Source organism: Mesoplodon densirostris, chromosome 11 (assembly GCF_025265405.1).
Source record: "Mesoplodon densirostris isolate mMesDen1 chromosome 11, mMesDen1 primary haplotype, whole genome shotgun sequence".
Lineage (NCBI taxonomy): Eukaryota > Metazoa > Chordata > Mammalia > Artiodactyla > Ziphiidae > Mesoplodon > Mesoplodon densirostris.
In genome coordinates, this window is record NC_082671.1 from 15,943,602 (window position 1) to 16,015,690 (window position 72,089).

The window sequence follows — 72,089 nt, forward strand, 5'->3', positions numbered from 1 at the left end:
ATTAAAAGTTAAATTTTCTTAAAGAGAATAAATTTTTACCAGAATATATTTTTGAGAGAAAAAGAAACTTTTGTAGCACCTTTCGTACCTATGTTCAAGTATCTCCTAAATACCCTGAAAAATTCATATTTAATAATGTTTATTAAATAAAGGTTTCTTGAATATTATTTCTAGGAGATAATTAATATTGGAGTTACAGAATTAGCTATTTTGTGGTGACTTTTTTCCTCCTTTATAACTCTACTTATCTTCATTTGTTGTCTTTTACAGATAAGAAACATTCAGGTCAGCCACATCAATAGGTTTTATTACAAAAAAACAGATGTTATCATCACCTATTATGTCAGTATAATTCGAAATATTGAAATGTGTTATATCCCTGTTAAGCTTAAGACTGTGGAAAATAGCTTGTTTTCCAAGTTCTTCAAATTCTTATACAGTGACTACTTCAAAAAATGAATCATTGTTCACATTTTAATGGGACCAGAGAAGAAGCAAAATTTTGGCATTTTTTAAACTTTTAAACAAATAATCTAGAATGTTTTAGTAAGGTCTGATAGCGGTACGCGGGCCTCTCACTTTTGGGGCCTCTCCCACTGCGGAGCACAGGCCCCGGTCGCACAGGCTCAGCAGCCATAGCTCACGGGCCCAGCCGCTCTGCGGCATGTGGGATCTTCCGGGACCGGGGCACGAACCCGCATCCCTTGCATCGGCAGGCGGACTTCCAACCACTGCGCCACCAGGGAAGCCCAGGTCTGATAGCTTTTAATCCTACAGATCATGACACTATTTTAGAGGCATAAGCCCCAAAGAGATGAATTTTAACAAGCAGTCTTTGCAAGTTTCCTCCCTGTCTACACACCTAGTTCATGCTATAGTTATTTATGGTGAGAGCTCCCTTCCTGGAACAGTCTGTCTACATTCTTTTTGGCAGTTATGGGGAAAGTCAAAGTTTCCTCCTAAGTCTTTCGGGCCTTAAAAAAAAGTCAACCTAGGGCTTCCCTGGTGGCGCAGTGGTTGAGAGTCCGCCTGCCGATGTGGGGGACACGGGTTTGTGCCCCGGTCCGGGAGGATCCCACATGCCGCGGAGCAGCTGGGCCCGTGAGCCATGGCCACTGGGCCTGCGCATCCGGGGCCTGTGCCCCGCAGCAGGAAAGGCCACAACAGTGAGAGGCCTGCGTACCACCCCCCCAAAAAAAAAAGTCAACCTAAATTAATTCTCATGCCAAAGGGACACCATTTGGGGTGTTGCTCCCTTACAACTCTGTCCTTCAAAGTACTAGCAACTACACAACAACAATGAGGTCATCTAAATAGTGGGCTTAAAGGGGAAGGCAAAATCTTCTGTTCATGAGTTTGTGACTTTTTAATATATATTTGAAAGATTTAGTTATTGTACTTCTGATTCTCAGCTACATTATGAATTAAGTTGTTAAATAGAAAAATTCTGAGTGATTTGAGTGCCATATGGAAAGTACAGCTCAAATAGGCAAAGAATCATGCATATACACAATAACTGTTGTATAGGTATTTAGATGTAAGTGCATATTTCGGAACATCTTATTAATATTCTCCCTAGTTAAAGTTAAATCTTGCCCAGTGAGCATACATTTTTTTTTCCCCTGTATTTACTGGTGTGCACTCGTGTAAGGCTAGATCCAGGTTGGAAGAGACCAGCACATTCCAATTTAAATAGTTTTCTAATTCCCTGTTGCTGTCTTACATTGGAAAACAAGTACTTTAGTGGAATGAAGCCACTGAATCTACAAGAGTGCTAGAGAACCACTCAGCAAATAAGAAAAAGACTTTCACATAAGTGCAGAATATGTCTGATAGACTTGGCTTCCTAGGTATAACAAATAACAAATTAAGGTTTGAGATTATCAGAAATACAATATTTATGAAACAATAAAATCCTGGCATAGACACAAAAATAGAGGCTCACACACATACATTCATGCACCAACAAAATCATCTTATACAAAATTGCCACAAACAAAACCATATAAAACCTATTTCTATCCCATAGAAAATATTTCCAAAATGTCTCCTAACTTCCCAACAGGAAAATTAGCCTTTCTTATGGAGTGTGATATTAAAACTGTGCCCAAGGAGAGCAATTCACATTCAGAGAACACCATATCTGTATTCTGTTCCCTCATGAATGAAGGCATTGAATTAAATTGTCAGAGTTGGAAACTGCAACTAGAAAACCTGGAGCTCATTTTTTCCAGCTTCAAATGCTAGTTAGGAAAATTAACTTCAAATTCTTATTAGTAAAATTCTGCAATTAATTGTTTTCTAGTGATTGATGTTTACCGTATAATTTAACCCACTGAAGGATGCAAGTAGCTAGTTAAGACATGTTCTCTACAGTAATATTTTTTCAATTATTTAGTTTTATTTTAAAACTAGTTTCTGATTTGTTCTACTAACATATTAAAGAGAGCCTGAAAAAAAAAAGAGGTTCTGAAGAACCTAAGGTCAGTACGGGAATAAAGTTGCAGACCTACTAGAGAATGGACTTGAGGACACAGGGAAGGGGAAGGGGAAGCTGGGACGAAGTGAGAGAGTGGCATGGACATGTATACACTACCAAACATAAAATCGATAGCTAGTGGGAAGCAGCCGCGTAGCACAGGAAGATCAGCTCGGTACTTTGTGACCACCTAGAGAGGTGGGATAAGGAGGGTTGGAGGGAGGGAGTCGCAAGAGAGAAGAGATATGGGGATATATGTATATGCATAGCTGATTCACTTTGTTAAAAAGCAGAAACTAACACACCATTGTAAAGCAATTATACTAATAAAGATGTTAAATAAATAAATAAATAAAAATTAACAAAATAAAGACAACCTGACAAAATAGTTGACAATGACAGTGTGTCCACTGCCAGCACAGTCTAGAAGTTTTCAACATCCAAAGTAAAGAAATGCCTTTCCAAACGGTACCTACAGGCTCAAGTAAGACAATAGATTACTAGAAATAATATTACACTTATAGAACATGGTAAAGAAGACTTCCAAGAGTGAAATTCCTCTAAAACAGACAACAGGAGGATTTGGAAATCGAAAGACTGAAGTTCTAATCGCTGCTTCACTTCTTGCAACACAAATTAAGTGATTTTTTTTTTTCTTATAACAAGAGTCCTAACTCAGAGCCTCAGTATCTTGATCTATAAAATGAGAATAATAACACTAAAACAAGTTTAGTATTTATTATTTAGTGCAAGGTAGTGTAAGTGAACACAGATGTGAATATAATCCAGAGATATATTAGTTTAATTTTCACACCAGAGTATCATTCACTTTTCTGAATTTTATGCAAACCTCATGTGTTCCCTTCCTAGATAAATAAGGGTGAGTTATGTACCTGAGTTTGGAAACCAGGAGAGAAAGAAAATCCTCACTTTCCTACAAAGATGCTCTCAGAATGTATCAGAAATGCCCCAGGTCAAGACAATGTTTCTGAGTCTATTAATTGCCTCAGTGCTTGGTCACAATAACTGATATCAAGATAGGAGTATGATATTTTGCAGTTACCCTCAAGGTGTTTCTGTCCTGCATAATGTCAGAGCATTCTGAATACACAGTTCCTGAAGAACTGTGACCGTAAATAAAAGCATGATGTGATAGAACCACTAGAAAACTCAGAAAGCGTGATTGTACCGACTTAACAAGATGACAGCAACAGGACATTGGAAGCTATCGTTGGAGGAAAAATATTCCGAGCAAGTAGATTGTTTTTGGTTGGTTCTCCAACATTCATTTCCCTTTATGTCTTCTTAATGAGGCTCTGAATTTCCAGAGGGCATCCCCTGACTAGGCTAAATCATTCCATGTATGCCAAAACCCCTTAGCTGCAGTGTAGGTGTGGGGATGGTCACTTTAACCATAAATACTTGTTCTACTTCAAACCAGTCAAAGGAAAACTAGAGATCTGTTGTTGATAAAGGAAAGAAGTCCTCTCTTTTTCTGTGAAGGAGGAAGACTTTAGCCCCTGAATTGACAGAAGTCATCTTGTTACCATGATAAAGAAGCCAGTTGAAAATGGAGGGCAAAGCTGAGATCCACAGAAAAGCCTCATTCATGAGCTTCTGCTCCTGGATATTTGTTCATGTGAACAAATCCCAGTTTGAGTTGCATTTGTCTATATCTTGCTACTGAAACCATCATAACCGATACACAAAAGTAATAAATCTGCCACTAAAATTTGATGCTTCGTGATATCATGTAATGAAATCAGACTAATCATGATTAACTTAAGAATGGTGTTATAAGCAAAACCTATGTGGTAGAGAAAGATACTAAGAATTGGAAAGAAACAATATGTAAGTGTGTAGTAACAGGAGAAGAATAATGAGAACTTGGGCTTCCCTGGTGGCGCAGTGGTTGAGAGTCCGCCTGCCGATGCAGGGGACATGGGTTCGTGCCCCGGTCTGGGAAGATCCCACATGCCGCGGAGCGGCTGGGCCCGTGAGCCATGGCCGCTGGGCCTGTGCGTCCGGAGCCTGTGCTCCGCAACGGGAGAGGCCACAACAGTGAGAGGCCCACATACCGCAAAAAATAATAATAATAATAATAATGAGAACTTGCAGACAATGTAAAAATTCAAAAGTGGCTGTGAGCACATTGTAGCATTATTCTCAGTAGCCAAGAAGTGGTAACAATCTGAATGTCCATTGTCAGATGAATGGATAAAGAAAATATGGTATAAATACACAATAGAATATTATTCAGCCTTAATTTAAAAAGAAGAAGAAAATCCTGCCAGATGCTCCAACACTGATGAACCCAGAGGGTATTATGCCAAGTGAAATAAGCTGGTCACAATAAGACAAATAGTGTAGGATTCCACCTGTGCAAGGTATCTAAAGCAGTCAAACTTACAGAAACCATACGTGGAATGGTGGCTGCCAAAGACTGGGGTAAGGGTGGGCAATTGTTGGTGAATGGGTACAGAGTTTCAGTTTTATAAGATGAAAAACTCGTAAAGGTTTGTTGTACAACAGTGTGAACTTGGGTAACATTGAACTGTACACTTAAAAATGGCTAAGATGGTAAACTTCGTGTTACTCGTTTTTACCACAGTTTTTTAAAAATGGCTCTGGAGTGAGCAGAGAATGGAGATAGATTGCTCAGTAGGTATGGAGTTTTTTGGGAGGTGATAAAAAATGGTTTAGAACTAGGTAGAGGTGGTGGTTGCATAACATGTTGAAGGTACTGCATACAAATTTACTAAAATGGTGAATGTGAATTTTTAATGGTAATGTTTATGTGAATTTCACATCAACAAAAAATAAAGAAAAAATGTGACTTTGAAATCTATGCAAAGCAGTAGCAAAGTTCACACATACCTAGGGTTTACTATGACCCAGTCAAAATTTAACTGCTTTATATGTACTAAAATCATTTAATTATCACAAGCCTATAGAGTAGGTGTTATTACCATCTGTATTTTACAGAAGACAAATGAAAATATTTTCCAAGAACACAAACTTGTAGGTCACTCTAGTGAGGACTGAAGTGAAGCTATCCTCAATACCACTTCTTGGGAAAGAAATAGTAATGAAGCTGGTCTCCAGAGGTGTTTCACTTACTAAAAGAATTCTTCTTCCAGGTTCAGTCCATGTGATTACTAATTACAAATCACATGTTTATTAAAGCAGCTGGAATGAGTCTCTGTTCCTTGCAACCAAATGACCCTACCTAGAACTCAAATGGAGAGGGGATTATAGAACAAGATGGGCCCTTGTGCTCAGAAGAAGAGCCTGAAATCAGGATCAGATTATCAGCAAAGTAAAGGTGATACTGAGTAAAAACAACAGAGGATGAAGAGAAGCAGGACCTGGAAAGACCCAGTTGGTCAGAATCAATTTATTTCTGCATGATGAGGAGAAAGTTGTAGTGGATTGAAATCAAGTTTAGTCAGATGGTTGAATCGGAATCTCAAAAATTTTAGATAGGACTCTCACCACCTAGATAGTCCCTGGAAAGTAAATTAAATTTACTTTCAGCTGCACCTGCAAAAAGTGATCATGTTGTTCATAGAGGGATACTATAGCTTAGGCTATGCTATTTTCTGCAGTATTATTAGTTATGGACTCATGATCCATCACCCTTTTAAAAATGTGAAGTCTTGGAGTTAGAATAGTTTGAGTCCAATTTGCCACTTACTAGTCAAACCATTTGAATATGTCCCTGAGTATCAGTTCTTCACAGGTAAGATGGAGACAAAAATATGCTCCTTGACAAACATGGAGAAGGATAAAACAGAAAATATGTAAATTAACTAGCCAGTGCCTCATTGATGATTCCAAGTGGTTCACTATTATGTTACTATAATACCTATGATTATCATTACATGTGTAAAATATCCAACCACATAGAAAAATTCTTAAAATAACAATCACTCAGTAAAAACAAGGTCTGATTTTTTCCACATATTAATTAGTTATATTGACTATATTTCCCACATTGTACATTTCATACACATGGCAGAATTACTTTGTAACTGAAAGTTTGTACCTCTTAATCTCCTTTCCCGATTTCTCACCTCCCTTCATCCCCACTCCCACTGTGGCAACCATCTGCTTAGTTTCCGTATCTATGACTCTGTTCCTATTTAATAATGTTTGTTTCATTTCTTTTGTTTTTTTAGATTCTACATATAAGTGAAATCATTCAGTATTTGTCTTTCTCTGTCTGACTTATTACACTTAGCATAATACGCTCTAGGTCCATCTATGTTTTGGCAAATGGCAATATTTCATTTTTTATGATATATATATATATATATACCATATGTGTGTGTGTGTGTATATATATATACATATATATATATATATATATATATGTATATATATATACCATCTTCTTTATCCATTCATCTATTGATGGGCACTTAGGTTGCTTCCATATCTCCATATCTTAACTATTGTAAATAATGCTGTTGTGAACATTGGAGTGCATATATTTTTTCTAACGAGTGTTTTCCTTTTCTTTGGAGAAAATCCAGGAGTGGAATTGCTGAATTGTATAGTAGTTCTATTTTTATTTTTTTGAGGAATTTCCATACTGTTTTTCCATAGTGGCTGTACCAATCTACACTTTCAGCAATAGTGAATGAAAGTTCCCTTTTCTCCACATTCTTGCCAACACTTGTTATTGTTTTGTCTTTTTGATAATAGCCTTTCTGACAAGAATAAGGTGATATCTCAATTATGGTTTTGATTTTCATCTCCCTAATTATTAGTAGTGCTGAGCATTTTTTCATGTGCCTGCTATCACTTGTATATCTTCTTTGGAAAACTGTCTATTTGAGTCATTTGCCCATTTTTAGTAGTCAGGTTGTTTTTTCAATGCTGAGTTGTATGAGTTCTTTGTATATTTTGGGTATTAACCCTTTATCAGATATACCATTTGCAAATATTTACCTTTACTTTTGAAAAATATTTTCACTATATAGATTTCTAGGTTGAGGGTGGTTCCTATCGGCATGTTGAAGATTTAATTCAACTTTCCTCTGGCTTCCATCACACCCATGAAAAACTGAGCTGTCAGTTTCATGGTTGCTGCTTTGAAGGACAAGTGACTATTTCTCTGTCTGCTTTTATTTTTTTTATCTTCGATTTTCAATGGTCTTAACAGTATGTACTTAGATGTAATTTTTACTGGATTCATATTTATTGAGTTTTTCAGTACTTCTTGGGTGTGTTTTAACTAATTTTTCCAATATTTTCTAGTATGAAGTATTCCACTATTTTCTAATATTAATGGTTCTTATATTAATTTTTCCCCACATTCCATGTCCTCTATTCCTGGACTTCATCAATATTAATGTTAGACCTTCTTTCTGAGTCTGACATTTACTCTGACACTCTTTTTTCCTCAATGTTTATAATTTTTCTCTATGCAAATGTTCCAATATCTTCCATTGTCATAATATTTAGTTTTGTAATCCTATCATCTGCTGTACCTAATCTAATGTTAGACTCTGTTAATGAGTCATTTTGCCTAAAGATAAATATATATATATATATATACAATAAAAGAATCTACATCTGTCTGTATTACGTAGATGTCCATTTATATTTCTGTTTTCCTCTTGGTTTTTGTCCTTAATGATACTGTCTTTTGCCATGCTTTTTAACTTCTGATTGAATTTCAGATATTATGACTCTAAAATATTGTAGAGTTTCATATCATATTTTCAAATGTTATTTTGTATATCTGTGAAAAGCCTATCTTTCGTTTCACTGTACAGATAGAGCAGTGACTGATCATCTTAATCCAACCAGATTATGATAAATTAAAGGGGGTGAAGTTTTAGTAAGGTTTAGTCTACCTCTGATTTATACTGCTTTCTAGGTTTTTGTTTTGTTTTTATTTTTAACTAAGAATATGATATACTGTGTGGAGTGCTTTCCCTACTAGGTAAAAAACTCTAATCTCTATTCTCATGAGAATGCTGAAAACTCTCTTATGTTCTTCATTTTTTTCTGCTATTCTTACCCTTGGACTCCATGGAGCCCCAGCATTTGGCAAGTGTACTGAAGGAAAATTAGCAATGTACTTGAGTCTCTAAATTTACATCCAAAGTCTTTGATTTTCTCTGCCCTTTCTCAGTAACTTCTCGGATTTTGTAATGGACTTCCAGCTTCTTCAAATGCCTGGGCTTAGCAAATGCCCACAGGTTGTTAAGTGTTTCAGAAGCCATCTTTCATCTCCAAGTTTTTTCTCCCAGAATTTTCTCGAGTTCTTTTGACCCCAGCAACCCTCCATTTCCTTCAGGCTTTTTTTTTTCTGTATTTTAGCCATATTTGATGTATTTTATTTTATTTATTTTATGTATTTTATTTACATTTATCTATACTAGATGGGAATGCTCATCTGCTGTTAAGTACCATATCTTAATCAGAGCTGAAAATTCACAAGGCAAAAATCATAAATACATTTGTAACTTAAAAATATATAAAGTTAATTATTTTCTTTAATCTTCTTCTGAAAATTCATGCTCTTTTCTAGCATTCTAGTCCTGTTTTGAACATTTATCTATTTAATTGACATAATATTCTTATTGTTTTACACTGTCATTGTTTGTCTAGATTCAACTACATTTACAATATATCTGATGCATTACTGTTACATCTTGGGCTTTCCTTCTGGGAGTATTTTTATGTTTCTTATATGTACATCCTTTGGGTAATAAACATAAATCATAACTAATTAAGCCTGCTGTGTAACCGCCTGAGTTTCTAGGTGCTACTCTATTTAACTTTGAAATCTAAATGAAAAGTAGACAATTGTAAAAGAATATTAATGCACTAAGCTCCCAAAGATAGTTTTAGAACCAGGAAAGGGTCACATTCAAAATTATATACATTATTATTTGTTTATATCTTTTGTCTGAGAGCTTTGGTGTTACTCTGTAACTATGAGACTCCATGAAATTAAGTCTGGTTTCTTCTCATCTTTTCGTGAAACTAAAGCTAATGATGCTGGTTTAAAGTGCTGCCTAATCTATGTTAATAGAATGCAGATTATTATGGAAGCTATAGTAATCACAGGGAAATTGATAATGACTTGAATCAGTGCCTAGCTTGTTAATTGTAAAGCTTTTACTATAAAAGGAAATTATTTAACAACTGCACTTAACTAGTTTTAATAGACATAGAGATTAATGGTTCTTATGATATCTAGCACAGGATATAAAATTATTGTGTTTATGGTAAAACTGTGATCTTCACATGTTGATAATCTATATCCAGGTAAAGATTTGGAAATCCTAATGTTTCATTTTTTCCATGATTATATATTTAAATGATTTTATTGACAATAATATAGTGATAGAAGTTTTGTGACTAATAGAGCCAAATATTCAAATAGAGTGACACTTGAACAACACAGGTTTGAACTTCTCAGGTCCACTTATACACAGATTTTTTTCAATAAATACATACTACAGTACTGCATGATGCATGTTTGGTTGAATCCATGGATGTAGAACCTTGGAAACAGAGGGCCAACTGTAAAATTATATGTGGATTTTTTATTTCACAGGGGTTGTCACCTCTAACCCTCACCATTGTTCAAGAGTCAACTGTATTATCACCTCCTACAGATAAGACTTACTGAAAGAAACTGTATCTCAATTCCACCAGCTTAAACATTTTAGAATCCACTTTAATACAGAATAAATTTGATACTTTACTATTACATATAAAGCTTAAAATTTGAAGGCCCTCAGAACAAGCAATTCACTCACAAAACTCTCTTTAGTGTAATTTCCTGGTATTAGACCCTTTCAAGAAAATATATTTTAATAAAGAAAAGTAGATGAAGAGGTAAGAAACACTTATTGATTGGCTTTTGCTTGTTGTACAGTATACTAGTTGCTTTAAAAATGCTAGATGATTTAACAGCTCCAATTTTATAAAATAGACATTGCTATTTTTATGTTCAAGATGCAACAACTGCAACAAACAAAGTTTAGCACCTTGTCACAAATCTTGAGGCTACTGAGTCTGAATCTTTAATTTGAAAAGAAGGTATGTCCAAATTTTCCCACCCAGTAGATATTAAATGTAAAAGTTACAGACCAATAGAAGGTGGAAAGTTTTAAAGGAGAAGAAGAGAATGAGTGCCTAAAAACAGCTTCATTATCTTCATGAACTTCTGGTGAGGCAGTGCTATAGATTCCCCTAAATCCGATGACCACTTGCTTAATTTTTCACATCTTCTCCTTCCATTTTATATATAGTCCATTTTATTGCTTAGAAGATTCCATTAGGAGTGACCTAAGAGAAGGAGGTGTAGAGAGAAAGAGAGGAAGAGAGAGAGAAAGAAACAGAAAGAGACAGAGAGAGAAAGGATGTGCTTTGAGTATATTTGGTGGTGTTCACACGATTACAATATTTACCATCATCCAAATTAACACCAAGAATTAACTGCAGTCCTTCTCAATGGCTTTGTATTCTGTCACTAGATGAGGTCCAATAGGTTGACACAGGAAGATAATAGAGAAAGCATTTCAGGTCACGGTAAAGATTATTGACTTTAATGGCAAGGAAGCTTCTGAAGAAATGGCCAATTTGTATTTCCCTTTGTGAAACATTTTCTGATCTGTACAAGAGAAAAAAATAAGGGAAAGAGACCTAACAAAGAAAAACTAAAAAGGAAAGAAAAAAAAAGAATAAGAAATTAAAATAAAAAGAAAGGAAAGCAAAGGAAAAGAAAGAAAAAAAAATAAAATTAAAGAGAAGAAAACTCCTCTATAGTCCCAAAGCACTTTTATACCACTAGTGTGATCCAGATAAACAGCAAACTTTTCCCCTTATGCTGCTTTATAAGGAGATTTCTAGCTGAAACCATTCAGTTATTTGTGATAACAGAAGGAGAGTTGCCAAGTCAGGGGAAATTAAATCAGGCTATAAAATAATACAAAAGAAAGAGGAGAAAATATTACCAAGTTGGGACTAGTGTTTTGAGAGAGGAAAAGACTTTTGTTTTAGATGGAATTACAAAAATTGTAGGAGGACACCTGTAATAGTTAGGGCTTTGGGTAGACTAGCAAAGGTAAGTGGAATTTTAGGTGGTTTGCTCTGTGACATGTGATATAATTTCTTTTGCCACTTATTTGAGAAATTTTAGTGAAGATATAAATTGCTTTTCAGTGCTTTGCAGACTTCAAATTGGTGACTCTTTTGAATATACGTTGATGCTGAAATTGGCTTCAGGACAGCTCAATAACTAGAGCAGTGGAATGGATGTTATGTTAGAATTAGTTGTAGGTGTTCCCACTGATAGTGACCTCCTCGAGAATAAGTGTCATATGCCTTGGTGCTTATTTTCCCAGTCCTTTCTCTTCTATGCTATAGGTGACACCATTTCCTCTTGCAGGTGCAGGTATATCCATGTGTAGCCCCGACTATGATCTCAGTCAATAGAAATTTAAGAGCCTGCTTCGGGTTCCTTATTCCTGTATGAGAGAAATGCACACAAGCATGTCATCTGTTCTTTATCTAGAATTTGCAGGTGCTTATGTAATTCACTGTCTTCCTCCTTGTACAGCTAATGACCCTTATATCAAGGTATTCTTCTGAGGGAGTAGTGAATCTGTTTGGTCCTAGTTTGTGTGAAACCATAAACTAGAAAGCACATACAATATCTACCACAAGAGTACTTTTAGCAAGTAGCATATAAGATTTTAATTAAAACTCAGTGAATGTATAGATTAAATGAATTCTGGGGCATCTGTTCTATTCTTTAATTCCAAGTTCTCAATTCTTAAAGAAATATACACTTCATTAATAATAAAACCACTGTTATTTCAAGACTGCAGTTAAATTATTGCTTGGTAGAGCTTATTTTGTGGCAACTACACTAGTTGTTCATCTCTTTTATGGCTGTGTTCAGTGAATAGTTTTATAAAAGTATTCCACTTGATCTAAGAGTCTTGGAACTTTAATTTTACTATGTAAGTGTGAGGTCCCTCTTTCAGTTCAAAAAGGTAAAGGAACACTATTTGGTGCCTATGGAAGGAAAAGAGTTTCACTCTATATACCTAGAGAATTATTCTTCCTAAGCCTAGACAGCCACCCCATGCCCATAGCTTGTCATCCTCACTTGTCAAAGTGGTGAGTACTTTCTCCTATGTACTGATACTTCCTAATCTTCATATAGGACACGTATATAATGGGATGATTCTAGTAGCAGCAGCTGACACATTCTGCATGCTTCCTGGTAGCCCACAGTAGTAAAGAAAGAATCTAGAATGATTCATTCTGCCTCATGTATGGATTTATTCAAAGTGAAGCTGAAAACACTGTCTTCTCTGACTACACATAATACAAACATCTGTTTCACTACGGTAGCAGTTATACTACAGGATAAGGAAGAAAGTTCTTACCAGTGTTTGAAAATGTGCTTTTAAACAGTTGACTTTGGTGCACCAACAGAAAGCCAAGAATAAGATAACCAAAATACCAAAATCTTTTATTCTCGTATATAATGTTATGCCATTCAAAACATACTCTCATCAGCTCACTCCTAAAAACTCAGAACTCCCCCAAGATATAGGAAAAACACATAAAAGTGAGTAGCTTTTCCAAGATGAAAACTTTCTAGAGATCAGCTGTACAACATTGTGTGTAGAGTTAACAACATGCACTATACACTTAAAAGTTTGTTAAAAGATAGATCATATGTTATACATGTTTAACCACAATAAAAACAGTGAGTGACTTGTCCACAATATCATATATTAGTGGTAAAATTAGAATCTAGTACTCTGCTTCTTGGAAATACTTACCCTCTTCTCTCTCTCTCTCACTTTCTCTCCCTCTCTCTTTTCTCCCCCCCTACTCTCCTTAAAATATATTTTTTAAAAATTTAAATGTATAGCTGCAAAAGTAAGAAAGTGTCATGTGGGAAATTACCTTCACACAAAGGTAGCTTCCAAGCACCCTACCAGACAAGTTTCACAGAGATCAGGGAAAGGAAAAAATCACGGAAAATTGAATTCCTTTAGTCAATTTAAAGCACACAGCACAAAGCAAAGTGAAAGAGATGGGTGAGTTAATGGGCTTAGGATATCATGCAATTAAATTGAAAGGACACTTCCTGATTCCGGGGAATTTTAATATTCATATGTCTCTCTACTATATCAGCCTTCCCCACTGATGGTTTGGACGCAAGGATAAAAAGTGAGGTTTGAGTGTTTCTTGGGTGGAGGATTCGTGGGGCCATGATGGGAGTCATCAAACTTTGGCTGAATTAAGACTAAAGGAATATTAAATGTCTCATATATATTTCGTATGTCATGGAATACCTAATGTCCCAGGTACCTCGTGAATATTAGGTAGGTATCTCTGCACTCTTCCATCCCTTTCTATATTCACACATATATGACCTACTTTGTCTTTCTAAAATGCATCACAGTTTACTAATTTACCTCTGCTTACCACGTAAATTATTCCATTCACTTTCCTTTCTTCCATAACAGAGTTGAATATTTTCAAACATAGAAAATGCACTTTACAATAAGAAAAATCCCCTGGGGACTAAATGCAAGAGATGCTGAGAAACCAAAGAAAGAATGGATAAGCAAATGTGCTATCATACAGTGCTGGAGATGGTGTAAGTTTGAAAAGTTTCCAAGAAAGTAATTTGGCAATATGTATCAAAAGTCTTAAAACAATACATAGCATTTGACATTTTCCTATTCTAGAATGTTATCTTATTTATATAATGATTCTATGGAAAAATACAGGCATGATAATACATATCACAGCATAATTTATTATAACAAAATTGAAAAAACATAAAGTGTATCTATAGAGCATTGATTAAATAAGTGTTACACATAAAATATGGTAATGAAATTTAAGATGATTATGTGAAAAAAAATATTGTCACATAGATGGTTAAAATCAGATAAAATATAACTATAATTTACTTTGTGGAATTTTTAATGTATAAAACTGAAATGATAAACAATATTATGCTAAAGACACAGCATCTATAAAATCAGCAATACGTATTAATTAGATAATTAGTGAAAACTTTAAAATTTCTTATTTTTCCCATGAAATGAAAACAGTTTTTAAAATGACTCCTGAAATAGTATTTCATGACAAAAAGATACAAATATTATTTCACAAGACTGAGGTGTATGTGTCTCTGTATGTCTTGAAGGAATTGTATTAAAGGGGGCATAATTTCCCTATGTATTATTTCTACCTTCTCCTCCAAGTTCACGAGAAATTTAAAACTTCCAAGTTGTACATTTAATCCTTAAAATATCCAATGAAATAATAAAACAGTACACTGGTGAGGGGTAAGAACTCTTACCAAAAGTCAACTTGGACTAGGCTTTGAAGTAAATGTGATTGATTAAAAGAAAAAAATTAGAAACAATGATTAAAGCGCAGCTAATAATTCTGACCCAAGTCAATATTGGGTTTGGAAAACAATGGGAGTTATTTTTTTTAATTTTTAAAAATAGAAAGAAGGAAGGAAAGGAGGGAAGGAGGGAGGGAGGGAGGAACTTTCTTTAGGGTCTTAACTATATCTTAAGTATTGTATATAACCACTCCAAAACATATCATTTAAAATTCAAAAACAATTTGCATACATTTACTTTTTGTAATCAAAGGGAATATAACTATGCATAATGGTACAAGGAAATCAGAATTGATTTCTCCTTTTCACATAAAAATGTAACTGAAATAATTTAAACTTTTTAAAAAAATTATAGAAATTCAAACCAACCTACTAATTTTGGTATGGTTTTGACTATTCTAAATTTGAAAATGTATATAAAATCATAGGGTGTATAACTTTTGTGGAACTGACCAAAATGAAAAAAAAAGGAATATACATATATTTTCTTGTCCTACCCCTCTCTAAATTTAGTAATAAAGTAACAATTATGTCAGAAAAAGTGAATAATAGAGTTATTTAAAATGTTATTTTGTGATTTTAATTTGATTTTATTTTTTAATAAAACACTAAATTGTCACACACAAAGATGAAGAAAATCAGATTTTTAGTACATAGGCTCTTGATACATAATGACAAATAGATTATGTGAAGTTGAATCAATGTGTATGCTACCAGCAGGGTATGGAAATGCCAACCTCACTGTATTGGTTTTGGCATTGAACATTATCTTCATCTTAACATTTGTCAATATGATAGGCCAAACAATATTTTCAGTTTTGTATTTTAATTTATCTGGTTAAGAGGAACTTGAATGATTTTTTATCTATTCATTGGCTATTTGTATTTTCTTCTTTGTGACCCTTACTCATTTTATATGGCATTTCTGCTGTTTTTATTTTCTTTTGATTTATGAGACAATATTAAGTATTGAAGACATGACATTTATCACCTAAAAATTAAAGAAATATGCTCTGGAAATTCACTGGTTTTATTTATTTCTTACCACAAATAAAATATTTAAAATTTTATGACATTCCTACTCATCATTAACTGAATTTTTTTTGCAGCTCTTGACTTTTATATTTTGGTTTTAATACATATAATGTGTGAGAAAGAACACTTTCTGATCAGATCCTGTACAAAGGCAAATCTATTATAGTGTCTTTTGTTATATTTTTCATTATTTCTAAGGATATAATAAACCTTAAATTGGAAGAATATTTTACAGTTACATTGTGAGATGTTTCAATAACTAAAGTATATTTACATGGCAACTTCAATGCTTCTGTAAATAATGGTCAATTTATCTATCCCTTTACTAAGGGATACTCAATTATCCAAAATGATCCAGTGCATTTTGAAAATCCCCCCCAAAACATTAATAAGTGCAGAGAATAAAGTGGGGCATTTTAATATCAAGCCCTTCTACAAGACGGACATTTTCTATCACAGGGACTTGGCTATCAGTGCCAACTTAAATTTTCTGCATCTACTTTATACAAAATACAGTTCCCTACTTGAAGAATTCTGAAATTTCATTCCCTTCAATAAATGATTTTTGCATATTTATTATATTCTTAGACCATGCATGTAAATGTCCTACACCATTATGGCTTCATAGTATTATTAATGGACAAAAATGCATCTATCAAAGATTAATTTTTTCCACACATATATTTATAAAAATCTGAATATATCCATTTAGAAACAGCATAATGAACTAGAAATATTTCATCTGTTAAGAGACAGTTATAAAATAGCCCAAGTGGTATGAAGGAAAGAATTAACCACTAATACTACAGGGAATGAAAAAAGAAAAAGGAACCTATTTGACTAGAGTATGTTGGAAATATTTATGGAAGAATAGGAAATTGAGTGGCATTATTAGGCACTGAGATTACTCTTCTAATAAGAGACATAATTGATCCTGAGAATATTCTCCTCATTAATTTTAAGAAAATAATATCAGCAAGTTCATATCAGGTTACCAAACTGAAATAAGGCTTAAGCCACAATTTGAAATTACTATCATAAAAATGCCACTCTCTGAAAAAAAAATGTTCACACAAATAAATAACCACAGATTAGATTAGTAATATACAGACGTCTTCCCAGAGATGTATACTTAAGAGATCATTTCTGGGCAGCATGAGATAAAGGGGGATGCCTAATCTTCATTATGATTCCTCAGTGTTTCTCTAAAAATGAATATATTATAGAGTCTTTCAAGAAGCAATATAAGTTATGGTAAGTTTTCATAGCAAATGAAAAATGCTGAAGAAAAAAAGAGATGACATTTCCACGGAAATAACCATTCAAATCCATTTAGAAATTTTATCCTTATATGGAATACAAATTTGGATGCAGAAGATACTTGGGAAAGCCAGACTAGACAAGTGATCTTTAAGTGATTTTTCCTACCTGTTTGTACTCGTTGTGAGGACTGGAACCATGATTAAAACTGTAGGCTTCATGAAAGTAAATATGTTTATGCCATATAAGTATTACAATAATATTATAGACCCTCCAGGTTCCAGGTTAACACTCTCAGCTGGTTTTCTTCCTGCCTTTTAAAATTCTCATCTCTCAGCCTCCTTAGAGAAGGGTGGTCATATGTCCTGGCTGGTCTGGATCAGAACCCATTTATGCCCATCACCTCTTATTACTGTAATTATTACTAGGGTCTCTTTCACTCTTGAGTGACCTCTTTTGAAAAATCAATTATATGTTAATAGTCTTAGTTATTTCCTCCTCTGCCTGTTATTCCTCTCAAGGTTTCTATACTAGGCCTGCTTTTCTTCTCCCTAAATTCAAGTCTCCAGACATTAATGTCCATTTATAAGACTTTGAATTTCTCCCATGTACATCTGACTCTTCAAACTGTAACACACACACTTATATAATGAACTCAAAAATGTTATACTCATCTCCTACTGGACATGCTACATGGATGTTCCAGAGGCACCATAAACCCAATATCTAAAAATGAATGTATTCTCTTTCCTCTCTAACCCACTCCTATTATATTCATTTGTGCCGGTGAAAAGCATCATAACCCACCTCAAATCCCAGGCATCATCTCCATCCTTTCTATCTCTTTTGTCCTATAAGCAACCATCAATTCTATCAACTCTACCTTCTATGTAGCTCCCTATTCTGCTGCTTCATTTGTTAGACAGAATAACATAGCTGTTAAGAATATGGTAGCTGAGTCAGAGAGATGTGGATCTGAATCCTTGTCTTACCATTTACTAATTATATAAAATACTTAATTACCCTGAGTTCAGGTTTTCTGTTTTGTCTGTATAAGGATAATAATAGTTCCCATGTACCTCATAGGGCACTTTTAAAATATAGGTAAGAAATTCTTGTAAAGCGGTTTTCCTGGTGCATAATTGTTCAGCAAAAATTGGCTTTGACTTTTACTATTGTTAATTGTTATTAGTGCAAGTGACTACCACCTCATGGTTAGATCATGGTAACCACCTCCTAACTCTGATTTCCCTGATTCCATTCTTTCCTTCACATTGCCTTGCTTTATGTTGCAGGTAGAATCATATTTTTAAAGCACAAATGTGTGCATATTACTCCCTTGCCCCATGGTACCCATTAGTTTCAGCATAAATCCCAAACCCCTAATCACCATGCCTAACCCATTCCTGATCTGTCTCCTGCTTATCACGCCAGATTTTTTCTTGCATTCTTTGACAAAAAGGTTTACAAGCTTGAGTGTGCCAAGAATTACTAAAAACTATATTCAGACTGATTCTTATCATATACCCACAGATTTTCATTTAGTAAACCCAGGGTGGGGCTCAGAACTTTGCATTTTAAATTATCTTTACCTCCTGCACCTCCTCAGGCCGTCCCCACCCCACCCAATGCCAAGAGGTTCTGACGAGGGAACACAACTTCAGAAACTTTGGCTTGTATTGTATTATACTCCAAAGGCCTTTTTCAGCATTTTTTGCCTGTCTCTTTTTTTTTTTTTTTACTCACCTTAGAAGTCACTTTTTCAAGGAAGAAGTAAAATGTTGAGCTTCTTTTATTTTAATTCTTTGCAGAAAAGCAGACTTCTGATATTAATTTGGTCTCTTATACAAGTTCTCCTATTGAGAAGATAATTCATTGTGTAGTTGAAAGTTACTACATTTCCTCATTTTACATTAATACTTTGTCATCCTAGTGCACGTGTCTCTCATGACTTTGGTCAGCATGAATAAAATGTTCCTGAAATCTGAACTCTACCAGGCAAAGCAGTAAAACTGAGATCATTAATATTTAGAAATGAAGAGTAGATCCTGAAATAGAATACATCTTGTGAGGTATCGCCTAAAAACAAAACAAAAGGACACGCATCTCTCTTAGGTTTGGCTTATTTTCAACAACATCTGGGATGAAACATAACTGTTGTCTCTCTGCACCCAGTGGCTTTGTACCTTTTGTCCTAATGGTGGCATTTGTATTTACTGAAATACTTAGCCATTTCATTTAAGACATAAAATTTAAGAGAACTAATATTATTTATTGTTATTTTTCCCCTTTTACAACGAGAGTCATCCCTTGCATGCTCTTGATTTTATTTAAATTTTCCCTCAGGTCATAAGTAATTTGATAGCTAGGTGTGTGTGTGTATGTGTGTGTGTGTGTGTGTTTGTGTATATGTGTTAGAGAGAGAGAGAGAGAGAGAGAGAGAGAATTTGTATCTTTGTGATTTATTTTTAAAAACTCTTCCCAGTAAAATCAGTAAGATTTTGCCTTTTTTTCTCCCAGCATTTGACAGATATAGACATAGAGATAAGAATCATGATAGGCTGTTGAATAGTTTATCTGTTTGTAGTTTAACTTCAAATATATGACTCTAAATTTCAGAATAGATATATCACTTGGTGTAGTTCAGATAATTGATTCATAAGTCAGCTGCATCAGGCAGGTTTTGATGGTATCTTTATAAATAGGCCAGAGCTTTCAAATGCCTGATCGTATCTCTCATGCTGACATGAAAGGCACTTAGAGGTTGGAATATGCTAGCAGTACAACTTGTATTCTAGATACAGTTCATGAGGCCTATTAGCTTCCTATGGTACAAGTAACAAAATATCACTGAATGTAATAAATTGAATGATAATCCCAGAAATGCTTTTCTAATTGTGTTTTAAAGGAGCCATGTGAGTTATGACTTTTACATTAGATGTTTAGAAATAAAACACAAGTCATTTTAATACGTTTAAAACATAAACCAGCATGATAATAAAATAAGAGGATTAAAAATTCCAGAGACATATCCACCAGCGCATACTGCTAAGATGGTTTCTCATCCATATGTGAGTCACATGGAGCCTGCTTTTACAAAGTGCATTCACTCAATCTGTCTTCATAATTCCAGATGTATGCACATACATCTTTTATCCTCAAATTAGGTAATGGATTAGGAATTTGATAGTGAGATATTTGTCAGATAACAGTAAACATACAAGATTCTGAGCTAGAAACAATATATTAGACAAATTTATCTGTTTAATTCTAACCAGATCCCTTGTACACTTTGTGAATTTCTTTGGGGCCAAGCATTCTATACCATACATTATACATCGTCTCCTCCCTAACTGCTGTCCTAACCTGACTTTCTGGTCAGTTCTCATGTACATAGAGGATTTTTTTTTTTCTGGATAGGCTTGAAATACTTCATTCTAAGTACTGTTTCCCCACTCCATTCTGTACCACAAAAATAAGCACAAAATCCTATAATCCTAGAAGATAGCTATATCTGTTTGAAGAAAATCAGAATAGGTCACCCCAAAATATGCCACTTTGGCATATGGAGTATTTTGACTTCAAGGCACTTAAGCAGCAGGTGAAAGAAAGACTCTTACCCTCTTTTTTCTTCCAAAAAGTTCCTCAGCAAATATCAAAAAGTGCACAATAAGAAACACACTGGGGAGAAAACCTTCTAGCATCCCAAATTTGGAATGTGTTATCTGTCAAAGGAGAACATCTTGAAGCATGACACCCGGAGTTGTCTGAACCAATCCTAACAAGTCTTCACGTGCGGGAAGTGCCTGGAGACCTTCTGCTGGAGGATGGAGTTGCCGGTACAATTGGCATCCCACACGGGGGAGATGCCCTCCAAGTGTTGGGCCTGCTCGCAGCAGCTCATGAAGAAGAAGTTCATGCAGAGCTAAGGGACCAAGCTGCATGGAGCTCCCAAGCTCCATACCTGTCCCACCCGGGCCAAGTTCTCTTTGTCCCAAAGGGAACTGCAGCTGCACCAGGCTTTTAAACACTGCAGGGAGCTGTTTGCGTGCAAGGAGTTCTGTGTGTGCAGCCAGAATGGCCTGCAGATGCACACCAAGGCCAAACACAGGAATTAGAGGGCATGTGTCGGCAAGTTCTGCAGCCACACCTTTACCCAGAAGGCAGGTCTCAACCTGCACCTGAGCAGGCACGTGGGCCAGAAGCCCTTCCAGTGTCACCTCTGTGGCTACACCTTCTGCATCCAAGCTGGCCTGAAGAAGCACAACCGCACCACACCAGTGAGAGGCCTGCAGCTGTGAGTTCAGCACCCAGAAAGGCCCCTGCTGAGAAGCACAGGACTCTTACCAAACGCGAGGCCCTGTGCCTGATGCACAGTGAGGCCAAACACCACCAAAACTTCGGAGTTTGGAACATAGAAAGGTTCACTGCAGGGTTATGCAAGAGGAGGGTGGCTCATGCCTTAAAAACCCCGAACTCCCCGAAAGCTTTCAGCAAAGCGCTTTTATAGGAAAGGTGAGGGAGGGGCGTGGCTAGTTGGTGCACACTTCTTGGTGTCAGAGCCTTTGTCCTTAAGGTCAGGTCACCGTCAGGTCATGATGTTCCTGTAAACCTCCACCAAAACAAATGTTACTCTCCATTCTGTAAAGAAAGGGCAAGGTCCCAAGGCTCAGCTTTCGCCCTCTGAGGTCCAGGCCCCGGTTAAGTGGGAGGGGAGTGGCCTGTGCAGGCTGGCCGCCCGGCCCAAGAGCACTCATCCAGCACCCGGCCTGGCTCCTCCCACCAGTGCCCAGGCTGAAGAGGCAGATTTCAGCTGACGGCGCCTCAGAGCCAGGTGCCCAGACCCTGCCCAGCCGTCATCACCGAGAGAGCCAGGTGCCAAGCCCCAGCCGGCCCTCAGGCTTTTCATTTAAACTGGAGAGAATCATTTGTATAGGATCAGTAGGAATACAGGTTGTAGCAAATACCCGTCAGGTGAATTCCCAGCTCACAGCAATTGCCCTTCTTTGAGAATAGCCCCAACACAGAGGTGGACCTGAAATAATGATGCACAATGTCCTTGCAACTTAACCCTGACCTCTGGCCAGCTCCTAGGGGTAGACAACTGATCTAAGCTGGACCAAGTTTTGCAACTTGAACAGAGAGACTGAAGCTGGCTGAAGCTGTTACCTTAATGGCAGCATCCATATACTCCAGTTGCTGAGGCGTCCGTGGACTGCGACTCATGGAGATGGCTCTGCCATTAGGTCGCAGAGATAGGGATGGGGGAGAGGTTTGCTGCTACTTCAAGGCCAGCGGGAGGCCCTGGTGAGGGCTCTGGAGCTCCGCAGGACACAGCCCTTAGCCTGTCCCCGGCCCCCAAGCTCACCTGCCGGCCCGAAGGCAAGAGGGCCTGGAAGGCCCTGGGGAGAAAGCCAGAATCCACCTCCAGCCACATTCAATGCACCAAGACCACTGTTGCCTGAGCAAGACATCTGACCCCCATGCTGATTGTTGGGCAATGATGGTTACTCGCTAATGGCTGCATGCCCACTCTGCCCTGTTACATGACTGGCCGCCACCAGCAGGGTGCCACCAGGAGGGTCCCACTTCTGCCAGATCTGTGGGAAGACCTTTAAAGTGGTGGCCCAGTTGCGTGGGCACGTCAGACAGCACAAGGGAGTGAGGAAGTTCAATGGCACCGAGCGTGGCATTTTTAAAATAAAAAATTAATAAATGTGATTAATAAGATTTGTGATTAGACTTAGATTGACAAATAAAAATCTATAGATATTAGTAATAAACTGAGGAGAGTTTTAGGATCCATATAAAAATTTTACTGTGCAAATCAGCCCAATAGACTCTTTCAATATTTGTAAATATGAAGTAACCTTTAGTTGTCCTTTGATTACAAAATTAATCAATGTTTATTTACAGAAAATTTGGAATCACAGATAGAAAATCATCCAAAGGCTAATAATCATTTGACATATTCTATGGCAATCATTTTTCAAAGATACTTTTGTACATGAATGAAATTATACTTACCTATACTTTTGTATCTGGCTTTCATATTTACTATCAAAACATAGGCATCAACCCCCAAATTAAAAACCATTTGTAGATATGATTTTAAATGTGTGTCTGTTTTTCAGTGGTATTGAGGGAGTGTGGTTGGTAGAGAAAACAGTATAGAGACCCAGCTACATTCCTTTCTGAATCCCAGCTTAGCCAATAGCTAGCCTTTGACTAGATTAATCTTTTTGTCTGTGTTGAGGTATGTAAATGATATAACTTAGTTAGGCAAAATGAGATAACAATATCTTCTTTGCAGGGCACCTTTATATATTTATATAAAATATATTTAAACCATCTAGCACTGTGCTATGTACCTAGCATGCACTCAATAAGTGATTATACAGTTCACATACCACAATTATTTTAACCACACTTTTAGACAATGTTATTGTTTAAAATTTTCTCTGTTTTAACAAAGTGTACCTGAACTAGTCTGTTTTTCGGATTAACCATAGCCTAGATGTCAAGATTTGTCAGTTTAGGGTCACGGATGATAAATAACATCACATATATCATTCTAGGCATATAATCAGTCTTATCACAATTTTTTATACTATAGCCTTCTAGTTCTTAAACTCTTAATTTTAATTATTCTCTGTTTATTGGAATTGAAACATTGATAATCTTTCAGTAATACTATTGAGTATATTTTTCAGAGCACTTGCATATTAGAAATTCTTTGTCTTCATATTTCAACCAGAATGTTTGCCCTTATAACTAGAATTTTGCAAAAGTTCCCCTCAAAACTCTTTAGACTTTTCACTTTTCTTAACTAATTTATGTAGTTGCAAAGAAATTTAAGCCATATTAAATTTTTCCATTTACCTGCTTTTTCTTTCTGGGAGACCTATGTAAATTTTTTTTTTTTTCTGATACACGCTGAATCCTATTTGAGACTTACAATTTTACCTATCTCCTTGCATTACAAAGGCAGGGGCTGTTGTTTCTACTATAGATTTCTGAGTTTATTATAATTATTTTAGGTTAGATTCTTATCTTCATGCCTATAATATTTATTTATATTGTATTATGATATGTTTTAATATATTCATTCCTTTGTCCTTCTTTGGATTCTTAAAAATCTCCTCTTGTTTTACATCAGTGTCACTTAACTAATTTTCTGTAATGCCAATGCAACTCTTCGTTGCCTAAAATGCATATTTTAAAGTCTGTTCTAGACTTTCTATTTATTCTTCATTTTAAAAATTATTTTAGGATATATACTTTCCCATTTCAGATTAATATTTCTATGTTCTTGTCTTGAGTAATATTTTCAAAAATCCATTATTATTAATGTGTACGTATGGTGGGGGGGCATTTAACTGTTTGTTCTGTTTTATGTTTCTTGATCCTTATAAAAGGAAGGAGCTTTTGTGGTCTGGTTTGCCAACATATGGTGCTTCCATTTTTATCCTTATCTTCATCACCCTCTCAATCATTATTTTGGAAAGAGTGGAAATAGATAGTGTAGCTTTCTCAAATCTCATACTTGAAGTCTAGTTGTTGTGCCATCTCAGCATAATTTCTATGCATAATCAGAATTGACTGAGTTTGGCTGTGCTTTGTGGAGGTGGAGAGGGTTCCCAAACTTGCCATCTTCTCATTACAAGGAAGAACAAATATGTAATGAATAACATGACACAAATTGTTTTGTTTTTGTCTATTTTTAACAAATGCTATCCATGAATAATTCTAAATCACAGCTCTTTGAGACCCTGCCCCAACATTTCCAACAACCAAATCTCTACCTCATCTGTGTTTGCCTTTATCCATGAGTACAATACAGATTAAGAAAGTTTGCCACTATTGCTCTTCTTATTTCCCAAGCTGTGCATGTTTAAAGAAAGATAGATGTTGGTAGTGGGTCCTGAGTAATAAGAGATAAGGTATATGGTTCAGAAAATCACTCTCATGGAGGGAAGGGACAGCTGATCTCTTTTCTGGTTGTGCAGAGTTTATGTGAAGCAAGGATTTAAGAAAAGGGTAGGGCCTCCCTGGTGGGGCAAGTGGTTAAGAGTCCGCCTGCCGATGCAGGGGATACGGGTTCGTGCCCCGGTCTGGGAGGATCCCATATGCCACGGAGCGGCTGGGCCCGTGAGCCATGGCTGCTGGGCCTGCGCATCCGGAGCCTGTGCTCCGCAACGGGAGAGGCCACAACAGTGAGAGGCCCACATACCGCAAAAAGAAAAAAAAAAAAAAAAAGAAAAGGGTAATATAGGCAAACTGAATTTTTAGTCCAGAAGGTAGCACAAAGATAGCTATGATTTTATCTCTGATTTCTATTCTCGATTCAGTTAGTGAAACACTGAATTTGTGTTATATGACTTCTGTTATATGAAACTTCAATGTTATTATAAAATGTCATTATTCAACTTAAAAAATTGAATTTTAACAGAAAATTGTGAAATGGCAGATTCAGTCCTCTTAACTAGTCAATGTCTCAATTAAACCCCATGATTAAATAATATATGCCAATATGTGTCCAATATTAAAGTTCTGTTATAGATGATCCCTTACTGGTGGTTATGTAAAGGTGAAATAAAATCATTAAAGCTCTGTTGTTTTATATTTTTCTTATAGATGAATTCAGTTTGTTTAAATATATTTAATAAAAGAACATCATTAGAGAGATATAGAGACATAGATATATAGTATAGATATACAGTATATCTATATACACTATACCATATGTGTGTATTAGTTTTAAGTCTACCAACAAATATGTTTATCTTCAAAAAGATGCTATTAAGAAAACAATAAATATTAATTTAGAATGACCAAATTCCATAATTTTTAAACTATTTTTGAGCAGGTTTTGCTCAAAACCTCTCCTGTTGTGGAGAACAATATGAGTAAAATATAGACTTCTTTTATATAAGGCTTCAAAATCTTCTGATAAATGTCAACCAACCGGTTATTATTTTACAATTATTGTTTGAATGAATTAAACTTTCTGTCCCCAACTCAACACCAAAATTTTAACCCCAAATATGTTTGTGTGTAGAAATAACCCCAAATTTTGCAAACCTAAATAGTTTCTTACCTTGAAAGTAAATTTATATCTGGAAAAAATATCAGTTTAATTTAATATGTGTTTTGAAATGTTTTCACGCATCTAGTTGTTTAATACTCACTTTTAAAACAGAGTTGACTAAACAACTAAAACTGAGTTGTTAAATACTCAGTCTTATAAAATGGTCTAAAAACTACAGAGGTAATGCATGTTCATACTTCCACAAAATGGGGCAAATAATTCCATATCTTACTCTTCTTCAATGTTCTGTTTTTTCCTAATTCTTTATGTCTTAGTTGTTCCAGGATTACTAAAATGTTGGTCAAATTTCACATTGCAACTGATACTTTTCATCGCTAATTCCCTCCTTACAGGAACTAATAGTTCCATTATTAAAAATAAACTTATTATATCTCTATCCAAAATAAACAAAAATAATGTTTGGTGGTTTATACATTTGAATATTATGATGAACTTCTTCTTTGCTTTGAAATAATATGTTGTCACTAAGAAGTATATTCCCAGCTTATAGTGTCTTTTTTTTTTCCTTGGGAATTTAAAATACTTTAGATAATTTGGGCTTTGCCTGATTCCCCCAGAAGTGTAGAGTATGATTGATAACTGCCTTTAGGATCCCTAATAGCTAAATTACAATTATTATGCAAAGTCCTACAACAGACAGTTATATGGATTGTTAAATGACTTTGCCTTTTTTGCAAACTATAATCATTTTCCTTTATTAGCTGAAGGATTTCATAATTTAAGGAAAATGAAAAACCTATAAGTCACACTTTCAAAGAAGGAACATGGATATTGCAAACATTAAATTCCCCCATAAAAATGTTACGGCATCATTAAACTAGGTTCAGATTAATACAATTCAGTCAACTCTAGATAGATATCTCCCATAATAAGCTGAAACAATACCTAGTGATCTAAGATGTAAAATATTTTACTACAGCCAATTTATAAGCCTATAAAACATATAGGTATTATTCAACTTCTTTATTAATAGTGCATGCCTTGTATTAAATCAAAACCATTTTAAAGGCCCCTCCCCTTTGACATTCCCTTCCTCAGCTCTTGCCCCTCATCATGTGTTATCTCACTGAAGCTCATCCAAAGTGAATGACAGCATCTTTTTTTACTAGAAGCAGCATAGGCAATTCCCAGTCTAGTGCTACAGCTTAACTATCTTTCAGATTTAGACACACTTGCTACCTTCAACCTACAACATTCTATGGCCTTATGTTGATGTATTTGTTTCTCTACTGTAAGTAGATGTGGTTTCTCTCATTTTGGAAAACTGAAATTTATTATTTTTAGGTTTTTGCAAGTTGCTTTACACGTGAATCATGTTCCCAAGAAAACTGATACTGGGAGAACTTTATGTTGTAGCCAATTCTTTTGAATCAGGAAGATCCTTTTTTTCATCCTGTTTTTGCCCAATAAGAAAGCCAAACATTTCAAACTGGCTGAGTTACTGGGGGTTTTAATGAGTTATTGGTCTGGTTATCTATTGCCACATAACAACCTTCCCCTAACAAAACAAGGATATATACTGGGCTCACAATTCTGCAAGTGGGGATAACTCATCCCTGCTCTACCTGGCATCGGCTAGAGTAGTCCTAGGTTAGAGGCTGAAATCACCTGAAGATTAACTTGTCTGTTTGTTGGTTGTTTGGTCACTAACCCCATGTGGTATCTCTGGCCTAGTGCCTTCAGGGCAGCCAGGTTGATCCATGCTGATTCTGAACAATGCAGAGTCCCAGGAAGAGATGGGAGCTCGAGCTCTTTCCAACCTGGTCTCATAAGTCCTTCCCATTACTTCCACCTCATTCCATGTGTTAAAAGAGAGTCAACATGTATGATCCATAATCAAGGTGAGGGGAATCCAACTCAACATTTTAATGGGAGAAGTATCAAAAAATGTGTGGACATGTTTTATAACTGTCACATTATAAAAGGGGAAATTAACCCAGAACTTTTAAATATCACTATGAAAAATAATCAGTGGTTCATTTCTAAAGTTGCCTCACAGAAACTATTTTTAAGATATAAATTCCTTTTTTAATGTAAAACAATTTTTTCAGCTTTAATGAGGTATAATTGACAAATAAAATTTCAACTTATTTAAAGTGTACAACATAATGGTTTCTTATATGTATAGAGTGTGAAATGATTACCACAATTAAGTTAACTAACACAACTATCACCTCACATAGTTATCTTTTTCTTTTCTTTTTGTTGAGAATGCTTGTTCTTATTCCTTTTTTCCATAGACTCCTTACAACAAGATGTGTCACTCAGATCACCTTGTTAAAAAAACAGGGTATAATAAAGAAAAAAATTTTAATGTATACAAATATGAGTAGTATACTTACCAGAGAAATTTTGAACTGTGACTCATCACAGATACATATGCTATGAAATTAAGATTATGCTATGATTAAGATTAAGATTAAATCATAGATTAAGCTATGAAAGAATTTTCATACCATTTTGACAGTAGAGTTCTTCCATATAACATGGATAAATATGTTATTTTTAATGCAAAATCATCCCAAAAGAATCTTTCTTTAACTAAGAAAAGAATTTTAAAGAATGAAAACCAAATCTCTAAGATTATTCAGACAAATAATAAGAACAAAATAAAACCAAAAAAAGATTAAAGTATAAATGCTTAAGCTGATATATATGTACATATACTTATATGGTCAAGATTAATATTATAAAAGATTAATAAAATCACTATAAATAGTTGATCAAAAAAGTATATAACTGAATTTACTAGAATAACTACACAATAAAAGTTTATTTCTCATTTACAAAGCAATCTAATCTGAATATTCTTAGTTGATAAGAAGCACTCCTCACTTAAGCTTGATGTGTTAGTGCCAAGCAAAAGAAGACTGGGCCTCATTACAGTTCCGCCCAGAGGTAACCATGAAGCTCATCAGTAAAAGGAAATTATCCCATTTCCCAAAGCTTCAAGAAGTACACTTTGCTGTGTACCTCATAAGTCAAGAAAGGTATAATGTGGTAGAGAGTCCTAGGCTGTGATCAGTGGTTTCGCCAGTTGGTCAGAGGTATCTGTAAAGAGGTAAGACTGGAAGAACAGTGCCAAGAAGGACTGGAGAATAAGCATGTGAATGGATCTCTCAGAGAGGGCATCATATTTACAGATCTTTATGTATCACTTTAATGCCAACTGGAAAGCATCCACCAATGAGAAGTCACTTTACAACCAAATGGACAAGATGAACTGCCCTACAGATAACCTGCATTTTTTCTTGACTACCTTTGTGCTTATATGTAATGGACCCATGATAACAGTGGCCTTGGTGGCAGGGATGGGAGCAATGCTTGAGCCCACAATATGGACTTTGTCTCAATACAGCTTCTAAGTTTCCAACCAACCAGCATCAGAAATGGAGCCTCTACCCTGGGTATGGCACAATTTCTCTGGGGGCTGAGTGAGTGGGTAAACAGGTTATGAGGTTAAACAGGCATCAGGTTAAATGCTGGCATCCAGATTCTGCTGTCCCAGGAGTCTATCATCTGTCTTAATATTGAGGAGTGCAATTCAGTGGAAGCATCCCGACTGTCAACTCTGACCCATGGAGCACAGTCACTAGGAAGCTTGTCTAAGTTGTCTTTGCCTCCTCACCACGGCTTTCCTCACTTCCTTAGTAAAGGAAGTTCCTCTGAATCGTCCCAGAGGACACAGTCAGATGGTGGGTTCTTGGGTCCAATCTACCATAGCAATTCTAACCCCCCCATCTTCATGAACATTCTGGACTATTTTGTATACTACCACACAAGGTTCCCTTACTTCCACTCTTTTTACTCTAGTGCATCATCAAGGTTAGATTTCCACAGATCAAAAAAGCTAAATGTTGAATCATGACTCACAATGAGCAAGACCATGTCGATGACTTAATTCTCTCCTGCCCAGACTAATAGTCTGTGTCACCCTCCCTGACTCCAGTCTACCACCCTCTACTCAAGATCTTCTACGTGGTCCCCTAGTTAGTGCTGACACATGTTAACCAAGTGTGCATGCAGCATTGCGAGTATGCCCAGGTTAACTTCTCCAAAATCTAACCTTACTTATCAACGATTTAGCTGAAGTTAGGCCTAGGGCTGCAACTTGAAACTCAGCAGGTGACAAGCTCATCAGGGACAGCAGAAGGGATGCTGCAGTCCAGGAGGTGGACAGTTGACTTCTGAAGGAAATTGTACCCAATGTAATCTGAGAAGGCCCAAAATGTTTGTATCTAATACAGGATTTCTTTCAGGACAATAAGGCCTTCAAGGTTATATATTTACCAAACAGTTTTTACTTTTTTCTTTTCCTATGATGTATGGATTTATAAATGAACTTTTAAAAACCCCTAATCTTTTAATCTAAAATGTATCTTAGTTGTATAAGTTAATTTTTCTATGATAATTGCCCTTGTTAGCTTAGCATACAATAAGGAAAGGCAGACTTTTTCATTATCAGACCAACTGTAACTACATACTTACGGGTAAGGAATTTAACTTCTTAAGGCCTTAGTTGTAAGTAAAATTTATGTAATATCAAATAATTCACTGGTTTATTATAAAGACACTTTCAAAAATAAATCCATGCATTTCAATTCAATAGACCATGAATTTCAAAAATTGATAAGTTAAGCCCTATAATATATTAACTATATGAATATAACTATATATTTCATTAAAAAGATATATATAAAATAAAGGTAAATTGAGCCCTGTAGAATGGTAATTTAATAAAATTATATAGTAATCCACCCATAGGTTATACTCATATTATTCTGTGTAATAAAGAAAAGGTTAAGTGTGAAGCAAAATGTACAAGATACAAACAACTAAGAAGGCAAACTATATATTTGAAAATACAGTTGTGGTTCATGGCCAATTATTTCATATCTCTAAGAGAATTTTTTAATTGCATACAAAGGGTAAATTTAATTACCATACAAACGTTTGAAACTCTCTGATATAATAAATCCCTTAGGATCACATGTCAATTAAACAGATTTCCTTCTCTTTCCAAATACATTATTGATCAGTTTGGCCATGGATTTAGATCCACTGGGTCTTCTCTTTTCTTTGAGTTTGAAGTTTGTCAGGATGCCCTTGATAATTCTGATAAACATCATTTCCACCTCCAGAGATTGCTCTGCTGCAGACAGTTCACAGAATTGGCACCGGTTATCCAATGCCAGTTTTTGCCCTTCTTCCCAGCCAACCTCTCGCACATGACAGAGATCTTGCTTGTTACCCACCAAAAGCACAGCTGATTCCACAGCTCTGAAACACAGATACACAATTCTTTGACAAGACTGTTTTAAAAATTCTTTTTTTTTTATTAAGTAGGTTTATATCAAAAAGAATTATGGACCAAAAGAAAGAATACTGTGTGTGTATGTGTGTTATTTGTGGTCATATATGTGTGTATCTCATTTACTTACAAAAATTATTTTAGATAAAATGTAGTAAATGACACAGAAGCAACAAAGCTCTTAAAGCATAACATTTGAAGTGGTACAAACTTATTCCTGGAATTATGGCTCTGTTTACTAAAAAGACATGATTGTAACATTTTCCACTTTCAATTCCCTTATATGTAGAAAAAAAAAAAAAAAAAAAGGTAAAATAGTCCTCGTCACACAGAATGCTCACAGAGGTTAAATGAAGATGTGTATAAAAATCTAGCCCAGTGCCAGGCAATAAAGTATGCTTACTAAGTATTATCTTTCATTTCCTTATCAACTGAAAGAGAGGGACTAACTAATGCCTCTTTACTAATTCAATACTTGTTGCTGTTTGTTAATATTCATTACAGCATATTTTAAAGAAAATTTTACAGTCTCTTGACCTTGTACAATTTTTCTGTTTATTGAAGAAATATATCGCTTTGGTAAGGTAATGTCTTTGGCAAATATCAATATAGTCTCCTCAGTTACAGTGTAACATTCCTAAAGCAGAGTTTCATTTGAAGAATACAGTAAGGCTACTAGGTCTTAAATGACATGGAACTCTGCCAAGATATCGCCTATAGGGAAGAAATGGGAAAATGAAAACAGTCTTCAGGCTGGTTTCATTCACATGACAGTGTGAGCCGTAAGGGAAAAAGCACTGTATGTGTTGGATTTTGAGGGCACTAAGAGTATCTTTTTCTATAGAGTTCAGAAAATTATTGTGAAGAATTAATGGGCAAGAATAAATGAAACATTTTCAATGGTGAATCACAAATATCAGATGTAATTTTATAAAACAATGCCATAATTTTGCTTTTTATCTACAAATAAGAGACTCTAGTTTACCTAGAGATTGAGAACTGGAAAAACTCAAAAATTATTTGGTCGATACATTAAAAAGTTTGCCTGAAAAATGTCAAATATAGGGATTTTTAAAATATACTTTTTTTTGCCTATTCGTGAGTGATTCTTTTGATTTGTAAGAATAGAAAGTAGTTTTAATTACTTTCCCTTACCTAAGTTATGGTGCTTAAATATAAGGCATTTAGCACTTGAAACAATGGAGGTCCCTCAAAATCAATAATATTATAGGAAATCAGAGCTATGAGGTACCTTAGTAAAATCACATTCTTTTCCCCTACCGTGTTTCCATCAGTTTTATAGTCAGAAAAAGGAGGTCTAGAGATTGAAGGGTTTACCCAAGGTCAATCAGATATAAACAAGAATTTAGATCAAATGACTCTAGGGAAATATAACTTATCAATTACTATCTGATTATTTCTTGATAGTAGGCATTTAAAATAGATATAAAAAGCACAGGTACCAATTTTCAGGAATAATATTGTGCTTTTTTGCTTCCCAGATTAGAATGCTATTTTAGATTTTAAGAGCAAATCTGGTTACGATCACAAAGAATCCCTTATACCAGCAGGTTAAACAAAAATAAATATTTTAAATGGAAAGGCTAAAACAATTTTTAAAAAAAGGAAAACTAAAATGGGAAATTCATAGGTTTAAATTTATATCTACTAATGCAAAATTAGTTTAAGGCACAGTTATGTTTTCCTTCATAGTCACTTGTGTCAAGACATTAGCAATCGGGAGTCGTTGATCAGCTCTTTGTTTTAGGAGGTGAAATGGAGAAAAAGGTACTCTCATACTTAGAATCTGTAACAGTTTGATTATTCAGTCTATTTTGCTTTGATTGATTGAACAGCTCAATGACTAGGAATTGGATGCCAAGTGTAATAAATCTGGATTTATTTAGTAGCCTTCACATTTTTTGTGGGAGTGAAAAAGAAAGGTGGAAAGGGAACTATCTGTGTACAGAGGACCATTATTTTGCAAGTGAATGTCATGTTAACAATAGAAGCTGTCTTGTAAAATAGCCATTTACTTGGGGCAAGTAACTGTTTATGTCAGCCAGGATATAAAGTATTCTCATCTTATTCCTTTTACTACATGTGTAACTCCTGTGGAATGGAAGGTGGATTGTTCAGGGCTGTTAAATTTTGTAATTGGAAGCCTGTATTAAACTCTTCCTAATGATGCTTACAGCTCTATGATGATTTACTAAAAAGAAAGGAGAGAGGAAAGAAAAATACCTCACCTTTTACAATGACTAGTCTGTGGCTCCCGAATTCTGTAGATTAGTGCTTTTGCAAAAGCAAACGAAGACCTGTCACTGATGTCATACACAATAACAAACCCATCTGCCCAATGCAGCTCACTTGTGAGGGAAAATTTTGCTTTCTGTGGCTGAAAATAAATGAAGCACGTTGAAAGTGGTGGGATCTGATCCTTGTATTTTACCTGTTAGACAGTTAATTAATGGAGACCCATTTCACCTGGAAGAGAATTCAGTAAGCCAAATACTGATATTTTCTAAAATGTAGTCTCTGTTTCTTTTTTATCATCCTCTTTCTTTAAACAAAAGTGATTAAATTTTAAAAAATAAAGAACTATAATAAAGTTATATCCAAAATCAGTATCCACATATATGTTTGAAAAGAGATGATATTTTCTATCCTTATTAGTAAATGGAATATGTTTTGATTTTTGGCACTAGATTTAAATCAGTAAAAAAAAAAACAGTATTGATAAGGTTTAGCTCAAAAGATTTGAGGGATATCTTCTTCAAATCATAATTGAAAACATATTTTGTTGTACTTACCTGAGAACAAGAGTCGTATATTTCTAGATTCAATTGCTTCCCTTCCAAATACAAATGCTTTTTATAGATAGGTTCTGAAAAATATGCATATACTCATTGTCAGTATGGAAATCCTCCAGAGTTTAAAAAATGGCCTTATATTTGGATCACAGTCCTGCAAAGTCAACCAGTCATATTTTAATTGAGTACTACAGTAGCTCTTCTTTATTTCTAGTGGTCAAAAAAACATATATTTGCTAATGTATATTTCTTACAAATGAACTTTACCACTATACCTATTCACCTACATGTTTTTCTGCCTATATACGTACCTTCCATTCTATTATTATGGATGAATTATCTGTGTTTCTATCTAAGGCCAGTCCATTCACTATGAACTAGTTACTATTTCCTCTGACCTGCTGAAAGACATGGCTCCAACAAGTCTACCTCCCTCTTCTGCATCACAAAATGTTCCTCTTTATTATATCATTACTAGCAGCTGAATTTCTCCTAACTTAACAAGCCTTTGGATCCCAACTATTGCTCTATTTCTCTGTTGGCCTTTTGATAAATATCTATACTCCCTGTGTCCAAATTCTCTCCTTCCATGACCTTCAAATTATTACAATCAGGCTTTAATTCCAATTACGTGACTAAAACTGTTCTTATCAGGGTTATGGTTTTAGACTCAGTGGAAAGTTATTGATCTTACCTGCCCTGTCAGTAGTATTAGTATAGTTGATCACATCTACCTCCTACCTCCATGTGAAAAATGTTTTTTTCACATGGTTTTCAAGGCAACATACTCTCCTGGGTTTTTTCTTTATTCCATATTGCTTTGTATTAATCTTTTTTATTTGTCCCACAATATCTTCTCTCACTCCAACTGTGATTCTAGTTTATGGATTTCTTCTCTATCTACACTTACTCCCTTGCTAATCTCATCCAGTCAGAGTCTTTATGTAACAATTATTGCTGATAAACCCATTTCTGTAGTCTGGACCTCTTCCCTGGACTCTAGACATCTACCACCACTGGGTGCCTCCATTTAGATACCTGATAGACATCTCAACCTTAACATGCTTAATAAGGAACCTCTGATCTCCCTGCAAAGACTGCATATCCCACAAGTTTCCATTTCATTAAATGACATATCCATAACTAGTCTCACAGGTTAAAAGCCTCAAGGGCATCCCTGATTCTTTCTTTCTCTTACATCTTATATTTATTCTATTAAAAATTCATTTTTACTCTATCTTCAAAGAATATTTTGAATTTGTCTGCCTCTCATCACCTCCTTTGCTCACACTCTGGTCCAAGCTATCATTACTTTTGCCTGTATTATTAGAAAACCTCCTAACTCAGCTCTTTGCTTTATCCCTCCCCTAACTCCCTTCTTGCTCTCAGTTTATTCTCAATCCAGGAGCAAAAACCAATTTGTAGACAGATCATGTCACTTGCCTGATCAAATTTCTCCAATGGCTCCCCATCTCACTTGGATAAACCTAAGCTTTTAAAATGCTTGAGAATTTCCCTAGTTATCTAGTCTCCCATGACCCCTATGATCTCAGTAGACCTCTTTGGCTATTGTCTCCCACATTCCTCCACTGAAGCTACACAGTCCTCCATACCATTCCTCACATTTTTCAGAAGGTTCCTTCCTCTGAACTTCGGCAACTGTTTTTTCTACCTGGAATGTAACTGTCCAAATATCTTCATGGCTCAGTTTTTATCACCTGCGGGTCTGTTCAAATGTCTCCATCTCAGCCAGGTCTACCCTGACTACCCTATTTTAAATGACCACACACCACTCCCCTATGCTTTCTTTTCCTTCATAACATTTATCATCATAAGACATTATATATATATATATAAATATATATATATATATGTGTGTGTAGATATGTAGATATATATATATATATGTATAGATATAGTTAGATAAATGCATTTTTAATTAGCTGACCCTTCCCTCCAGAATGTAAATCTTATGAAGGCTCAGATATTTGTTCATTACTATAGCCTCTTTACCTAGAAGAGTACCTGCCACATGACAGGTATTCAATAAATATTTGTTGAATGAACGAAGGACTTCGTTTCTGTAACTGTCCCTCCAGTGTTTTAATACAAGACCTACCTCTCTCCAAAATTGCATACTGACCCAAAATCATGACCCATTCTGGCAAATACTCTGTAACCTGTGGTTAGCAAAATGTAGCGGACATTTGGGAAAGCCGACTTTAGGAGGTTAGGGATGAATTTTTAAATCCTTCTAGGTTACATTTAATGAAATTTGTTAGTGTTTCATTAAATCTTAAAATGTCTTCAGACAGTTTATTCTAAACTTTATAAGCTTACTACTGTGAACCATATACTTTCCTTCTAAGACATTTTAAAATACTCACTCTCAAAACTCAAAAACTGCCAACAGGGGTCACCAGCTCTTAACTTTTTAAAAGTTTATTATTTTCCCCTTCTAGCCCTCATTTACAAATGGGGTCATTTTTTTGCTAATTAATCCTCATGTGGTGGTGAATTTTGCTCATTTTTTTTGTCTTTAAGAATGTCTCTAGGTCTTATATTTTTAATAGAGATGTAACAGCCAGAAACGTGTACATTTCATTTGCTTATTTATCTATTGATATATCTATATATCTATTGATATATCTTATAAAAGACTAAGATGATGTTTTTATTTTGTTGTTGCTGTTACTGCTTTTTGTGTGTGTTCTTTTATTTATGTTTTGTTTTATAGTTTTAGAACATTTTCTCATGCCTGACTCCTAGTTTGTGTGTTACCTTTTTTGACTGAGGTTGTTGACCTGAGAAATGAAACAATAAGAATTTCTCTTCCTATGTATTTCTTCTCTCTATAATCAGTTTTCAAGTGCTTGCCCTAAAACATTTGGCAAATGGCATATGGACTGAAATACTATGTGGGCTACACGTAGGAAACAATGCAATACTTTAAAGTTATTTTCTAAAATACTCTAATAATGCTATATCATAAATGAATGCTAAAGATTTTTGTTGTTTATTTCTCATGAAAACACTTCCAATCATAACTTATTCTTACTCTAAATAAGTATTATTGAACAAAAGAATAATTTCCTTTTCTCCCAATTCTCATATTTTTTAAAATCTTTGTTCTTATTTAAAAAACCCTCAAAACCTTTCCCCACCACACCTTCAGTCAGGTAAGATATTAGTAGCATTATATAGATTAATTGCTGAGCCAAAAATATATTCAAACCTCTGGCAAAATTCCCAGTTTGTTATTAATTCCCCACTGTGGCATTTCCCATATGTCATGCTAATTCTGATCAAAATAACAGAAATTTACAGTAGAGTTAGTGAAATGATCCTAAGATTATATCAAGGTGCCCTGGCATCTGTTTTAGAATTTCTCTGAAACTTACATAAGCAACCTAGCTAATTATGATATGATCTTTAATCATAGCATAATTTTCCAGTTATTGTCACATGCTTTTGCAATAAAAATAAGCATTTATTTTGTAGTTACTTGTGCTTTTATAATTAATTTGTCTTTATTTTTCAACAGATGTTGCTTTCATTTCAAATTGTTTCAAATTGCTTACAAAAAAATCCACACTCACGTGCTCTACAACACTTGGCACAGGCGGCAGGTCCCAGTTTTAATGTTTTTCTAGTTCTAGACTGAAACCAACTGGATTTCTAATCCATTTTATTTAACATCAAATTGGATAACTTTTTATCATAAAAGAACAATTAATTCAAATACTTATTTGGGCTTTTCTAACCAGAACCCATGAATAAATAAATTGCTTAAAAGTGCAAAAATGGGGGACTTCCCTGGTGGTGCAGTGGTTAAGAATCCGCCTGCCAATTCAGGGGACACGGGTTCGAGCCCTGTTCCAGGAAGACCCCACATGCCTCAGAGTGACTAAGCCCGTGAGCCACAACTACTGAGCCCGAGTGCCACAACTACTGAAGCCCGCATGCCTAGAGCACATGCTCTGCCGCAAGAGAAGCCACCGCAATGAGAAGCCTGCGCACTGCAACGAAGTGTAGCTCCCACTGACGGCAGCTAGAGAAAACCTGCGTTCAACAACGAAGACCCCACGCAGCCAAAAATAAATAAATAAAATTATTCTTTAAAAAGTGCAAAAATGGAAGATTCTATTAAAATGTTTCTCTGATATTAATTATGATGCTGAAGTTTTAAGGTGAAAAATTCTAAAGTAGTGACTTACCAAAATTAGAAGCATATTCTCCAATAAATCGCTTGGTAAGAAACCTTACTGTAAGGGCTGTAAAACAAAACAAGCTGGATTTGGGGTCTTATCTGTTTTAGGATACAAATAATTTAGTAATGTACATAAGCATCTAGCATCTCCGTTCAAAATTTACTAAGTATTAATGAAGACTTAAAACTTTACTCAATTCTGGTCTAAGAATTTCCACTGTACAGCCGTAAAAATTAGGAGGCTAGAAAGAAAGTGATCTCAGTGTGCTGCCCACTCAAATCACTGCGTAAGTAATTTACAAATGCAAAGACACGTAAGACAACTCACCTTTGTAACAGAGACAGATTTCTCATTAAATATGAGATGCAAGAACTATAACATCTCTATATTTTCTTTATAAAATTAATTGTGGCTCCATGGTGCTGCATGCTAATAGTGGCCAGGACGGTCTCAAGCATTTGCAATTGTTTAAAGGAAATAGGGACTTCAAAATGCAGGAAACAGAGGAACGACCTCTAGTGTTGGTTTATCTTATTGCAGCTCCTGGGTCTGGCCCGTTGTTAAGATTCATTAGGCTACGGTGGTTCTATTGGCGGCATGCTTAGTATCATCATAATGTGACCAAAAACAAAACAAAAGAAAACAAAAACATAGCTTCCAAGGTCTGGTCTGGGCACCTCTTGCTCATTCCTGGGCATTTAAAAAGCCATGCCCCTCCAAAGTTTTTCTCACTTTGATAATGTGAAAAAAATGACATTTAAAAAATAATTCATAGGTCTCCACACATCTCTTTCCACCCTTAGTCTCAGGGAAGCAGAATCTTTTCAAGGGCATTGTTTGGCCACTGGTAGGTGTGGAGGCAGGTGTGCTGGAGTGAGAAGTAGGTGGGATAGTGATGGGAGGGATTTCCTGTTATTCCAATGAATTTCAAACATCAGTAGAACAAGATACAAATTAATAATTCAAACAGTTATATTCCTCAACCTGTATATACATTTTATATACAGGTAATTGCATTACTTGCTTATAAAGCAAAAACTCCTACTTAAAAATAATATATAGTTATATCAAGTTTATATATATATAGTATGTTATAATGTAATATATATCATGTCAATATATTTCTCACTCTTTATGTACTCTACAGCATGCCACAGAAAACAACACCACTTACCAGATTTGCCTGTTCCTTCACCACCCAAGACAGCAAGTTTCACATCATTCATCTTGCTTTTCTGCTCCTTCTTGGTCCCTCCTGACTTCTGGAGATATACTGACTTGAGCCAAGCATGTGTTTTCCAAAATCCTTTTTATTATTGCTGCTCTCATTTCCCTAAGGCCAACTCCACCCCATACTCCTACCATCCAATAATAACTTTAAAAATATTTTCCTAGAGTAGTTTTTAACATGTCTCAAAAGAAAAAAAAAAAACAGTGGACTTACTATTTAGACACAAAGGTTTACTAAGCCAATAGTTAAAAGTTTAACAGAAGCGTAGCTCATCTTCTACTTTCATGTGCCTGGAATCTACCTTCTCCTAGAACCTAGAAAGATGATCTCTCTTCATTAAGAAAGTTTTTAGAGGACGGGTAAACATTCCTGTAAATTTCCTTTGAGTGGATTAATTTTGCTTTTTCTATTAATACCTGAGGCTACATCTTCTTGGGTTTCTCCTGTGAAAGACAAGGGGGAATAAGTTAATTCAATCATGAAAAGAAATGAAAGAAGGGAGAGGATGGCTCTCTTGGATGGATTAGCTCAGGGTTGACAGCAATGCACGTGAATATCCAGCCCATGTTTTTGTGTCATTTGAGGCTCTCAAGGAGAAATATGGGAACCCCAGAGTTTCACCTTTCTAATGTCTTCCTTATAAAGTAACTTTTCTCTTTCTTTTTAAAAAAGTGTTATACAAATAGACAACAGTAAGATTTCTGGAAAAAAAATAATAAAGCAATCAGCCTCATGTTGGTTAAATAGCACTAAACAGGAACATGTCATGTTTCCTTACATAGTACTTTTTTAAAAAGAAAAGAACATTTGGAAGGGGTGTTCTGATATAATTCACTCTTGCTATGAAATAAAAAGGCAAATTTGATATGCACAATTATCACTATTTTATACTTCTTTTCATCAATTGTCACTGCTACTCCAAGTCCCCAAATTATTTTCTTCCCTTTCTTTCTCCCCATTTGTATATGTATAAATATGAAAGTTGAGAAAAGAGTACAATAAAAAAATAGAAGAATTCAACTTTTGTGGACTACATTTTAAGATCCAGGTAAAGAAGTTTCATTTCCAGGTTGGGTCTATCACAGAAATACATGCTTCTTAAAAATGCATTTATTTAACAAATATTGATTAATTGCCACTCTCTGTTAAAGCTATATTTGGTTTAATTAAATAGATCAACAATTAAGTAATGAATTTTCTCACCTGATGGAGTCTACAGTCTACCAATAGAAAATCGAAACAGAATTACAACAAATATTATCATTGCTAAAATGGGGCTCTGATCAAGTAGATAGAAAGGTCTTCAAAAAGTAGGTAAAGTTTGAAACATGATCAGGACCTACAGAGAGAGGAAGGAAAAAGTGATTGGGGAAGGAAAAGAGGAAGGAAAAAGTGATTGGGGAGATGTGTCTGTTCTAAAAGAAGAAACAGACTCTGTAAAGAAAAAAAGGCAAGAGAGAGTGTATCAGTTTGTGGGATCAACAAGGTAACATCTGAATAACTTAGACTTTTTCCTTTTATTACAAATTATAAAAAATTTTTAAATAAGCTATGTTTTCCCTTTAATCCATGCCACTGTATTAAAGTAACAGAGTGGTTTTTTTTTAAGGAAGTTTAACAGTTGATTTAGTACACTATGGAATTAAATGCTTTTCTTCTTTTTGGAGAAGTCCTATTCTTATTTTCTTAAGAAACTTCTGATTGATGTCTTTAGGAAGTTTAGTGTATCTACTGATAGGAAGGAAGAACTTCACTTCATGACATGCATGACATTGAAAACAACATATAAAGGGCTGTTATCAAGACACCTGCATTCTTTCATCATAGCCTCTTCCTCCCTTTGTCCATTGCTATCCCAAAGTAAATCTAGTTTAGAAAGCAGCCTGGAGCTAGAATAGAGTGAAGTTATAAACCTGAACAAAGAGAATATAGTTATGCACATACTTTTCTAAGAAACAGAGTGCCAATATATATATATTCTTTCGACCTCATGTAAAGGGTGCTAAAAAGTTAGTGTTCTAATAGACACATTATTATACTACCTAGAATTTTCTCACATCTCCCTAAAGAAACATCCATTCACAACCAAAGCAAAATCATTTATTACTTTATTCATTTACTGAATGAACAAAAATTTATTGAGTGTCTACCATGGGCTTGGCACTAATCTTCACTGCTAAAAACATATCAATAAACAAAGTATTCATAGATTCTGGTCATAGGAGATGGACATGTGACACTAAAAAAAAACCCATCTAGTTACGTATCGGTATTCATGAATGTTATAGTTTTATCAGCTTAGTTTTGTTTCTCTGAGGTCAGATTACCCAGCCCTTCTCATCTAATCTCATTTCCCTATAGTATCTGTTAGAGTAGATGCACCATTTCCATCACAAGCTTCAGATTCACAAGAGTGGAGTGATTCAAACAAATACCTAAGGAGAAAGAGTATCTTTTTTCCATTATCCTGTTCCAGATCTTGAAAAGATGAAATACTTCCCAACTTATTTTCTGTATCTATCATAAACTTAAACCAGGCATAAATGGTATACACACACAGAGAGAGAACAAAGAAATAACCAATGTTATTTATGAATATAGAGCCCAGGTCCTAAGAATATGAGCAAATCAAATCCAGAAACGTATTTAAAGAGCCAAGCATAATGAGCTAGTAGAACCTATTCTAAAAATATTAAATTGGTTGAACATTAGGACACTTGGTAGACTATTTTAATACATTACCAAGATAAAGGAGAAAAACTATATGTCTCATATGCTCCCAAAAACATTTCATGAAATTTAACAGCTACTTAAAAAAAAAAAAAAACTTTTGTAATCTAAAAATAGGGGATTTCTTAACGTGATTAAGGTTATAATTTTTAGAAATCCAAATATCAAAAAAATGCCTATAGATTTATTGCTCCTAATTTTCCTCTAAAAAGAGGATATTGTCTGTTACTTTTTAGCATGGAATTGGTAGTCCTATCCAACACAATGAGGAAACAGCACATATGAAAAAGAGGAGACAAAATGATTATTATCTACAAATAATAGTTTTCTATAGCTATATTATCTGCACTTTTAGCATGCATTAAAACCATTCAGTAAGGTGGCCAGATAAAAGATACCATAACAAAAGCAATAATTCCAAACAGTAAAACTAGCAGCTAACACGTGTTTAACACAATATAATAACAGGCAATTTTTAAAAATGTTTTCCAGGTATACAACATTTAATCCTCTGAGAAACTTCATGAAGTAGGTGTCATTAATAACTTCTAACATGATAGAAATACAGTCCTTTTCACAAAGAAAGAGGAGTGGGGAAAAGGATGCAAAGAAGAATAAAACTAAAAGGGAATGTATAACATTTATATGATAAATCCTCTAATCCTTTACTGAAGATTATAAAACAATCTTTGAATATGTGGACAAACATGACTAGAAAGACTCAATGTTGTAATTACTGCCAAATTAATCTGCAAGCAAAATGTAATGACAATTAAAAACCCAACAAAGGGGCTGCCCTGGTGGCGCAGTGGTTGAGAATCCGCCTGCCGATGCAGGGGACATGGGTTCGTGCCCCGGTCTGGGAAGATCCCACATGCCGCGGAGCGGCTAGGCCTGTGAGCCATGGCCGCTGAGCCTGCGAGTCCGGAGCCTGTGCTCCGCAACGGGAGAGGCCACAACAGTGAGAGGCCCGCGTGCCGCAAAAAATAAATAAATAAATAAACCAACAAAGATTGTTTAATTGAATGTGGACAGCCTGTTTTGGAAAAAGAAAATATGCAATAATAATTGAGAAATTTTAAGGTAAAATAGTAATAAAATATCTCTTATGAGCCAAATCATACCAAAAAATAATTAAATGCTACTTTATTAGAACTGGATTGATATGCTCATTAAGAGAATAGCTATTTGAGTATAGAAATTGAGTACATAGAAATTAATTTTATTATAAAGTTTTTAATATGTGCTATCATTAAATTGCATTGATACTATCAGAAAAAGTCGCTGAATAATAAGTAATATTTGTACCTCACATGCAGAAAAATGAATTATGAATATTAAAAGCCTTAACATGAAAAACTAGAAAAGGGTCAAATTGACATATATATGGGAATCTTCCAAATAATCTCGAGGAGGGTAAAGTCTTCCTAGGCAAAAAATGAATCCATAGACAAAGGGAAAATACATATAGAAAAAAATTATCCAGTGACTTTTCATAATTGAACTTTAAGTGTCGGCTATATTAGTCCCATGGGATTATTTACCAAAGTGAGTGCATATGTCGATTTATTAATAGCACAATAAGTATCTACATACAAATGGATCGTTTTTAATCAGAATGGAGGTACTCATCTCACCTGTAATTATAATGCAAGTTACTGAAGGAATTAAAGTTCTAGCAGAAGCAAATGTTTTTAAGATGGAATTACTTCTGGATACTTTTATGTGCTAATATGGAAATTCATCATGGAAGAGTAGTGGATTTTTTTAAGAAGAAGAAAATGCTATTCTAATCTCACAAAGTACATGTTTTCAAACAGCTAACAGATTTAAACTGCATTGAGGTGTACGAACATTTGCACATTATAGTGGGGTTAGGTAAAGAATCTAAAGGGAAATTTTTACAGAAAAAAACAACAACAACATTTGATTGCTAAGCTCTGGTTTTTTTCTGTTCTCAAAGCACTTTTTGCAATTCGTCATGGCACAAATAGCACAGGTAACATTCCCAGCCAGAGATCAGAAGCAATTTCTCTGCAATCACAAATCCTCCAAAACCTCTTCCAATGAAATTATTCAAATCCAGACATTTACTCTAATAACCAAATGATGAAGATATTGCAATAGTGGCTACAATACAAAACTTCCATTAATATGAAAAGTAGTTACTATGAAGAAGAGTGCTTTCTTGTTTGCTAATATTGTAATAAAATACTTTATACATTAAATTCAATTTACAGAAAAAGATAAAGTTTGATAACTTTTGTAGTGGAATTTGTAACTGGACATAATCCTCATCATAATAAAATTCACCTTTATGAACTAGTATTGTTCTATGTTACAATAAACATTTATGTATTAATATATTTATAAAATATGATTTTTTCTCTATGATAAGTGTGTGTGTGTAAATTGCAACTGAACAAGGTAAAGATGTTTATATCATCCCCAAGCAATTTAAAAACTCAGTTGACATCATTAATAGAATTGACCTATGACACTCATGCCTTTATTATTCTAAATCACTTTTAGAACAAGCTTTGAAAGATAATCTTTCACAAGGGTATCAAATTCTAAAGAAATGTTTTATTCAATATGTAATGTTAGTAATTAACTAAATTACATGGGCTTTTTTGGTAAAAGAAAAATGATGAATACTTCACCAATTTTCAAGGGTTTTCAAAGCATATGTGACACTAAATAATTGAATGGCTTTGCTAATTTTTCACAGCATGTATACTTATAATTGCAATTATCTTTTGAAGGTAATGATTCAGTATTTATTTTACTCTTCTAAATTATTCTTGAGGTGTTTATTGTTTCATAAGGTTTTAGTTTCCCGCTATGTTTATAATAGTTAAAACATGATAGCTAACAGTAATTACGACTTAGCTAGTCACACTCTTTGTCTCCTCTACAAATTTATGTCATCTTTCCACAGACACAAGAAATCTTTGAAGCTACTTTAGTTCTCCTCAAAAGTCATAAGTAGGCTAAAATTTTAGTTAGCTCTTTCTTAATCACTTGAAGTTGGCCAGTAGATACAAAAGCGTGGTCTTCAAAAACAGTCTTCCTTCTGTAACACAGCTGCTGCAACAGGAAGCCTGATTGAGTGCACATTCTGCAGAAATAATGAGTTTAAAAAGCTGAGCAAGGCAGATGTGAGAAAAATGTCGCTCATATTTTCTCGACTCCTTTCATTACCCTTTAGAAATAAATATTCCAAAATTAAAATTAAATTTTCAGGATTAAGATTGCTGTGTTGCCATAACATCTTATGGAAAAACCCGAATGAACTTTTCGACCAACCTAATATATGTATACGTGTGTGTATACACACACACATATCCATCTATCTATCATCTATCTATCTATATCAGACCCTATTGTCTCTGTTCCTCTAGAATACTCTAATAAAACTTCCAAGAAGAAATTTTATTCTAATAGTATACTTTGAGTTGTAATTTGCTCAGGGTGACACAAGGAGTAAGTATTGAAGCCAGGTTGGCACAAAGCCTGCAGTCTTTCCACTATAACACCCTGCCACCCACCACAGATCTCCCCTTTCCCTGCTCCTTTGTTCTTATGTGAAGCAGACTCTTCCCTCTCCGATATTTTCTGCAAAATTCTGATCACCTATGCTTTAGCCTTAATGATGTTATTCTAACAGGTTTATGATACATGTTTACATTTGGCTTTTTTCTTTTACCCACCTCCTTGGCTTTTTCTCAAAAGTTGAGCCAAGCCCATTAGAGTGCCCTCTCTTTATATTCATAAAGTCATGGTTAATTTTTTAAGAGTAAATATAATTGAATTTTTTTTCATGTTTGCTTTATATCAAGCATTTTCCTCTATGATTTCTACTACTCGAAGATTCTGAAATGGCTTTCTTACATTTCTGCCAATGCTATATTACAAAGAAAGTTATGTCCTGCATTAGATTGCTTTTGCTGCAAACTAATTATGACAAACTTAATGACAGAACAACACATACTTATTATTTCACAGTTTCTATAGGTCAGAAGTCCAGGCAACTGAATATTCTGATTCACGGTCTCATCAGGCTGCAACCCACGTGTCAGCTGGGCTGTGATCGTCTCTGAAGCCCTACTGGTGAAAGAGTCACTTCCACTCTTCTTGTGGCCATAGGACTCTGGTTCCCCTTGTTTTTTTCTGGTTGTCATCCAGTGGCCTCTCTCAGCTTTTGGAGGCTACCTGCAGTTCCTTGCCACATGGTCTTGTCCATATGCCCATGCACAATGTGGCAGCTTACTTCTGCAAAGCCAGCAGTGGAGGGCCATCTCTCTAGGGCATGCTGACAATACAAACATAGATAGATAGATAGATAGATAGATAGATAGATAGATCTTGTGTGTGTGTAGCAGTGGATCATATATATATATTTATTTATTTATTTATTTATTTATTTATTTATTTATTTATCTTGTAACATAATTATAAGATGGATATTCCATCACTTTTGCTGTATTCTAGTGGTTAGAAGGGTAGAGGATTATACAAGGGTTTAACTCATTGGGGATCACTTTAGGGCATATGTGTCACATGCCCTAACACTTTATTTGATGCTACTCCTGAACAAAGCATACCTTTATCACATTTTATTTACAGATGTAAGTATTAATGGTGATAAGATCACATTTCACATTAACAGATAAGCATGTAGGTACATAACTATTTTTTAATGTAGTAATCTGCGTCATAGTGTTCTATATAATTCCATTGGCCAGTTATGTCTTGGAATTTTTATCCTAAGAAAATGAATTCGTAAACCAGCATTTGAAAAATGAAGTATTTTTATTTGCATTATTTTATTAGCTAGGGTCAGAAAGCAAGCCACACTGGCTATGAGGTCCTCCAGACAGCGAGAAAAGCATGTGCTATCCTTTTTGTTCCTTCCATCTGGGTAAGCCATCCATTTTGAAAATAAAAGAGCAGAACTGACTTCATTTCAAAAGTTCAAGAAATATGCATTAATTGCCTACTATATGGCAGATACCTTGCTAGGGCACAGAGGGTAAGAAAGGAAGATAAATAAAATCATCCTCTGGCCTTGAGGAAGATTTAATATTTGTATATCAATTATAAATTGAAGTAAACATAAGGTGCCATGGGTGCACAGATAAAAGAAACCTAGCTAAATTCTAAACAGATAGTATAATAGGCTGAATAATAGCCCTCAAAGATATCAGGTCCTAATTAATTTCTGGAACCTGTAAATGTTAAGTTATATAAGAAAAGTTAACTGCAACTGTGATTAAGTTAAGAATCTTGAGATGTGGAGATTATCCTAGATTATCAGGGTGAGCCCTAAATGCAATCACAAGTACCTTTATAAGAAGGAGGTAGAGGGATATTTGACAGAAGAAGAGAAGATAATGGGACCACAGAAGCAGAAATTGAAGTAATGCATCCACAAGCCAAGGAAGGCTGGAAGCCACCAAAAACTGGAAGAAGCAAGGAATAGACTCTCCCCTAGTGACTCTGAGGGAGCAGGACCCAGTGGACACCTTGATTCCAACCCAGTGAAACTGATTTGGGACTTCTGACCTAAGTAGCTGTAAGAGGATACATGTATGTGGTTTTATGCCACAACATTTGTAGTAATTGCTTACAGAAGCCATAGGAAACTAGTAGAGAAGGTATTATAGACAGAGAAAGGCTTGAGCACAGTCAGGAAAGGAGGAAGCAGATGAGAGATACTGGACACTGAAAAACCTCTGCATTACTTGAGAGCAAAGAATGAGTGAAAACGGTGGGAGCTGAGGCTCATTTAAAAGACAAGAAGAAATCAGAGTGGCCTTATACACCATACTAAAGACATTATCCTGTAGGCATGAAGAGTTATCAAGAATTTTTAAGTAGGAGAGAAATGCTTTATTATTTATTTATTATTATGTATTATTTATTATTATTATCTATTATTTATACTCTACTCTGTAAAGTAATATAAAATACGGTTGGAGATAGTGCAATAAAGGAGGTAAAAGAAGCTGAAGAAGGAGAAGTAGGAACACCTCTTAAAAGGCTATCTTATATTTTCAAAGGTTCTGAGTTAGAGCAGCAATGAGATCAAAGGAAACTTGTTTTGAGAAATACGTAGCCAATAAAAATAAGAAAATCTGGTGAGGTAGTATGAGAAAGTCAGAGTAAACCTTAGATGAGTAGCAAATTCTGATTTAAATGATTAGGTTGAGAGTGGTGTCATTAACAGGGTTTTGTTGTTTAATTTCACTTTGAGAAGCAGATTGAAGGAACAGACGCTTTCATTTTTAGACATGTTAAGTTGAAGGTACCCTCGGGGCTGTGCAGTAGTGAGTTGGCTGTACAAGTCTAATGCTAGTGAGAGAGGACGCAGAGCTGGTAGAACATGCAGTTCGTCTTATCAATAAATTTTCAGTTCAGAGTTCAGATTTTGTTTGTTTGTTTGTTTGTTTCCGGACAGGGATTTCAAATTGATGTATGAAAGATTTTTGGAAAAAACACCCACTTTGATCTCTGGAGAAGAGAAAAAGATGTTCATATAGACTTTTTCACATTTGGTTTTTTTAGATGGTTTCTTAAACCAAAGTGCCCTAGATATTTTGGAAATTCTAAAAAACATATTAAGTAATATACTTCTGCTTATTTTAACAACCCATTAAATAGGCATTATAGATAGTAGTCTTCCCCGTTTATATGCATGCATGCTGAGTCTCAGAGGGGATTTTAAGTATGCAACCCAGAGAAACACTCTTAGTAAGTAGAAGTTAGAATTTAAGCTACAGTTTCTTTGATACATAATCCCAGTGTTCTTTCTACTCCACCCTACTGTCTCTTGGCTTTAAGATATTTTTTCTCAAATCTAAATGATTCTTCTTCTTAACATTTGTTGAAGCTGATTTTTTATCAGCTTTTTAGTACTATGTAACAAAACCAAAAATGTGACAGAAATCAATTTTAGAAACAAATTATAGTCCCTTAATATATAGCATAGCACTTACCACATAGCAGTTCTTACAACTGTCATTCACTCATTGTTGTCTGAAAATCTGAGTGTTCACAATCAAACCAAGGTTAATTGCTGAATTTGTATTTTAATAGATGAGATGTATATAGCCAAGTTATTATTCTAACTTCCGTTCCAGAGAGATCCTTTGTTTCTGATAGACATTATCTATTTATCTAAGCAAATATTTGTGCTCTGTCACTCTTATAATTAAGTTCTTCCCAAAGGAACTCCAGCTGAGAACAGAAACCTTCCCATGAGAATCTAAAACAGAATTTCCTTTTGCAAATCCGTGTAATCTCGTGGTCCTTATTCTTAGACTTGTTTTCCTTATTCAATGATGACATTATTTAGCTATGTTCCATACAAGTTGCAAACAGAACTGTATTTTGTTATAGGAATCTTTGAAAATAAAATCACAAAAAGTATATTTGATCAAGAAAGAACACTGACAGTTGCCTTCCTCAAGAAAATGGTTTTTACATGTTACCAGTGCCTTGTTTAGTTTTCTGCCCTATATGTACACATTTTTAAAAAACATTTCTACCACTAGCCTGGTTCCTAAGAGCTTGGATTTGTTCTCACTCTTCGTTGTCTACCTGATTTAAAATTGTCATAGTGACTATTTGGGGAATTTGAGTTGGGCAGTAGATCTCCACTGGACTTTAGGCCTGGACAAGCCAGCTGCTTCTCAGGGACTTGTCTCTGTGGCTGGGATTCACATACCCACCTCCATCTCAACCAAGCATAGCCCTCAGTCTGGGGTGTTCTATACCTTAGTGATCATTGATAACAAGTAAGCTTTAATATTTCAGTCAAGTCCTGCTGAATGAACAGAATTAATATAGAGAAACAAAAGATGTTCAAAGATGTTCAGGACACCATTAATGGTAATAACCCTGGGGCTAATCAGTGGTAATGAAAATGAATGAGAAATATTTGTGAAAATGTGTTTGCAGAAACAGAATGGCTTAAGGATGATAAAAAGTTTTCCAGTCTGTAATATGGGGATACTAACTGCCTTATTAACAGGAGTGGGGAAATCGAGAAGAAAGGAACATTTAAATTCAAGATATATTCTATTTGAGAGTAAGCTGATTATTTCAATAGCTATTAAATTTATTAATTAAGAAATATATTTCATAAGATCTCAGCGATATTACTCAGTTTTAGAAAAGGGAAAGCAGGAGTGTCTGGATGTGAATATGAACTAGTTTTTTAGATAGTTCCTATGAAGAGATGTTTTATTTTTTAAAGATATATTTATTCTAAAACTTTCAGATATTTAACTATTCCACTTATAGTGCATATATACCTCTTATTTAGTAGCCCTCAAAGTCTTTTCCCAACAGGTTAGGTTCTGGTAAAATAGTTTTCTCCAGAGGGCAGGCCTTGTTAAGAAGAACAGAATGATCTGGCATATTTCAAAATGGTTCCTTGTCCTCTCCTCTTGCCAGAGGGCTATTTTTTTCCCTCGGGTACACACTGTAAGAATCTGATAGAGCTCCTGAGAGTAAAACTCACAAAAACATAGGGGCTTCCCTACAACTGGGTTCCCCTGGAGATTTTTACTGTCACACTTGTCTACACTGAGCCCCCAGCAATTCATTAGTTACAGTTCAGATTTTTCTATCACGGCACTGGTTCCCACAGAGATTTCTGCTTGTGGGTTTCTGTTCTGGTAAGTAGTGATTCTCTGTACTTGACTGTCTGTCTCTTTAATTTTGGTGCATTGGTTTGCACTGTGACCTCATTTTTCTGATGGATCTAAGAAAAGTTGTTGATATTTTAGTTTGTTCAGCCTGTTACTTGTTGTTAGGAGTGAGTGGTGACTTCTAATCTTCTTATGTACCTATGAGACCCCTATATTTCCTTTTTAGGGAAAAAACATTGGTAACAGAAATCTATATAGTATGCTGGTTGAAATGGACAGGGCAATTATTATTATACTATTTTACAGTTGCTAAGAAGATTCTGGGAGGGATTAAATAATTACCCCATGATTACACATCAAAAATCAGCAAATGTATGCTTTCAACAAGCTTTGGCATTAATATTACACTTTAGAATTTCTTAGAAAAGGGAAAGCACATTTACAGAATTTCCAACATTTCTTAAGTTGGAATACATATTTTTCAGATAGCTGCCATCTTGTAAGTCACCAGTCAAGAACTCAAATGCATTAAAGTATTAGGCAGGTAAAACAAATGTGTGAAATGACATGAAATGGACTGAGATAAAGCAAAGGAGGTTCTGCACATGATGGTTAACTGAGGAGTGAATGCCTACCCCCATTTAAAGGTGTTCAAGCACAAATTTAGGGGAAAAAACAAGCTAAAAATTCTCTGGCTGGGCTTGTGCCCTAAGTCACAGTTTTTAAAAACCTCTTTAAGTAATCAAATTTTCTTTTCTTGATGAATTTTTAAAATGATATGACATAATTAGTTTATGAGTTTCAATCACTTTGAATGCACCCAAACATAAGAAATCAAGATTTATGCCCTCAAACTACTCTATTGGTTCAAATCCAGGACTAAAATATCTCACAGAACAGAGAAAACCAAAAAAGAAAATGAATGCATTACCAAAAATAAAGTTGAAGATAAATTATAAGACAAGTTAAAAATAAAACATATGGGAACCAAACAAATATACTTATCATGAAGGGAATCTGCTTATGGGACTAATACCCATTTTAAATATTTTGTAGCCAAAAATATAATATGAACTTCTGCAAACCCTACATCATTTAAACCTCACAATAATGATATCAGTAATAGAGTTCTTTTTCTTAATCCTTAAAATCACATGGTATTACTATCATCAGTTTTTACAGTCCAAGTGACTTTTTTTAGATTTATCTTCATCATACAAATGCCTATTATATTTCAGATCTTCCCTATAGAATAATTTCCTTCTCCTGAAATTATATCCTTGCAAGCTCCTTTAGTAACAATCTATTGGAAGTAAGCTGTATGCTTATTTTGTCTGAAATTGTCTCTACTTATCTCTTGTTCTTGAGAGAAAATTTCTTTGAATATATTGGTTGGTATGTATTTGGCCTCTGAAGTGATCATACCATTTTATTCTGCCTTTCATTGTTGCTATTGCTACTGTCAGACTTTGAAGGTAATCTCTATTTGCATTCTGGCTTTTTTTCCTCTAGGATCTTTATCTTGCACTTGCTATTCTTCAATTTTATGATAATGTGTTTATGTCTGTATTTTGGGTAACCTGTTTTGTTTGGCATTTCTGTGTTTTTATTCAATTATATAAAGTACTCAGCTAATATTTATTTAATTACAGCCTCTCAACTTTTTATTTTATTCTCTGGAACTCAACTGGATATGTGTTAACATTCTCTTTAGATGTACTATGACATTTAACCTCTGTTTCATGTATTTCTCTTTTAAAATTTTCAGACCATACAGTATTCTATGTAGCTCCTTCAGATCTATATTGCAGTTCACTAATTTTCTCTTCAGCTTCTATTTATCCAACTCATTAAAATATATGTGATATTAAGAATGGATGATTTATGACATGTTAGTAAAGATACTACTTATAGGATTTAGGGAAAACAACAAGGAATGGTGCAGTATCTTACGGGGAAAAAAATCTGGGAAGAGTTACTATACCTAAGCCTGAAGGCATAAGAGAAGACAGCAGTCTTAAGAAGCTGTAAAGAAAGCTGCTTGGACAGCACAACTTAACAAGATTTCCGATCTTTGTAGAATGATATAGCCAAGCAAAGCAACCAGCAGAAAGCGATACTGGAGGATAATACTTCAGCCTCATTCTTCTGCCACCTTCCAGTTTACTATAATTTACTACAATGGGCCCCATTGGTGTAACCCAACCAAAAGCCAGAGGGCAAGAAAGCAAGCCAATACAATTCATTCTAGTCAGTATCTCAAGGCACAGAACAAAGCAGAAGAAAATGGAGGAGCAAAGAGAAAACATCCAGCACAATGGGACATGTTATTATTACCTTAGTCTATGTAGTATTTTTGATTAAAGCTCTATATATGATCACTTTTTAAATTGTTCTTTTCAAAGGAACAAAAAAAGAAAAAGCAAGTGCTGCCATTGTATTGTTCCTTCCATTCAATTCAGAATGTTCCTTCAGAAATGTTTTAGTCATTCAACACAGAGAGCTGACATAGTCCTAAGTGTCACTCACCATTGAGGTCAAGAGGTTCATTAAAGTACTGGGGTAAAGTATATATTAGATTTATTCATTAAGGCATTCAGTTTTGGAATGAATGTGGCAAAATTTTCTTTTGCAGAAAGATAAAAGTCTAGTTCTCACCTGTTACATCTTTATTTTTTATTTATCCCTTCAGTTGCAATTATCATCATTTTTATCATCATCAAAACCTCTGTGTGTGACTGAATTTAAAGTTAAGGAAAGCATTTCAATATTCTTTCATGTAAGATCACCTAGAATAATGCCAGACAAAAAATTAGGATAATTAATTTTATTCTCTGACTTAAATTCTAGTTTGTCACAATACACTAGTTTAAAAGTGTAATCCTTAAATATTCTCAGTGCATCTTCAAAAAACCTAAAATCTGGACTCATGAAATTAATTGCTCTTTCCTTCTTAACCCTGATCCAAATAAGTAATCTAAATATATCTGTGAAAAGATAATTATGCCAGTTAGATTTAGTTGATCTAAAAACCTAGAGCCCAGTAAATTACTCTTTATATATTGCTAATTCAAATGTTTTGTAATGTTTAGAGTTTAATTTATATTGAGTATTTTAACTTAATTTTTGTACGAATACAGGACTAAAAGTCTATGGTTTTTAATAGGAGACTCTCTCTTTAATTCCAATTCCAGCTTAGTAGGAGAGCCAAAGATCATGAGTAAATTCCAGAATCCATTGTTTCAAAGACTTATTATAAACATATCTAATACTTATTCACACCTTACCCTTTTTCCTGCCTGTTTCATATTAGTTCTCACACTTCCTCTTTTCTGCAAACCACTGACTTTTTTTAAACATTTCTGCTTTTGGCCTTGGCTCTGATATGTGTAATTTCTGATCCAGTTTTTGCCTTCTGGCTTATAGTTTGTCTTTATCCAAAGCATGAGCGTATTTGAGCCAAATTCCCAACTAATTCACATATCAGATTTGGCCTTTGGCAAGTCTCATGAGTTCTTCTTAGTGTGGCTTCTGTGAATACAGACCACCATGTTTAGAACCAAAATCTCTCCCAGCTTTAAGTCTAACAGATTCAGATTTTTAACGTTATCAGGTCCTCTATTTTGTAGATTGACAAGACTTGGAAAACAAATAAAAACCGTTAACGTCATTTCAAATCGGCAAGTTGACTATTCTACAGAAAGTATCTGATCTGTGGGTGAAAATTTCCTGTTAAGTAGTTTACAGAAAATATTCTGATAAAGTTGACCTATTCTACAGCAGGGCAATCTCAAGAGTATGCTGTTTTTCATAAAATGACCCCTGAGATAATAGAAGATCCAAAAAAAATGTGTAGAGGTTAAGAACATATATATGTGTGTGTATATATATATATATGTATATATATATATATGTATAACTGAATCACTTTGCTGTAGAGCAGTAATTAACACAACACTGTAATTCAACTATACTTCAATAAAAAATAAATTTAAAAAGGAATCAAAAGTAAAGAAAAATCCTATATATACTATATCCCTTGAAGTTTTTATCACATGACTATGAAATATAAGCTAGAAATCAATAAACTCTCTTCTACAAAAAAAAAAACTGTAGAGGTTAAAACGTTAAACTGAATTCTCAGCATCCATCAATTATAACTATATAAATTTGGAAAATTTTCTTAACCTTTTTTTGTATCAGGTTTTTCATGTATAAAATGGGCATAATAAGAGTGATTCTGTCAAGAGGCTGATGGAGGAATAAGTTAATGTATAGAAGTAAGCACTCAACAAGTGCCACCTCATTATGATTTCACAGTTCCTTTTGAATTTAGGAGCCTTATGATTCTCCAAGTCTCTAGTTTCCTATGACAGGCTGAGAGATTTTCCTGTTCTTCTATTCTTCTAGCAAAGGGGAAAAACATATTGTATCAAAAGACACAATAACAAACAAACAGATATTTACTCTGAGTTCTGGATTCTGAGTGTTTCTATAGGGTCTACTATGTCTATTTAAAATGGCAGAAGACATGGATGACACATCTATATGATCTATCCCAGATGACAGTATAATAAGTGCAACTTTTGTTGGCTTTTGGGGTAAAAGCCCTATAAACTTCTATGCAATACATTTACAACCTCAAGCCAAAATTATACCTGGAAAAATGATTTTCTCTTAAGTAGGGATCCAAACACTTTAGTGCATCTAAACTCCTGGAAAAAATTGTTAAAATGCAGTTCCCAGGGCTACAACCCAACCTACTCAATAGGAATTTCTGCAGAGTCTGGCCTCAAGAAAATGCATTTTACACCCGGGTTGGGACACACAATTTTAAGAACACTAGCCTGCTGTGGCCCTCTTTGCCTGGCAAAGCAATAAAGCTATTCTTTTCTACTTCATCCTCCCCCACACACACAAAAATGCATTTTAACATGTACCCTAGGTAATCTTGAAGCAGATGTTAAGTGGCTCCAATGTAACTGGAAAACACTTCTCAAGGTGCTGTAACTAATGGCCCAAGTAAATGAGATGCCTATGGAGACCTAATAAGAGTACTTATTTAATTAACCCATTTGTAAACAGAGATTGGTCCACCATTCACACGTGCTTGCTTTCCAGTTCCCAAAGTAATGCCTGCCCAAGTATATTCTATGGCCATTACCCTAGAAGATGATGCATCTGGTTGGTGGAGTGGGATGTTCCTCAGTTGTATTTTATACAGTGAGCATGGGAAAGATGGAATGATGGGCCATTTTGCATATTTGGAGTGTCTGAGGAATTGAGAACTCATACTATTTAATGTAGGAAATCAAGGAGGAGAGTTTATATTAGATGATATACAAATAGACATAGGGTAGATCATGGAATAATTTGTAGGTTAAAGTAATGATTTTGAATTGTATTTTGAGAACTAGGGGAAGTCTTTATAGATGACCAGTTTTGCCTGTGTGTAGGGAATGAGTTATAGAGGCAAGAGTGGAAGCAGAAAGATTAGATAAAAGGTCAACCCAGCAGTCTAGGCAGGAAAGAACAACAGCTTGATTAAAATGAAGCAAGAAGGGTTTCCCTGGTGGTGCAGTGGTTGAGAGTCCACCTGCCGATGCAGGGGACACGGGTTTGTGCCCCGGTCCGGGAGGATCCCACATGCCGCGGAGTGTCTGGGCCCGTGAGCCATGGCCGCTGAGCCTGCGCGTCCGGAGCCTGTGCTCCGCAACGGGAGAGGCCACAACAGTGAGAGGCCTGTGCACCGCAAAAAAAAATAAATAAATAAAATAAAATAAAATAAAATGAAGCAAGAAAAATGGAGAGAAGAGATTAGATTCAAGATGTATGAAGATAGAATAAACAAAAATCGGAAATAAATTGAAAATAAAGAAAAATGTAAAGGAAGAAATCAATATTCTTCAAGAACTTTGGATTGGGGAAAATAGGATTTATGGTACCATTTCCTGAGATTAAAGAAAAAAAGAGTTGGCAGGATCTGGGAACAAATTGGAAGACGTGAAGAATCAAGAACTTCATTTTGAACCTCTTGAAATTTAGGATATTAGATCTGAGTCAGCTTCTCAGAGAAGATTCTGGATAAAGATGTATTTTTGTAATCATCAGCATAAAAATGGAGGTCGACATAAAAGGAAACATTTCTGCCAATCTATAGAAATTTAAATTGCCTGAGAAACAATTATTGTCATGTATCCAGTTCATGTATTATAGTTTCTTGTAAAACTGCATTTGAAAGGAGAGTTTTCTCTCTAAGAATGCTATTTGCATTGAATCAGAAGCATCAACTTAACCTGGGAGCATATTAGGAATATAGAATTGCAGGTCTCACTCCTGGCTTACTGAATCAGTATCTACATTTTAACAAAATTCCTAGGTGGTTCATATGCACATTAAAGTACAAGATGGTACCACTTTAGCTTATGGAATGGTGGGAAAGAGGGAAAAGAGTTAAGGAAAGGCAGTATACTGCTATACATGGGAATCTGGGGCCACTGACCTGGCCTCCAGTGCTTTGAAATTTCTCTTTTTTTTCAAATTTATTTATTTTATTTATTTATTTTTGGTTGCTTGGGTCTTTGTTGCTGCGCGCGGGCTTTCTCTAGTTGCGGTGAGCGGGGGTTACTCTTCGTTGCAGTGCACAGGCTTCTCATTGTAGTGGCTTCTCCTGTTGCAGAGCATGGGCTCTAGGTGCACAGGTTTCAATAGTCGTGGCACACGGGCTTCAGTAGTTGTGGTTCACGGGCTCTAGACCACAGGCTCAGTAGTTGTGGTGCATGGGCTTAGTTGCTCTGCGGCATGTGGGATTTTCCAGACCAGGGCTTGAACCCGTGTCCCCTGCATTGGCAGGTGGATTCTTAACCACTGTGCCACCAGGGAAGCCCTGAAATATCTCTTTACTATGCATTTGTGTGCTGCTACCGCTGCTACGAGGATTATACAAAAGAATTCACCAACCTGTACAACAAGAACAGTGTATAGTTTCCACTGAGGTCAAGAATAATAATTAATTCTTCTGTGTATGCTCAGTACTTATCTTGGATATATATGTAAATGTCAGTATATAATATCTCCAGGGAAATGTGGAATGAATGAAGGCAAGTTACCAAATTCAGAGCAATTTTCCCCCTAGAATCATAGAATGTTTAACTAAGGGAATCTCAGAGGTCATTTAGCTCAGCCCATTTAGCTAACAGGCATTTTAAAGGAGGCTCTTTGAAGAATTTTCTCAGTTTATTATTTGATCTTATACATTTATATCACTTTAATTCCAGACCATTTGTTTTTCCTTAATTACTATTTTGAAATTTTATGTTTGATGAAGTCTATATAAATCAATATGTTTCAACACTGTTGTATCACTCTAAATTACTTTTATTATTGTTCTTTCTCTAAATTACTTTTATTATTGTTCTTTAATATTATAATGTAATTTTAACTTTACAATATTTGTGTCATTTTAATTAAAAATTCTTCTTTTGAAACTAAAAGCTACACTTTAAGGCTAAATAACCACTGTGTGTGTATATGAATAGTTAATATAAATACATCAAAATGAGTTACAGACTAATTAAATTAGTTTAAGAACATTTATAGATTTATAAAAGCTTTTACTCATAAATAAATACTGTAGTTATCCCCACAAGCCCAAATGTACCAATCAAAAATTTGGCTTGGGTATTAAGATTGATAGCACACATCAAGAGGTTCTGAAAAGGTTTATTACTCATATAATGAGGCTTTCTTGGATAGCAGTGCAGGCTCCCAAGCAGATCCAAAATGACTAAGGAGCAGGGAATGGGGCTGGGTTGAGGGTGCCAGTGCACATGGCCAATGCCTGAAGTGTTCAAACTTCCTGCTGGCACCAAATGAGGAAGTACCTGGGCTGTTTTATCAGCTTGTGTGCATATGTGGTAGAGGGGGCAAGGGGAGTTGTGTGATGTGAAATCTATCAGCAGTCAAACATTAAAAATTCAGTCAGTCTTATTATAATAAGAAATAAACATTTTAATTTTAAATATTTAGCTACATTGGTAAAACTTAAAGAAAGAATAATTTCTGAGACATCTTTAAAATATACATCATGTATTTCCCAATAATTAAACTAACTGCAATCAATAGCTACTAAGGGACTGCAAAAAATTTTCAATATGGAGATAAATTTAATAATTTCTTTGATAACTCAAATTTTTCACCGTTCTTTTTTTTCCATGTTGCAATGTTTCTCACAGTTCAAGATGTTTCCCACAGTTAGAAGGTTTATAATTTAAAACAAGAACATGAAATTATTTTATATTGGTTTAAACAGTTTGATTTATATTGATTACTTTAAATATTTTCCATCTTTAAAAAAAAAACTTTATCCTTTTAACTAACCATCTTATTTACAGATATGATGGTTACAAATCCACACACAAAAAAGTGTATTCTAAAATTCATAAGATTTTATCATAATTTAAAAACATGTTACATGACTTGACTTTCTAATATTGACTCTTATCCTCTGAAGAAACCCTTACTGTATTAGCAGAAGGTTATCCTAAAACATCAGCATTTCTACCATAATGAGAGAACAGAGGCTGAAAATTTCTGAGCCTACTCATGACTTAACTGTTTCTACTTTTAGAGCAGGACTGACCTTTCTCAAGCACAGGATTTGAAGGGACATTCATACAACTTTTGGGGACTTCAAATCAAAAAGTTAGGAAATTTCACCCCTGAGTTTAATATGATTGATGTCCATACACTTCAAATTTTAGAGCTTTGGTGAATGGCTATGATGAAAATCAATGTTATTTTGACAATTTGGTGGTAAAAAAAAAAGCTCTAAGGAATGTTCTTTTTTAAAAATATCACAAAATGTCTATTATGGGAATATGAGACTGGTTAAGCAAATGCTAGTTAACTAGAAATTATCATTCCTATTATATATTCATTTTGTGTATGTGTGTCCTCTTTTCCTTTGCTGAGATATAAAAATGTACGTGAAAGAACAGTGATTTATATATGTAAACTGACATATGTTGAAAGAACATAATGAAGCTGGAATATGCATTTCTTCTTTTAAAAATAGCAAGAATATTTCTTTTGTTGAAATTTTAGTACCCATCAAGCCCAGTTCAAAATTTACTTTGTCATTCATATTTACCCTGGTCTACCCAGATATATTTAATCTCCCTTCTACTTAAAGATTTAAAGAACAACGACAAGAAACAACCAAGCTCATAGATACAGAGAACAGACTGGTGGTTTCCAGAGGCAGGGGATGGAGCATGAGCAAATGAGTTAAGGGGGGGTTAAAGGGACAAACTTCCAGTTATAAATTAAATAAATCATGGGGATGTATTGTACTTTTGAAAGACAGTAAGGGAGTAGATTTAAAAAATCTTCACCACAAGCAAAAAAATTTATGTATGGGGACGATATTATTAGACTTATTGTAGTGATCATTTCACAATATATATGAATATTGAATCATTATATTGTACACTTGAAACTAATATAATATTATACATCATTTATACCTCAAAAAAAGACTTGTGTTTATCCTTCATTTAGTCACATTCTGCCTTGACTATTGCTTTGAATTTATTTACCTCTACTGAAGCTTCTACTACAAAAATCCAGTCTTACATTAATATGATTCAAAGAAATATATATATGTGTATATATGTATATACATACATACACACACACACACACACACACACATATATATACAATCTTTGCAAGATTGAAAGATAGATGAGAAAGTAATCTTGAGGAGAAGCATATGAATAGCATATGACTAGACCTCTGGGACTGTGCACAGTATATAAGGATATTTGTGTCCCATTTGTGCTGACCAGAGAGCACCCATGAAGAGGAGACTTTTAATAATTAAGTAACATGACCCATCCTATGAAATTCTGTCAGGTGCCATTCTGTGTACTTATAAAGCATCCATGACAGCAGGAAGAAAGGCTATGCATGGCCTCAAATTCATAATATCCCTCACCAAGGCTCATCTTCCAACTACCACTATTAAGGATCCTGTTGACAACAGCAAAAACAAATTCCAAGTCTTTGATCTGGCATAATTCCCTGGGAGTACCAGACGTGGTGGCAGGTTGTTTCCACTATCTCCTTGCATCATCGAAGGAGTAATGATTTACCGTCAGATGAAGAGATTCGTATACCAGATTAATACACAGATTTGTTTTTCCAGTCCAAAACTTTTCTGTCAGCACCACCATTCATGCTTTATCCAAAATTTTGACATTCCACACATCATCATGGGATTTAGTTTGTGGCAAAGGAATGGTGGAATAACCTACTGGAGGCTCAATACAAAATCACCTGGGATACATAAACTACACATTTAGGATGCTATTCTTTAAGATGTGGTATATTCCTCCAAGGAGAGGCCACATATAGTGCCATCAACTCTAGAGCCCTTTACCCAGTAACAAAGGAACAGGAAAGAAAATGTCCCCTGTCACTGACAACCACAAATCACATTCCCATACCTGTAAAGTTGATCAGTTGGTTGGGAGGTTTAGTGCTTAAGAGAAAAATGTTTCCCCTAGGACACAGTCAAGGTCCTATTAAATTGGAAGCTGAAACAGGCCCTGGCCATCTTAGGCTCCCCATGCAGATTCAGTCAGGCAAAATAACGGAGCATTGTATTGGCTGATGTGTGACTGATTCTAAATCCTCAGGGCAAACTGAGCCACTGTTATTCAATGAGGATAAGGAGAATATATTGAAACCAGAAGTTATTACTGATGCACTGACTAGTATTGCTTTTATGAGAATGCTAGTACATTGGAAATTTTTACATGACAACTTGATAAGGACATAACCACCAAGGATTCGATCTATGTAAATATGCAGGTTTCGGTCACCTCATGGAAGAGGAATCTTATCTAGCTGAGATACTGATAAAAGGTAACCCTCAATCACAAGCACTGAGTATAATTATTTTGCTATTACTCATTACAATCTTGATCAGCCAAAAAAATGTTTTGATTCACAGTCTTTTTTTTTCATGTATTTTAGCGGCAGTAAAATATTTTGCCTTTGGAAGATTAGACATATAATTACTTAGATAGCCATCTAATTATTTGAATTTTTTACCTTTGACTCTTAACCCATTTGAAATTTGATGCATAGCTTGAGGTATTTATATGTTTCTACCTTAAAAATTAATAACCTTACCAACTGAATGATTTTAAATTTATTTAATTATAATATATAATGAATGATTTCTCAGATGGGTGAAGTATAATCTTTATTATTTACGAAATTATTTTGTATGAGGAAAAACAAATACATATTATTTCAACTGTTGGTGACAGAATTTCTTGTAGTATAGAACCTTCTTTGGGGAGGAGCATATGTTGGATAAATTAGTTAAATGATGTAGAAATTTTTCTGATTAAAAGTTAGAACTGGCGAACATTTTATCACAATCAGTACAAACCTTTCTCACTTCGTTTTTCCTTCCTCCACTTGCACGTGTCCCAGGCAAATCTACCATTTCTCTTGTTCATTCTATTCCTTCATGTTGCTCATTAAAATGTTACATTTTATACCCAGTATTGTTCGCAATCTACAAGGTTTTTATCATTTAGATAAAAGCAATCTACTTCATGCACAGCTGGTTTCTGGTGTGATCTAACAGCTTTAGTGGTATGTCTCAGACACCTAATGCCACACAGAGCATCACTGAGCTTTTCCCATAAGTAAATTATATTACTTGTAGATGAACTTGTTTTATAACATGTAACTAGAAAGAGTTTCAGCTCATTTAATGAAATGTCTAACATCAAATTTCATTGAAAATGTGCCTGCAATCACTATTTTCCATTGCATATATATCCCTGATTTATTTGGTTTTTATCACATATTTCTAAAACATAACTTTGTATATGAATACTGGTTTTAAACATTAATACCACATTTTATGCCTTTATTTTAGTGATTTCTTTTTATTTTTGATTGCAACGTACTACTTGAAATTTGTAATTAAAGAAGTTTAATTGAATTGTATTTTGTGTTTGGTTTGCATGGTTATTTTATTGTTATTAATATATGTCATATCACTTAAAGTCCATGAACCTACATTTTTGAAAATTAGCTAATTGGCTTTCATTTCACATCCTTGCATCATTTTCAAGAGATCAAAATTTTGTTGTCTTGCTTTAGATCATATTTAAGTTTTAAATTGGAAATTTCAAGTTGAATGCTGTAACTAATTAAATGTTTGCATCCTTTTATATGTGAGTGAAATACTTTTCATTTTAATCTTATAAAGTATTTTGGGGAAAATACATAGGCAAAGAGGAGCAATAAAATCAAGTAATGGCTCTACTGAAAGTTTAACATGATTATCTCCATCTTTCATTTTAGAAATTGAGTTTTGGTGAAAAATAATCATGTTTACTATATCCATTACTTTGTATTATCTTAGTCTAATAAAATAGCAAGCAGAAGCATGGAGTGAATGGGAACTAGTAGGAGAGAAACATTTGGCAGGTAAAATGAAATGAAACCACTGAAAGAGCACTTATTTTTAATTGATTAAGAACTGAGAACCTGACATTGCTGGGGGGGGGGAACATCTACAGAAAAAAATTTTAAATTGATCTTTATTGGAGTATAATTGCTTCACAATACTGTGTTAGTTTCTATTGCACAACAAAGCGAATCAGCCATATGCATACATATGTCCCCATATCCCCTCACTCTTGAGCCTCCCTCCCATCCTCCCTATCCCACCCCTCTAAGTCATCTCAAAGCACCAAGCCGATCTCCCTGTGCTATGCGGCTGCTTCTCACCAGCCAACTATTTTACATTCCGTAGTGAATATATGTCGATGCTATTCTTACTTTGCTCCAGCTTCAACTTCCCACCCCACGTCCTCAAGTCTATTCTCTCTGTGTACATCTTTATTCCTGCCCTGCAACTAGGTTCATCAGTACCTTTTTTTTTTTTAGATTCCATATATATGCATTAGCATATGATATTTGTTTTTCTCTTTCTGACTTACTTCACTCTGTATGACAGACTCTAGGTCCATCCACCTCCTTACAAGTAACTCAATTTCGTTTCTTTATATGGATGAGTAATATTCCATTGTATATATGTGCCACATCTTCTTTATCCATTCATCTGTCGATGGACACTTAGGTTGCTTCGATGTCCTGGCTATTGTAAATAGAGCTGCAATGAACATTGTGGTACATGACACTTTTTGAATTTTGGTTTTCTCAGGGTATATGCCCAGTAGTAGGATTGCTGGGTCATATGGTAGCTCTATTTTCAGTTTCTTAAGGAACCTCCATACTGTTTTCCATAGTGCTTTTATCAATTTACATTCCTACCAACAGTGCAGGAGGGTTCCATTTTCAACACACCCTTTCAAGCATTTATTGTTTCTAGATTTTTTGATAATGGCCATTCTGACTGGTGTGAGTTGATACCTCATTGTAGTTTTGATTTGCATTTCTCTAATAATTAGTGATGTTAAGCATCTTTTCATGTGCCTCTTGGCCATCTGTATGTCTTCCTTGTTGAAATGTCTATTTAGGTCTTCTGCCCATTTTTTTTTAACATCTTTATTGGGGTACAATTGCTTTACAATGGTGTCTTAGTTTCTGCTTTATAACAAAGTGAATCAGCTATACATATACATATATGCCCACATCTCCTCCCTCTTGCGTCTCCCTCCCATTTCCGCCCATTTTTTACTGGATTGTTTTTTGATATTGAGCTCCAGGAGCTGTTTGTATATTTTGAAGATTAATCCTTTGGCTGTTGTTTCATTTGCAAATATTTTCTCCCATTCTCAGGGTTGCCTTTTTGTCTTGATTATGGTTTCCTTTGGTGTGCAAAAGCTTTTAAGTTTAATTAACTCCTATTTGTTTATTTTTGTTCTTATTTCCATTATTCTAGGAGATGGGTCAAAAAAGATCTTATCGTGGTTTATGTCAAAGAGTGTTGTTTGCTATGTTTTCCTCTAAGAGTTTTATAGTGTCTGGCCTTACATTTAAGGCTTTAATCCATTTGGGGCTTTTTTTTTTTATCATGTTAGGTAGTGTTCTAATTTCATTCTTTTACATGTAGCTGTCCAGTTTTCCCAACACCACTTATTGAAGAGGCTGCCTTTTCTCCATTGTATGTTCTTACCTCCTTTGTCGTAAATTAGGTGCCTATATGTGTGTAGGTTTATCTCAGGGGCATTCTATCTTGTACCACTTACCTATATTTCTGTTTTTATGCCAGTACCATACCGCCTTGATTACTGTAGCTTTGTGGTAGAGTTTGAAGTCAGGGAGGCTGATTTCTCCAACTATGTTTTCCTTTCTCAAGATTGCTCTGGCAATTCAGGGTCTTTTGTCTTTCCGTATGTATTGTAAAATTTTTTGTTCTAATTCTGTGAAGAATGCCATTGGTAGTTTGATAGGGATTGCATTGAATCTGTATATTGCTTTGGGTAGCATAGTCATTTTCACAATGTTGATTCTTCCAATCCAAAAACATGGTATATTTCTCCATCTGTTTATGTCATCTTTTATTTCTTCCATCAGTGTTTTATAGTTTTCTGAGTAGAAGTCTTTCACCTCCTTAGGCAGGTTTATTCCTAGGTATTTTATTCTTTTTGTTGCAATGGTAAATGTGAGTGTTTCCTTAATTTCCCTTTCTGATTTTTCATTGTTGGTGTATAGGAATGCCAAAGATTTCTGTGCATTAATTTTGTAACCTGCAACCTTACCAAATCATTGATTAGTTCTAGTAGTTTTCTGGTGGCATCTTTAGGATTTTCTATGTATGTATCATGTCTTGGCTAACATTGACAGTTTTACTTCTTCTTTTCCAACTTTTATTCCTTTTGCTTCTTTTTCTTCTCTGATTGCTGTGGCTAGGACTGCCAAAACTATGTTGAATAAGAGTGGTGAGAGTGGACATCCTTGTCTTTCCTGACCTTAGTGGAAATGCTTTCAGTTTTTCACCATTGATTATGATGCTTGCTGTGGGTTTGTCACATATGGTCTTTATTATGTTGAGTTAGATTCCCTCTATGCCCATTTTCTGGAGAGTTTTTATCATAAATGGGTGTTGAATTTTGTCAAAAGCTTTTTCTGCATTTATTGAGATTATCATATGGTTTTTATTCCTTAATTTGTTAATGTGGTGTATCACAGTGATTGATTTGCATATATTGAAGAATCTTTGCATCCCTGGGATAAATCCCACTTGATCATGGTGTATGATCCTTTTAATGTGCTGTTGGATTCTGTTTGCTAGTATTTTGTTCAGGATTTTTGCATCGATGTTCATCAGTCATATTGGTGTATAATTTTCTTTTTTTGTGATAGCTATTTCTGGTTTTGGTATCAGTGTTATGGTGGCATTGTAGAATGAATTTGGGTGTTTGTCCCTCTGTAATTTTTTAGAATAGTTTGAGAAGAATTGGTATCAGCTCTTCTCTAAATGTTTGAAAGAATTCACCTGTGCAGCCATCTGGCCCTGGACTTTTGTTTGTTGGAAGATTTTTAATCACAGTTTCAATTTCAATACTTGTGATTGGTCTGTTTATATTTTCTATTTCTTCCTGGTTCAGTCTTGGAGAGTTGTACCTTTCCAAGAATTTGTCCATTTCTTAGTGGTTGTCCATTTTATTGGCATATAGTTGTTTGTAATAGCCTCTTATAATACTTTGTATTTTTGCAGTGTCAGTTGTGATTTCCCCTTTTTTGTTTCTAATTTAAATGATTTGCATCCTCTCCTTTTTCTTGATGAGTCTGGTTAAGGATGTATCAATTTTATTTGTCTTCTCAGAGCCAGCTTTTAGTTTTATTGATCTTTACTATTGTTTTCTTTGTTTCTATTTCATTTATTTCTGCTCTGATATTTATGATTTCTTTCCTTCTACTGGCTTTGGGTTTTCTTTGTTCTTCTTTCTCTAGTTGTTTTAAGTGTAGGGTTAGATTGTTTATTTGAGATTTTTCTTCTTTCTTGAGGTGAGATTGTATTGCTATGTACTTCCTTCTTAGAACAGCTTTTGCTGTGTCCCATAGGTTTTGGGTTGTCATGTTTTCATTGTCATTTGTTTCAATGTATTTTATTATTTCTTCTTTGATTTCTATTTAGTAGCACACTGTTTGGCCTCCATGTATTTGTGGTTTTTACAGTTTTCTTCCTATAATTGATTTCCAATCTCATAGCATTGTGGTCAGAAAGATGCTTGATATGATTCACTTTTCTTAAATTTACTGAGGCTTGATTTGTGATCCAAGATGAGAACGATCCTGGAGAATGTTCCATGTGAACTAGAGAAGAAACTGTATTCTACCACATTTGGGTGGAGTGTTCTATAAATATCAATTAGATCTATGTGGTCTATTGTGTCACTTAAAGCTTGTGTTTCCTTATTTATTTTCTGTTTGGATATTCTCTCCATTCGTGTAAGTGAGGTGTTAAAGTCCCTTACTATGATTGTGTTACTGTTGATTTCTCCTTTCACGGTTGTTAGCATTTGCCTTATGTATTGAGGTGCTCCTATGTTGGGTGCATAACCATTTATAATTGTTATATTTTCTTCTTGGATTGATCCTTTGATCATTATGTAGTATCCTTCTTTGTCTCTTGGAATAGTCTTTATTTTAAAGTATATTTTCAGCAAAGGAAACCATAAAGAAGACAAAAAGACATCCCTCAGAATGGGAGAAAATATTTACAAATGAAGCAACTGACAAAGGATTAATCTCCAAAGCATACAAGCAACTCATGCAGCTCAATATCAAAAAAACAAACAACCCAATCCAAAAATGGGCAGAAGACCTAAACAGACATTTCTCCAAAGAAGATATACAGATTGCCAATAAACACATGAAAGAACGCTCAACATCATTAATCATTAGAGAAATGCAAATCAAAACTACAATGAGATATCATCTCACACTGGTCAGAATGGCCATCATCAAAACATCTACAAACAATAAATGCTGGAGAGGGTGTGGAGAAAAGGGAACCCTCTTGCACTGTTGGTGGGAATGTAAATGGATACAGCCACTATGGAGAACAGTATGGAGGTTCCTTAAAAAACTAAAAGTAGAACTACCATACTACCCAGAAGTCCCACTACCGGGCATATACCCTAAGGAAACCAGAATTCAAAAAGAGTCATGTACCAAAATGTTCATTGCAGCTCTATTTACAATAGCCAGGACATGGAAGTAACCTAAATGTCCATCGACTGACGAACGGATATAGAAGATGTGGCACATATATACATTGAATATTACTCAGCCATAAAAAGAAACAAAATTGAGTTATTTGTAGTGAGGTGGATGGACCTAGAGTCAGTCATACAGAGTGAAGTAAGTCAGAAAGAGAAAGCAGATACTGTATGCTAACCCATATATATGGAATCTAAAAAAAAAAAAAAAAAAATGGTCATGAAGAACCCAGGGGCAGGATGGGAATAAAGACGCAGACCTACTAGAGAATGGACTTGAGGACACAGGGAGAGGGAAGGGCAAGCTGGGACAAAGTGAGACAATGGCATGGACATATATACACTACCAACCGTAAAATAGCTAGCTAGTGGGAAGCAGCCGCATAGCACAGGGAGATCAGCTAGGTGTTTTGTGACCACCTAGAGGGGTGGGATAGGGAGTGTGGGAGGGAGGGAGATGCAAGAGGGAAGAGATATGGGGACATATGTATATGTATAACTGCTTCACTTTGTTATAAAGCAGAAACTAACACACCATTGTAAAGCAATTATACTCCAATAAAGATGTTTAAAAAAAAATCCCATGTGAAAGATGCCAGAGACAAAAAGTCATATACTGTATGACTCCATTTCTGTAAAATATCTGGAATAGGTAAATCAATCCATAGAGACAGAAAAGAGATGAGTGGTTGCCATGGGCTAGAGTTGGGGGAGATTGGAGAGCAACAGCTTAATGGGATTTTATTTGGAGGTGATGGAAATAGTTTAAAACTAGATAGAGGTGATGGTTGCAAAACATTGTGAATGTACTAAATGCCACTGAATTATTCACTTTATTTATTTTATTTTGATGTGGACCATTTTTAAAGTCTTTATTGGATTTGTTACACTATTGCTTCTGTTTTATGTTTGGGGTTTTTTTGGCCCTGAGGCACGTGGGAGCTTGTTCCCTGACCAGGGATCGAACCCGAACCCCCTGCAGTGGAAGGCAAAGTCTCAACCACTGGACCACCAGGGAAGTCCCACTTTAAATGATTAATTTTACATTGTGAAAATTTCCTCTCAACAACAACAAGAGCTGGGGGACTAAAACAATGGTAAACTGAAGAGTACATGCTCCTTTCAAAAGAGGCAACTGCTGCTCATCTCTGCCAGGCTGCAAGAAGAAATGCAAGCTCAATGTTACCAGAGTTTTCAACTTTTCAGGATAAGCCAGAAATCCAAATTTGTATGTAAACTCTCCCAAATTTTATGCATTGATAACCAATTAAAAGTTTTTTAAATCTCAAAGAAAAAAAAAAGTCTATTTTGTCTGATATGCGAATTGTTACTCCAGCTTTCTTTTGATTTCCATTTGCATGGAATATCTTTTTCCATCCCCTCACTTTCAGTCTGTATGTGTCCCTAGGTCTGAAGTGTGTCTCTTGTAGACAGCATATATATGGGTCTTGTTTTTGTATCCATTCAGCCAGTCTGTGTCTTTTGGTTGGAGCATTTTATCCATTTACATTTAAGGTAATTATCAATATGTATGTGCCAATTACCATTTTCTTAATTGTTTTGCTTTGTTATTGTAGGTCTTTTCTTTCTCTTGTGTTTGCTGCCTAGAGAAGTTCCTTTAGCATTTGGAAAGTAGCAAAAGTAAAGCATAAAGCTGGTTCGGTGGTGCTGAATTCTCTTAGCTTTTGCTTGTCTGAAAAGCTTTTGACTTCTCCATTGAATCTGAATGAGATCCTTGCTGGGTAGAGTAATCTTGGTTGTAGGTTTTTCTCTTTCATCACTTTAAGTATATACTGCCACTCCCTCTGGCCTGCAGAGTTTCTGCTGAAAAATCAGCTAATAACCTTATGTGTATTCCTTTGTATGTTACTTTTTTTGTTTTTCCCTTGCTGCTTTTAATATATTTTCTTTGAATTTAATTTTTGTTAGTTTGATTAATATGTGTCTTGGTGTGTTTCTCCTAGGGTTTATCGTGTATGGGACTCTCTGTGCTTCCTGGACTTGTGTGACTATTTCCTTTCCCAAGTTAGGGAAGTTTTCAACTATAGTCTCTTTTAATATTTTCTCAGACCATGTTTTTTTTTTGGTCTTCTTCTTCTGGGACCCCTATAATTTGAATGTTGGTGTGTTTAGTGTTGTCCCAGAGGTCTCTGAGATTGTCTTCAATTGTTTTCATTCTTTTCTCTTAATTTTGCTCCTCAGCAGTTATTTCCACTATTTTGTTTTCCAGCTCACCTATTCATTCTTCTTCCTCAGTTGTTCTGTTATTGATTCTTTCTAGTGTATTTTTTGTTTCAGTTATTCTGTTGTTCATCTCTGTTTGTTTGTTCTCTAGTTCTTCTAGATCTTTGTTAAACTTTTCTTGTATTTTCTCAATCTGTGTCACTGTTCTATTTCTGAGATTCTGGATCAGTTTTACTATCATTATTGTGAAGTCTTTTTCAGGTAGATTGCCTATTTCCTCTTCATTTATTTGGTCTTGTTTGTTTTTACCTTGTTCCTTCATCTGTGACATATTTTTGCCATCTCACTTTTTTTTTTTTTTTATGAGTGGGATTGTGTTCCTGTCTTACTGGTTGTTTGCCCTGAGGCTTCCAACACTGGGGTTTGTAGGCTATTGGGTAGAGTTGGGTCTTGGTGCTGAGATGAGGAACTCCGTGAGACCTCACTCCAATGAATATTCCCATGAGTCTGAGTTTCTCTGTTAGTCCAGTGGTTCAGGCTCAAAGCTCCCACTGCAGGAGCTTTGGCCAGACCCCGGGCTTGTGAACCAAGATCTCACAAGCCGCCTGAGGCAGCATACAAACAAAGCAACAGTAACAAAGTAAAAAATAATATGAGACTAGGAACTAACAGATATGTTAGGAAGAATATAAAGTTAAAAATATAGATGAATCAACAATCAGAAAATACATCAGTACCACAGTAGTAAAAAAAAAGAGGGAAAAGAAAAAAAAAGTGGGGGGAGGCCTTGGCTGTGGAGGGTGGGGCCTAAGCAGTGGTGAGGTTTAGGCGGGGCCAGTGCTCAGGACCCACAGGGCTGGAAAAGGCCGTGGGGGCTGTGGGGGGTGGGGCTTAGGCTCAAGGAACAGAAGGGGCCCAGGTGTGTCCCCACCCCTAGTCTCAGAGGGCAGGGGACCTCACCTGGGAGCCCAGGAGGCTTCCTAGGCTCCAGTGGGTGGGGCAAGCAAACTCCTCTCCTCTCTGCTCCTCCTGTCTGGGAGGGCCCCTCCCACCTGCCTCTCCTGATCTCCCTGGCCTCCCTCCTATGCCCCCAAGGACCCACGTGGCCTGCAAGGGGCCTTGGAGGGCAGAGGACCAGCCTGGGAGCTCAGCAGGTTCCCCAACACGAGTGGGCCAAGTGATCACCCTCCACTCTCTCCCACTCTTCCCAGAGAGTTCCTCCTGCCTTCTCCAGATCTCCCTGGCCTCAGGGGCAATGATCCTGTTTGGCCTCCACTTCTTCTTCCCCCTCAGTCCCCCTACATCCTACTGGTTCACTTTGGGGTTCCTCCCATCTTCTTGGAGATCAGAGTCACCCACCAGTGGCCGGCAGGTGCCCTAGTTATAGGGAGATGCTAACTCCATGTCTTCC

The 72,089-nt window shown here is 35.2% G+C and overlaps 1 protein-coding gene across 1 annotated transcript; it reads right to left on the bottom strand.

Moving 5' to 3' along the window:
* Positions 1-31,307: 31,307 nt before the first annotated feature.
* Positions 31,308-39,871, bottom strand: RERGL (RERG like). The gene is made up of 5 exons (XM_060113875.1): positions 39,820-39,871; positions 38,652-38,708; positions 34,435-34,508; positions 33,871-34,019; positions 31,308-31,590 (listed from the first exon to the last, which is right to left on the bottom strand). The coding sequence occupies exons 1-5, from the start codon at positions 39,869-39,871 to the stop codon at positions 31,308-31,310; spliced, it is 615 nt and encodes a 204-aa protein (XP_059969858.1).
* Positions 39,872-72,089: the final 32,218 nt, after the last annotated feature.

Bases quoted from the DNA above. Each gene is read 5' to 3' on its own strand.
- RERGL (XM_060113875.1), bottom strand. From the start codon at position 39,871: ATGAATGATGTGAAACTTGCTGTCTTGGGTGGTGAAGGAACAGGCAAA. The intron at 34,509-38,651 runs GTAAGTCACTAC...CATATTTTTCAG, and splicing joins AGAATATGCTTCTAATTTTG to AACCTATCTATAAAAAGCAT. The intron at 31,591-33,870 runs GTGAGGTATTTT...TCTGTGTTTCAG, and splicing joins CAGACTAGTCATTGTAAAAG to AGCTGTGGAATCAGCTGTGC.